At 46.1% G+C, this 71,481-nt stretch overlaps 4 protein-coding genes across 5 annotated transcripts; 1 reads left to right on the top strand and 3 right to left on the bottom strand.

The window, feature by feature from the left end:
- Window positions 1–42,311: 42,311 nt before the first annotated feature.
- Window positions 42,312–49,437, bottom strand: LOC136508741 (intermediate cleaving peptidase 55, mitochondrial-like). The gene is made up of 13 exons (XM_066503518.1): window positions 49,310–49,437; window positions 47,249–47,356; window positions 46,080–46,343; window positions 45,916–46,008; window positions 45,557–45,760; window positions 44,421–44,524; window positions 44,196–44,262; window positions 44,000–44,107; window positions 43,782–43,874; window positions 43,582–43,672; window positions 43,383–43,453; window positions 42,785–42,913; window positions 42,312–42,646 (listed from the first exon to the last, which is right to left on the bottom strand). Exons 1-13 carry the CDS (start codon window positions 49,343–49,345, stop codon window positions 42,518–42,520), a joined length of 1,497 nt encoding a protein of 498 aa, XP_066359615.1. The 5' UTR covers window positions 49,346–49,437; the 3' UTR covers window positions 42,312–42,517.
- A 585-nt stretch (window positions 49,438–50,022) lies between these two features.
- LOC136508640 (rhodanese-like domain-containing protein 6) lies at window positions 50,023–53,470 on the bottom strand. 2 transcript variants are annotated; one of them, XM_066503372.1, is made up of 9 exons: window positions 53,222–53,470; window positions 52,931–53,092; window positions 52,732–52,837; window positions 52,196–52,397; window positions 52,016–52,097; window positions 51,820–51,902; window positions 51,586–51,718; window positions 51,299–51,464; window positions 50,023–50,939 (listed from the first exon to the last, which is right to left on the bottom strand). In XM_066503372.1, the coding sequence occupies exons 1-9, from the start codon at window positions 53,408–53,410 to the stop codon at window positions 50,215–50,217; spliced, it is 1,848 nt and encodes a 615-aa protein (XP_066359469.1). In that variant the 5' UTR covers window positions 53,411–53,470; the 3' UTR covers window positions 50,023–50,214. The 2 variants fall into 2 exon arrangements, with proteins under 2 accessions (XP_066359469.1, XP_066359470.1); XM_066503373.1 differs by having other exon boundaries at window positions 50,785–50,939; window positions 51,294–51,464.
- Window positions 53,471–53,640: 170 nt separating this feature from the next.
- LOC136509026 (protein REGULATOR OF FATTY ACID COMPOSITION 3, chloroplastic-like) lies at window positions 53,641–56,093 on the top strand. The gene is made up of 5 exons (XM_066503823.1): window positions 53,641–53,984; window positions 54,531–54,585; window positions 54,695–54,751; window positions 54,872–54,949; window positions 55,384–56,093. The coding sequence occupies exons 1-5, from the start codon at window positions 53,718–53,720 to the stop codon at window positions 55,857–55,859; spliced, it is 933 nt and encodes a 310-aa protein (XP_066359920.1). The 5' UTR covers window positions 53,641–53,717; the 3' UTR covers window positions 55,860–56,093.
- An 11,698-nt stretch (window positions 56,094–67,791) lies between these two features.
- On the bottom strand, window positions 67,792–68,190 carry LOC136507599 (uncharacterized). Its single transcript, XM_066502269.1, has one exon. It carries the CDS (start codon window positions 68,188–68,190, stop codon window positions 67,792–67,794), a length of 399 nt encoding a protein of 132 aa, XP_066358366.1.
- Between the last annotated feature and the right edge of the window lie 3,291 nt (window positions 68,191–71,481).

Below are 71,481 nucleotides of genomic sequence, written 5' to 3'. Positions count from 1 at the left end.
TAACTAGCCTGGAGTTAGCCGATGGTTGAGCAGACTAGGGCTGGCTTGTTTTTGGGACACTCATGGGCATAGTGGCCATCCTTGCCACATTTGAAACAAGCACCTAGTTTGTTTCCTTGTCCCAAATGAGGTGGGGCCTGCTGCCCTAGGGGCTACTGATGTGGCACCAGCTGAGTAGGTGCATAGTACAACATGGAAGGAGCCTAGAAAGTCTGCTAGGGTTGTTGAAAGGAATGCCCGCCTGATGATTGATAGGGCACCCGCCTAACAACCTATACTTTCTAAGTATGGGGATGGCTAGAAGACCCAGTAGCCACCTGCTTCTGCTTCCATTTTGCATAGGAATCCCGCTGTAAGCCCTCCATGGCGATGGCAGCATTCATCATTGCCCCAAAGGTCTAATAGTTACTAGTATACAATTCCTTCTAAAGGCTGCAAGAGAGGCCACAATAGAAGTGGTCCCTCTTCTTCCCATCTGTGTCCACATGAGTTCCAACATACTGGGACAAGTGGTTGAACTTATTGACATAGTTCATCACAGATATACTCCCTTGCCGTAGGTCTAGGAACTCAGTCAGCTTCTGGTTGAGGACACCAGTAGGACTTTAAAATTCTCTGAATGCTGCAGTGAACTCCTGCCTAGGTCACCCGGTGATCTGGCTGCTGCATGGCATTGAAGGTATCCCACCATGCACTTGTGGACCCCAATAACTATTGCGCTACAAAGCATACCTTCTGCTCATCAGTCACGGTGAGCAACAGAAACTTCTGCTCTAGAATGCGAAGCTAATGCTCCGCATCTAGGGGCTTAGCTGATGGGGTGAATGTGGGTGGGTGCATCTTGAGGAAATCCCAGATACAAGTAGGGTCCCTTAGGACCATGGGCACCACCCCCGTTCCCACCATTGCCCCCGTGGCCTCCATAGGCGAAGCCACCGATAGGCTATGCCAGCAGCTCCATGGCATGGGCTGACTTGTAGTGAGCTACCATCATCTCCATGTGAGTCATCAGAGGTGGCGGTGGTAGAGGACAAGGAGCCAGAAGTGGAGCCTCATGGCTCTCCCCACCGTGCCCATTGGCCCAACCACTTTCACCTTGGCCTTTGCCAAGATCGTGGCCCGCTCCAGCACTAGTGCTCCCATGACTAGACCTCAGGTTCATCTGTAAGAGGTAGGAACCATCCATTTAGAACAACCTTCCGATCAGAAACAAGGGATTAGAGAAATGACAAGACACTTATTAAAGCATTCTTTTAATTTATCCTATCAAATTACTAATCTAATTATACGTGTGGGGGGACTTTAGTTTAAGCAAGATGCTATTATCATGATGCATGTATCGGCATGTACGTTCACTCAAGCCAAAATATAGTGGCATTCGCAAAATTTCGGCACATCACATACTCACTTTCTGTATGCTAAGCGATTTCTTACACAACGTAAGTCAGTGTACCTATAGAAAACTGATTAGATAAAACCAGTGCCGCTATCCTAGATAGACCATATTGCTAGGGCTTATACTTATTTACATAACTTTACCGCATCCTACTTTTTGCAAAACTTTTGTTGGTTAAATTTTAGGATTTGGAAAAGAGTGATGAAACTCGTATACTCATTATTGTCTCTGATACCAACTGTGGCAGAACCGCATGAAATAACATACTTACGGAGGTGCTCGTCTTCCACTAGACACTAAGCACTCCGAAAGCAGACGGTATCCGTCGGGCACACCCCAAGGGAGAACCCTGAAAGATCCACATTTTTTCTAAGGATCCAATAATGAGAATGAGTTACAATACTTATTCAATTTCATACGTCTAGAGTTCTTAAAAATCACATTATTATATTTCCAAAGTCAGAGTGCAGAATATTGAAGAGCGGAATTAAAAATAAAGATCTATCGATAATGAACAAGGATCCGTCTGTGCCCACCAGAAGAATCCTTCACACAATGATACTCCACAAGAATTACCTGCAATTGGGGTAAATAAACCCTGAGTACACAATGTACTCGCAAGACTTATCCGACTAGTGGGAATAGTTTCCCTAACTCCAAAGGATATGCAAAGCTTTTTGGTTTGCTGGTTTCCTTTTTGCAGAAAGCAATACTAATAGTGGGTCTTTATTTATGTTATTATTAGTAGCCATGATTAATTTATTATCTAGCCATTCTATGTAAGCACCTATTCTACTTTCAAGCAAGAGTTGATCAATCAGTTCCATTTCATCACCTTCCATCTTTCAGTTCTTACTACTGGTGCTAGATCGTAGACAAGCCTACGCACAATGCCAGTGATTCATGAATCAATGCCCCCAGCTAGGGTACCACGAAAACACATGCCCCGCTTGTACCCTAGGCACAAGCCCATCACCCTCCTGTCATGGAGTCTAGGCCCCATCCAAACTTGGACTCCAAGCCCTCGCTCCTAAGTCCCGGACTCAATGCGGTGCAAGGACATCCACCATCCCTGCCTCTAATTAGTCGGCCCAGAAAGAGCCAGAACCCACGACAAGAGAACAACAAGTCTTCTCTGCACCCATACCCAAGTATGTGCTCAGGATAATAAATCTATGACTTGCCTAGAGCCCAATGCAATGGCTGGTCCTTAACCAACACAGATAGGGAAAAAGTGTAACCAAGCTTATGCCCAGTTGGCCATAAGACACAACCTCTTACACCCACCAATACCCAAACCATATCCTTGCCCGGTCCCCATTTTTTCTTTCCACCACTTTATCATGAGTGATCATAATTTTCACCTATTGTGAGTAACGGCAGGTTACTCACTCTACCGAAATCCTGAGCATAGCAGCTACTCGGCCTATACTAGTAGGACTCATAGGTAGATATATCTATGCATGTAGTTTCCAGTAAAATGCCAATAACATAAATGCACATCATATATATTCACTGATTATTCAAAAATAGGGGTTATGCACCGGGGCTTGCCTTGGGTAGGCGGTGGGTCAACAAAGTTAGCACCAAAAGGCTCTAGGGTTCCCTCCTACATGAGGATCTCCACCTCATACTCCTCAATGACCTCCTCGTAGTCCTGTTCGTCCGTAGGCATGAACTCTACCAACTCGTGATCTACATGCATGAAATGATGATGCAACACTTAGTAATACGGCAACAACAACTCTTAAAATAAAAATACATTTATCAAGCTACTAAGTGAGTCTATTAACTAAGGTGCTAAGTTACCAACTATTACCATTAACAAGTATGAAGCATGACATATACCATCTTAGCAACTAAAGGTATTCTTACTCTATATATGCTAAAACAAGGAGTACTAGCTACTCTATTTATCCACCTACTCTAGGGCTACAAAAATTACAATGCGTACATAATAATCTAATGAACCTACTGTAAAAATTTCATGGCTAAAGCTATCACCGATTTGCCACAAAAATTCGTACAAATATTGACCTACATAATACTAAGCTTTCTAAATTGAATTTATGACTCTATCATTATCATAGCTAACTGTAAACTAACTACACCAACTAGATAGATAGCATTTTTGTGAACCTAACAAATTTTGTTTCACTATTTTTGGACATTTATAGAATTTACTATTATTTTTCAAAGTTCAGTTCAAAACTAAATTGAACAAACATTCATAATTTCACTGGAAAATAGAAAACCTAATCTACCACGTGGCCTAGAGCGCGAGCGGCTTGGCCCAATCCGGCACAGCATGCGTGTGCACATGACGCACTAGCGTGGCCCAATGCGGCTTGGCCCACGAAGGGAAGACCCGCGCGCGCTGACTTTTATGAAAAAGAGCCCCCGGCTTTCCACTAAATGAACCTGTAGCCCTTACTACTATTTCCCTTTCTCACTGATGCTCTCACTAACCCCCCCCACTTGCTTCAAATTCACATTTTAAAATCCCTGGTCTGAACTTAACAGAGGTCGTGGCCCCTTAGGCCTAATGCCGGCGAGCACGCTCCTCCACTGCCTCAATTCTCACCACTGCGACACTCCTCATCACAAGCGCATTTGATAGAGGTAATAAACACCACGATTGGTGCCACACAGAGGCGTGGCCATGCACCATGGTGGGGTTTGGCCATGGTGACATCGGCGCCGGTGAATTAACCTAGCCCAACGAGTCTACCGCTACTCTAGGAGCTAAGGTGCCTCACCAGCTACGTGAAGGATAGCCTAGATGAAGTCATGGGGCTCGGCAAAGTGGTTGGCCACAAACACGAGGTGGCTCTAGTTCACGACAAGTGCGGCGATGGTGTCCCCGGTGACCTGCTGCTCCGCCGGCAAAACTATTACATGGGTGAGGCAACCAAGTCAACATGACACAAAGGCACCGCTCAATTGAAACAATGGAGCATGGAGCGACGCCCTAGCCGAGCACCTGCCTCGATGGCCATGGTAGACCGCTACGAGGAGAATGCTCCACATTCCCTCACTATAGGATGGAAGATCATCGGGATGACTCCAATTGCTGGCTAACTAGTAGGGCTAGCTAGGTGCATAGTTAATTGGAAAAAAGTGGACTACGCCAAGCTAATTCAATGGATGACTCAACTTGGTGTTATGGTGGCCGACGATGGGGGAAAACTCAAATCGACGCCCCAACATCGTACGGCCACAACAGTAGCAATCTCGGTGCGATGCTAGACTCCAAACCAAACTCCAGACGTGCACAATTATGAAGATGGGGCCAGCTCTATGGGTTTGCCTTAGCGCGGCTTGGCCGACCGACACGATGACATTCAAGGTGATGTGACGAGGAGCGTGGCGTGGTGTAGCCACTAATTGGGGAAGGACGGCAGCGCGACGGTGAAGGCTCCACGTGCGCGTATGAGTCTGGCACGACGACATGCGACCACAGCGCCACGACCCACAAGAAAACGGTGGCTCGACACTGCACGCCGTAGTGGCTAGCGCTGGTTCGGGGAGGCAGTAGCATGGCGACGCACAAGCGCGGATGTGATGGCAAAGGCAGGCGGGGCAAGCCCACACGCGCGCAGCCATGAAGGTTCAGCGGCAACAGTGGCCAAGCGAGCGTTGGTTGGAGCGCACCGCGATCGGGGACACAGCTCAACGCGATGGCGATGGCGAGTAGAGTGACTCAAGAGGACGCGATGGCGGGCAGAGCGGCTAGGCTCGCTACGATCTAGCGTGCATGTGTGCGCGCGAGTCACGTGCCTGAGGTGCGGCAACGGCGGTGCGGCCTAGGTGGCAGTGCGCGTTGGCCCGTGTGTGTTGCTGGTGGCAATGCCAGCCAAGTCATGGTGACTATGGCCAAACGTTGGCACCGTTCAAAAATGTGACTTGCACGCTTTCTAAAGCTACTTAAAAATCCAACCCGATGATCCAGTAGCTACACCACCTATTTTACGCTCGAGATAGTATGTCAAACTACTAAAACCAACCATGAAATTACACTACTTCTTAATCCAATTCGCCTACAAAAATTCCCAAACCTAGCTTCGTCAAAGCGCTGTCCGACTTAGGAATTTCGACTAAGTCTTAAACAGTTTCGCGTCGAATGCGATTTCCAAGCTATTAAGTAAGCCATCTAGCGAATCCTATTATTGACCACAAGTATTTCACCACTACCTATGAAGCTTACACTAAAAACTTTATTAAAGTGCCGAATATGCGTTCCATAGCATTTTTGTTCAATAAAAATTCATTTGGAACTCTAAGCGGTATAACACGACATGACATATAACATTCGTTTCTCGTTTCTGATGAATGTTTCGAGTGACAGGACTTGATTTACACTCTATAATTCATACATTATCATATAATCATGGTGCACATGTAGTGTTTTAGCAAAAGACTTGTTGATGCAAAAGTGGATCTGCAAACACAAAGGGCTAATACCCGAATCGATATCCAAGGTGTGCCAGTCGATTTGACCTGTTAATCGACAAGGATGAAGATACGAGCACTTTGGTCCTGACAACAGCGATACGCCCGGAAGTCATGGCCAAGAGGTACTCACGTGGAACTCGAGGATCGCCAAAGGTCGCATTGAAGCGATGCAGCTCGCCGAATCAATGAGAACTCGTAAAGAGAAAATAATGCAAATTGATGAAGTCGCCGAAAAGTAAGTAGATGCAAATGGTAGTAAAAATTGGTTTTGATATTGATTGATATATCTAATTACATTGCCTCTCACTCCATATTTATACCTTGATCTAAAGAGACACAACCAAACACAACTAGGACACCAAGCCCATATCTAAGGAAACACGTGACTCTTACATGAATCATACTGTAACAAATATAGAAAAGGAAATCAACTCCTATCTATTTCCCTGTCCGCCTCAATTACGATGGAAATCTCACCGTCCTCCTTCCCATCGGCATACCCCCTATTTCATCGGTAGTAGTCCTCAAGTCTTCCTTCATCAGCATACTCCTTGTTTCATCGGCAGTAGTCCTCAAGTCTTCCTTCATCGGCATCGACAATGACACCTTCAACCTCATCGGCAACGCCCGAGTCTAAATCAACCTCTCCATCGACCATCACCAGCTATCGGCAACCATCTTTACAAGCTGGCTTTCATCGGCTATCAAGTATACAGTAACTTTCCCCTTGCCGATTAGTCCACTCCGATCATTTTGACACGTGCAAAAAACGGTGTCAACACATGCCCCCCAATTTCGGAGTATAAAACCATTAATGCTCCGAAATTTACTCCAGATTACCGTAACTCATTCTCCAAGCCAAAACCTAATCTGTTATCAAATCCAATCAAATCTAATCCTGATTCACGCACTTCAGTAAATATCGCACAATCGCCAACCACTCTTGCCTTGATTATGGTTAAGATACCAAAACAATAACCCATCGGCAAGATCTTTAACATGATAATGCTGTCATTTTCAGAATTAAAATATCCTGTACCAATATCTCTTCCAAGTCATGATTACTTGCCATCAACCCATCTATACAATCCCCTGATTATCGTGCGAACAGTTACCATATCCATCTGAACCACTTCAACCTACATGCGCGCGGCATAGAGATAAGTCCAAAATACCCCTACTCCAAGCAGCTTATAAATAGATTCCTCCGGAACACTCGTCTTCTACCCTCAGACTCCAATCTTTGATATTTTCTCTTTCCGGCAGCGACTCCGACGAACCACTGCACGACCTCAACCAACAAGAACCCTTCTCCAGCGTTACCTCAAGTCTCCGGCTTGTGCCCTCATCTTCCTCAAGATAATGGCAATCAACTTCGACGTCCCCGCGGTTCGCTCCACTTCCATTACCTTTACTTTGATTCCCCTTGTTTTTGCAAATCCATACAGTTGGTGATTTCTTTCTTTTGTTCTCCGGATCCTTCAAACTTAGGAACTGCGCAACAAATTAGTCATTCCAACCGATCAACCGCATGTCCAATGCCTAGGACCAATGGGCAACCCAGATCCAACCGATCTGATTAATGCAGAGGTTAACAGAATCCCCTTTAGAGCCCAAAATTTCTCTCTAAATTTATGGAAAGACACATTTCGATCTTGGCCCAAAACCACCAAAGGGTGGAAAGATTGGTACTTGAGGGTTAATAGATCGATGCAAGTATACTGGGCAGAACAGAAGTTAGACCAATGCATTAGGTTATCTATTGCCGATATGCAGAAGAATGAATCGATGATGATTGCAGCTGCTTACTTCTGGTCAGACACAACAAACACTTTTATGTTTGGACATGGCCCAGCTACTCCTACACTTGCCGATGTCCACATGCTCACTGGCTTGGATATTTCAACTGCCGATGAAGGCTCCATTTATGGTAGAAAATCTGAATATAGGGTGAATACCCGCAACATCGGTGGTTGGACGGGATACATTCAAGAATACCAGAAGACTGGGACACTTAACCAGAGGGAACATGCCACATTCTTGAATATGTGGTTAGAAAAATTTATCTTCTGTGGTCGATCAGTAGGACCAACCAACGCCTTCCTCCTCGCAGCTGAACTTTTGGCTAATGGTGTAAGGTTTCCTCTTGGCCGATACCTTCTGAGCTCCACTTATCATCTTCTTCATCAAGTGTCTCAGAAACTTTTGCTTGGCGAACCCATCGGCAACCTAGGAGGCCCGTGGTGGTTTATCAACATGTGGCTGAATGCCCATATGCACAAACGTCTGCAATGGGACTTTTTTGCCCAACAATTCCCACGAGAAATTGCTGAAGACCATGTGCTTGGGGATGATGAATCAGGCAACATGCTCACCCCTCAATTTTGGTGAAGCCATAATTGTCCTTCCTAGAACAGAGGCCAATGAAGACCAGATCGGCAGATTCTTCCAGAGCCTCTACAATGGTCTTTCTCGTGATCATAGGGCCTGGGTACCTTATATTGACGAAGAAAACAGATTCCCCCTTCTTTTCAACTTTGCCGATGACACTCTGAATCAGGATAAGGAACTCATGATGGCCATCATTACTCCCAGGGTAATCCCAGTAAATACATTTGGTAGCAGGAAAAACACCAGCATTACGTATGAATTTTACAACCCATCGGCAGTATCCCGTCAATTGGCTTTTGGGCAACTGCCAATCAAACTTTGCTTTGTCGATGTGATCAAACCCAGGGAAACAATTACCTGCGGAACAGATTGGAACAAGGTAATACAACTCTCCCCCAATGCCGATACTACAGATGTTGATATATCCACCTGGACACCAGTATCTTTCATCACCGAGTCATATAAGCAATGGTGGCGAGAGTGGAAGGAACAACTATTTGCAACATCTGTTCACACATATCGGCACATGATCGACCCTGAATACGCCATTCCCGATGATGCAGTAAGTTCCTTTTAGCTCCCTTCCGCTTTTTCCTTTCATATATCGGTAACTAACTCTCTCGTGACAGGTTAACAACCCAGCACCAACTATGAGCAAAAGTGGGAAACCCTTTGATCTTCGGCCTGTTTCCCCGATATCACCGATTGGCTACAACGCTCCCACCTTAGCCGCTTTGACTCACCAGAAGATCCGTACCAAGACCATTACCTCCAAGTCCAAATTGGCTACAGCCAGGGCCACTCCATCGGCTGCTGCTACAACCTTGGTCAAGGCATTCAAGGTAACAACCTTGTTTATTTCTACTCATGCCGATCACAAACTATATTAACATTAATCACCAGGGGGTAAGAGCTGCTGCTGGATCGTCATCGGCAATTCCTCCGATATCAAGCACCACTTCTTTTGACGAACCTTCAGAGGTATCTTCTTAACTTTACATTTTATCTGTTAAATATCATACCTTACACTTGTTTTGCAGCAACAATTGGGTACATCGGCAAGCGTACCAGATGTCCAAGCTTCACAATCAACAAGTGCCGATGCCCTCTAGCCAATCGTTGCCGATGCCCAAGCAAAGCGCAAAGCTTTAACAGATGCTGAAGCACAGCCAAAACGACAAAGGTCCATGCCGATCCCTACATCTGCCCCAATGTCATCGGTCATCATACCTCAAGAGCCAACCATCAGATGAAGTCACAGAGGATATCCCATCGGCAAGCTCAACCGATCCCCCACACAACATACTCCAGGTTGCTTCCTCTAGTCAAGCACAGGAAATCGCCTTGAAACAGGTAAACCGATTAACCTAGCTGATTTACAATACTCATACTTATCCTTAACTGACCTCCTTTCCTTTTCCTTAGGAACAAGACTCCCCAAACAGCCTATTCTCCTTCGCTATTGACGTCTCTGACGATGATGGAGAGGAAACAAGTTCTTCCCTTGCACTGGGAATAATATCGGCAGAAACTAAGTCCAGGTTGGAAGCTCTCCTGAACTTGCTACAGCAGGATACCGCCCAACTGGTAGATGACTCGGACCCCGCAAAGGCAATTTTCAAAACAATCCGTGGCCAGGTCCCTGCCGATGTTGAAGAAGTACTCTTCCCAGCAGCCCATTTAGAGAGTCGCCAACTACAATATCAACGGGCTGCTCAATGTATTGCCGATAGAGTAGCTCAGGCTCAACTCAAAGAAGAGATGCTACAACTGAAACAAATTGCCGATGAGAAGCACAAGAGGCATCGGCAACTTGCAAACTTCGGGTGCTGAACTTAAGCAGAAAATCTTGGATTTATCAGCAAGGAAGATGGCTCTATTGGCTGAATTGAAGGAAGTCGATGCAGCCTTAACTCATGCTCAACAAGAAGAAAGCCAGCTACCTAATGCCATCAAAGCCCTTCAGCAAGAAAGAGATATCCAGGCTCGCAAAGCTTTGGCCATGAAGAAAAAACTCAAGCCTATGGAGGGTACTGCCGATGACTGATATCAAAGAAATGGAGGAAGCCGAGCAGATTCGCCTGCGTGCGATATTAGCTATCCAATCCTTGTTGAACTTGTAATCTTGTTTATTGTATCGGCACTTTATGAGACATTGACATCCTTGCATAATTCTAGCCGATAGGACTGTTATCGGCACTTATACTTTTATGCATCCATCCAGATACTAGGGTAATATTTCTTTAAATATTTTCCATTTAATGCTCTAGGAAACACAACCCCTTCGAGGGTTTCTAGAATATATGCGTTACCAGGAACAGACTGATTTATCCGATATGGACCTTCCCAATTAGGAGACCACTTTCCAAACTTTGAACTTTTAGTCCCAATCGGTAAAATCAATTTCTAGACCAGATCTCCATCGGCAAACTCCTTTACCTTCACCTTCTTATTCATACCATCTGGCTACTCTTTTCTTATTTTCTTCGATGCTAACTAAAGCCCTTAACCGATGACCCGCCACATCTTCCAACTCATCCTTCATAAGAGTATTATAATCATCGGCTGTCAGCTGATTTTGAGAACGTATTCGCCTAGAGCCAACTTTTAATTTCCCAAGGCAATACTGCATCGTGTCCATATACTAACTGATAAGGCGTTACTTTGGTTGCACCATGACATGACATCCGATATGACCACAAGGCTTCATTTAATACTGTATGCCACCTCCTAGGATTTTCTTCAATTTTGCGCTTAATGAGTTTGATGATCCCTTTGTTAGAAGCCTCAGCTTGACCATTAGCTTGAGCATAATATGGAGAAAATTTAAAACTTTAATTCCCATACCTACAGCAAACTCATCAAATTCTCCTGATGTAAACATAGTGCCCTGATCGGTAGTGATAGTCTGAGGAATACCAAATCGGTAGACAATATGCTCTTTCACAAAATCAATCATATTAACCGATGTCACCTTTTTTAAAGGAATTGCCTCAACCCATTTTGTGAAATAATCGGTAGCAACCAGAATAAATTTATGTCCTTTACTCGATGGCGGATAAATCTGACCAATGAGATCAATAGCCCATCCCCGGAACGGCCACGGTTTGATTATAGGGTTCATAGCCGATGCAGGCGCTCTTTGAATATTACCAAACTTTTGACACCCCTGACATCCTTTAAAATATTTAAAACAATCTTCAAGAATAGTCGGCCAATAGTACCCATTCCTTCTGATCATCCACTTCATCTTGAAAGCCGATTGATGCGCCCCACACACTCCTTCATGAATTTCACCCATCAAGCTTTTCGATTCATCACTGCTAACACATCTAAGTAAAACTCCATCTATAGTTCGATAATATAATTCATCATCGAGGAGCACATACTTGGTAGCTTGGAACCTTATACGTCTCTCAACCTTTCTATATGGATCCTTTAAATAATCGACAATCTCCTTCCTCCAGTCATCGGTATTAACTGCCGATGTTAGCACTTCCTGAATAGGCTGATACCCTGAAGCATGCTGAGCTAGTCGATTAGCTTCCTCATTATGCAATCGAGAGATATGTTCAAGACGAAAATCTCTAAATCCTTTCAACAATTGCAAACATCTTTCATAATACGAAATCAAAGCTTCACTTCGGCATTCATAAATTCCAGTCCAATTGATTTATAACTAGCATAGAATCACCAAAGATTTCAACAGCATCGGCACGTATCTCCTTCAGTAATTCTAACCCTTTTATCAAGGCTTGGTATTCAGCCTGATTGTTTGTCGATGTAGCAACAATCGGCAATGAAAACTCATACTTCCTTCCTTGAGGTGAAATCAACACAATGCCGATACCTGCTCCTTCACCGCATGTGGAACCATCGAAGAAAAGTGTCCAAGGGGCAATCTCCAGAGAGTCCACTGTATTACAATACTGAGTAACGAAATCAGCCATAACTTGCCCCTTAATTGCCTTGGTCGATTCGTAACATAGTTCAAATTCTGATAATGCTAAAATCCACTTGCTGATTCTACCACTTAATATCGGCATTGACAGCATGTACTTGACTACGTCGTCTTTGCATATGACCGTACATTCGGCAGATAACAAATAATGTCTCAATTTGACACAAGAAAAGTATAAACATAGACATAATTTTTCGACGGTCGAATACCTTGTCTCAGCATCCACTAATCTTCTGCTCAGATAATAAATAACACGTTCTTTCCCTTCAAATTCTTGAATAAGAGCTGAACCAATAACAGTATCATCAGCTGATAAATACAACCTGAAAGGCTTCCCGTGTTGAGGTGGAACTAGCACTGGAGGATTTGTTAAATATTTCTTAATTTCATCGAGGGCTAACTGCTGCTCAGCTCCCCATACAAATTCCTGATCGGCCTTCAATTTAAGTAATGGACTGAAAGCCTTGATCTTACCCGACAGATTAGATATGAATCTTCTAATGAGATTAATCTTACCGATCAAAGATTGCAATTCAGTCTTATTGGCAGGAGCAACCACCTTGTTAATTGCATCAATAGACTTCCTACTGATTTCGATGCCCCGCTGATGCACCATAAAACCCAAGAATTGACCTGCCGATACACCAAATGCACATTTATTAGGATTCATCTTCAATCCATGCTTCCTTGTACACTCCAGTATCTTTCGTAGATCAGCTAGATGTTTTGTGATATCTCCAGACTTAATCACCACATCATCAATGTAGATCTCCTACTAATGTGCCGATGTATTCATGAAAAATAAAGTTCATAGCTCTCTGATAAGTAGCGCCGGCATTTTTCAAATCAAACGTCATAACTATCCACTCAAACAACCCCACATGACCTGGACATCTGAAAGCAGTCTTGGGAATATCTTCTTCAGCCATGAATATTTGATTGTAGCCTGCATTACCATCCATGAAGCTGATAATTTGATGTCCGGCTGCAGCATCAATCAACAAATCAGCAATCGGCATTGGATAGCCATCCATCGGTGTGGCTTTGTTGAGATTCCTGAAATCAATACAAGCACGAAGCTTTCCATTCTTCTTATAAACAGGAACCACATTAGAGATCCACTCTGCATATCGACACTGCCGAATAAACTCTTGCCTCAATTAATTTAGTTATTTCGGCCTTAATATCAGGAAGTATATTAGGGTTGCATCGGCGCGCTGGCTGCTGATGTGGCCGAAATCCAGATTTGATAGGTAACCGATGTTCAACTACCGATCGGTCTAATCCAGGCATCTCAGTATAATCCCAAGCAAAACAATCTTTATACTCTTTTAACACATCAATTATTTGCTGCTTACACTTGGAATCTAACTTAGCACTAATAAAAGTAGGTCTTGGCCTATCGCCATCACCGATATCTACTTCTACTAAATCATCTGCCGATGTGAACCCTTGACCTAATTTTCCATCATCAGCAAACCTATCCATTAAAACTCTTCTTCAGAACCGACTGCTTGGATCGGTGGAATTTCATAATCAGCAACTCTAAGGAACTCTTTTTCCCTAAGCTTCTCCTGATATGCATTTAGTTCGCTCATAAGTATCTGACTCTGCCGATGCGATGATATAAGAAGAATCACCAGGGACAACCTCAATCTTATCCCCAATCCACTGTACGAGGCATTGATGCATTGTAGAAGGAACACAACAATTAGCATGAATCCAATCCCTCCCTAGAAGCAGATTATATGCACCCTTGCCGTTAATAACAAAGAACGTCGTCGGCAAGGTTTTGCTGCCGATGGTCAATTCAACGCATACTGCCCCTTTAGCCGGTGACACATTGCCTTCAAAATCTTTCAGCATCATATCGGTTTTGGTCAAGTCTTGATCTCCCTTACCAAGTTTCCGATACATCACATAAGGCATAATATTAATCGCAGCCCCTCCATCAATAAGTACCTTAGACACAGGCTGCCCATCAACTCTGCCCTTCACAAACAAAGCCTTAAGATGCTGTCTCTCGTCATCGGTAGGTTTCTCAAAAACAGCCATCATTGGATCTAGTGTCAACTGAGCTACTTGATCAGAGAGAACAACTTCTTCCTCATTATCAGATAGTGCCAAAAATTCCATCGGCAACATGAATACCATATTAACATCTGCCGATGGACCCTTATTTTTGTGTTTTACCTGCCACTGCTGATGACCGGACCTCTCATTGGAGGAATTTTCCTCTTGGTATAAATCCTCCTGACGCTCACGTTGCATCCTCCTTCTCTGTGTCTTTGTTAGACCCTCCGGGCACCATCGAGGAAACTTGGTTTTCCAAACCGGCTGATAACAGGTCCTAGTCGATTCTACACGGCGTATATTAGGGTCCCTGTAGAATATTTCCTCATCGGGAACTCTTGCATTTGCCATTTCCTCAAGCTCCTCTTGATTCCTTGGAAAATATCCAGCGCGTTTACCAAGCCTTTCATGTACACTAAGTCTGCCCCCTAGCCGATCATGCACTGATGCTCTGCCTTCTGATCGGCTCATTGATAAATAAACCCTGATTGCCAGGTTGAAATCTTCTTTCTGACCGATTGACCCCATAATAACCATTGCACTCAGGGCAATTTTCAACAGTTGGCAATTTAATACCTTCTTCCCAGCAATGGATAAAAAACAGGGCACCTCCAATGATCTTTATGCCGATGCCATTCTTCCCGACGTCTTTCTTCTTGCTGTTGTCGATATCGATCATTACGCTGACGCCAACCCTCCTGCTGCCTTCGATGAGTAATCACAATGCCAGGTCGAGGAGGTTTTTTGGAACTACTGCTTTCTCCCAGCAAACCCTTACTTTTTGCATCATCGGTAGTTATCCGATGTTGGGGATCCACTGATGCGTTTTTCTCAGCAGCCTCGGACGTCAATACCTTGGTCTTCCCTTTGGCCTCCAACGTATTTGCTGGAAAAGGGTGTTGATCAATTTTCATCGGCCTCTGGGCATTGGAAGTACCAAACTTAATTCTCCCAGATTCAATAGCCGATTGTAACTGTTGCCTGAACACCTTGCACTCATTTGTACTGTGTGAAGTTGCATTGTGCCATTTGCAGTACAAGATCTTCTTCAACTCTTCTGCTGATGGGATCACATGATTAGGTGACAGCTTAATTTGGCCCTCTTGAAGCAGAAGATCAAATATTTTGTCGGCCTTGGTGATATCAAAGGTAAACTTTTCTGGCTCTTTTTGACCAAAGGGACAAGATATCGGCTTTTTATTCTTAACCCACTCAGCTAAGCCGATAACTGGTTCTTCATCAGAATCAGAATCTCCTACTTCTTCAACAAATGATACCTTTTTACTCCAATTCTTTTTAGGTTCAAAAACCCTAGTATCTTGATCAGAGATCCTTTGCACAAGATGACTGAGGCTTTCAAACTCCTGAGAAGCATATCTGTCTTTAAGATGTGGCAATAACCCTTGGAAAGCCAGATCGGCAAGCTGCCGATCATCCAGCACCAGACTGTAGCACTTATTTTTTACATCTCGTAGTCTTTGCACAAAGCTCTCTACCGATTCATCATTAGCGCTGTCTCAATTTTACTAAATCGGTAAGCTTCTTTTCATGGATTCCAGCAAAGAAATACTTATGAAATTGTTTTTCTAGATCAGCCCAGGTAATAATAGAATTTGGTGGTAATGAAATGAACCACGTAAATGCCGATCCAGACAAAGATGATGAAAATAATCGAACTCTTAATTCATCTCTGCTAGCTGCCTCTCCACATTGAATAATGAAGCGATTGACGTGTTCCATTGTTGATGTGTCATCTTGCCCGGAGAATTTAGTGAAATCTGGTACCTTGTACCGATTTGGGAGAGGAATTAAATCATATGCAGGAGGATATGGAGTCCGATAAGAATAAGTATTGACCTTGGGCTTTATCCCAAACTGATCCTTCATAATTTCTGCTATCCTATCGGTCCAAAAAGCATCAGCCTCCTGATGACGAACTGGCTGAATTTCTACAGGAAGTGCCTGCTGATATCCCTCCACATATCTTTGTGGCCCACGATCTCCAGCAATCGGCATATTCGCCGTTACTTGTGGTCCATTAACCTATTGGAAAGGATTCATCGGCTGTGCTACCGATGCTTGATTCTGGACACCAGCTTGCATATAACCCTGTTGAATCCCTGCAATCTGTTGATTTTGCTGAACTGTATGTTGAACAGGTAACTGTCCTGACCAACCATTATTAGAACCCATCGGTACAAAACTTACCGATGGCTGGTAATTTGCTGACATTGTTGGATAATTATAACCAGCTTGAGGCATAAACTGAACCCCAGTTTGACTCATAACAGGGGCTTTCTGCTGCATCGGCAGTAAGCTTGCCGATGGATTTGAACTGGGCGTTTGAACCAAAGGCATCTGGAAACCCCCTGGAGTTGGTTGCACAGTAGTTGCTGTGGCATATTGAGGCACTTGGGCCATCGGCGAAACAGCCGATGGTATAGGAGCTTTTCCTACTGCGTCAAACACTTGAGGTAATCCAGGATTGAAAGCAGATGACTCCGGAGGCATACCATATCCCCACCAATTAGTAGGAATCTGGCTATTCTGAGACACAGGGCCTGACATAGCTGATGCCGATAGATCTGTACTAAGCTGAATTCGTCCTCCTGGTAGTACCGGATCTGATCGTATCGGTGTAGATTGAATATTAGGTAAGCCTGCCGATACTGGAGAAGAAGTAACTTCTGTACCCACAACGGCCGAGGGAGCCGATGGAGTATTGACAGATGCCGGCTCTGGTTGGTGATAGGCAGGCCCAACATAATGCGGTGACGCTTGTCCTTCTTTGAGAGTTCGAACCACAGCATTATGAACTAGTATTGGACAACACATTGGAATGATTAATCAAAGCATGATTTACTGCAGAATTAACCATCTCTTGAAGTTTACCAGGATTGGAGTCAAAGGTAACCTACCGAGGCAACTGGCAAATCTTGCTTCTGGATGACTTGTCCACTCTTGTTCAGGCTAAACTGATTTCAGACAAAGCTGCCTGTATTCTTCTACGGCCTTTTCCATAGCCTGCCTCTGCTCTTCCTTAAGATCTTCTTCTGATACCGCGATAATGTTCCCCGCATCGATCTCGGAATTGAACATATTGATCGGATTGATTTGTCCCACCGGGCGTGCCAAAAGATGTGTTGATGCAAAAGTGGATCTGCAAACACAAAGGGCTAATACCCGAATCGATATCCAAGGCGTGCCAGTCGATTTGACCTGTTAATCGACAAGGATGAAGATACGAGCACTTTGGTCCTGACAACAGCGATACGCCCGGAAGTCACGGCCAAGAGGTACTCACGCGGAACTCGAGGATCGCCGAAGGTCGCACTGAAGCGATGCAGCTCGCCGAATCAATGAGAACTCGTAAAGAGAAAATAATGCAAATTGACGAAGTCGCCGAAAAGTAAGTAGATGCAAATGGTAGTAAAAATTGGTTTTGATATTGATTGATATATCTAATTACATTGCCTCTCACTCCATATTTATACCCTGATCTAAAGAGACACAACCAAACACAACTAGGACACCAAGCCCATATCTAAGGAAACACGTGACTCTTACATGAATCATACTCTAACAAATATAGAAAAGGAAATCAACTTCCTATCTATTTCCCTGTCCGCCTCAATTACGATGGAAATCTCACCGTCCTCCTTCCCATTGGCATACCCCCTGTTTCATCAGCAGTAGTCCTCAAGTCTTCCTTCATCAGCATACTCCTTGTTTCATCGGCAGTAGTCCTCAAGTCTTCCTTCATCGGCATTGACAATGACACCTTCAACCTCATCGGCAACGCCCAAGTCTAAATCAACCTCTCCATCGACCATCACCAGCTATCGGCAACCATCTTTACAAGCTGGCTTTCATCGGCTATCAAGTATACAGTAACTTTCCCCTTGCCGATTAGTCCACTCCGATCATTTTGACACGTGCAAAAAACGGTGTCAACAAGACTGTATAGTATAACACCGAGGGTGTTACACTAAAGTGAGGACCATGCCCTTCGGCAATCAATTTCTTGATGGGAGGAATTTCTAACACGTCTTGCCTTTACTCCAGAATAATCTGCTCCAGCAATTCTAAGGTCGAGGCAATGTGAGCCAGCACCTCTGCATGGTTGAGACACAAAGGTGTTTCTTCAACCGGATTTGACTTTCGCCTCAAGGCATCAGCTACCACGTTGGCCTTTCCTAGGTGGTAATGTACCTCCAAGTTATAATCCTTAATCAATTCCAACCACCTCCTTTGCCACATATTTAACTCAGACTGAGTAAAAATATATTTGAGACTTTTATGATCTATAAAAATATGTACTTTGTTGCCCAACAAATAATGCCTCCAAATTTTTAGAGCATGGACCACATCAGCCAGCTCTAAATCATGAGTGGGGTAATTCACTTCGTGCTTTTCAGTTGGCGCAAAGCATAAGCTATCACACACCCATCCTACATCAGCACACATCCCAACCCCATCTTTGAGGCATCACAATATACATCAAAAGGTCTGTCAATATCTGGTTGGGCCAACACAGGAGCAGTGGTCAGAAATGTCTTCAAAGTTTGGAAGGCTTCTTCACATGATGGGCTCTAATCAAACTTGGCTTCTTTTTGGAGCAGCTTGGTCATCGACTGTGCTATCTTGGAAAAATCCAGGATGAAACACCGATAGTACCCAGCTAGACCAAGGAACTGATGAATCTGGTGCACTGACTTGGGAGACTTCCAATTTAGCACATCTTGCACCTTGCTGGGGTCAATAGAGATACCATTAGGTGTCAAAACATACCCCAAAAACTACACTCTGTCATAGAACCGACCAATTTATAAGAGTACAAGTATAATGGCAGCCCGCAAGCGGACACACTGTCATACTTGAACCCATATAAACCCGGTAGTCCGTCGAGTACCACGACGGGTCTCGATAAATGATTTACAACAACCAAGATAGTACATGATTCAACATACATGCCACATATTACATAAAATTCACAGATACATTTCATCATTAGAGTATAAATAAAAGTTATTACAAACCGAGTTTGATAGATAAAGCGGAAGCAATTAAGTTCAAAATAAAGTTTCCAATATAGTTTGATACAGTGCCAAGTAGGATCACGGTCCACAAAAGCAAAGATAGGGATTAATAAAGAAGCCTGCCCAAGGCTTACTCCTCATCCACGGCGGGATAGAAGCAACTCTTGCAATAACCATGATACACAATGCCATCTACAACAATGGGAAAATAAAACCCTAAGTATGAGAAGGTACTCAGCTAGACTTATCCCGTCATAAACCAGAAATAAAATGACTCCAAGGATTATGCAAGGCTGTATAAGTGGAGATAGCTTGACAACATTTTGCATAAAGGCAATTGACTTAGTTGTACAATTAGGATTCCTTTATCAATTATTTATAACTATCCATCTCTAGATTAGCAACTATCCTGTGCCAAACATGTGGTATATCAATTTAAAAGCATACAATAGTAACCATAGCAGGTATTGTACTTCCATATTCATTCGAACCATCATGTTCCATAACACAGTTACTACTGATGTTGGGACTAGCCAAGTTTCTCACTATCTGGGAGAGACAGGCGATTCGAATTAATTTCAACTAGCTGGGAATTTATTCCTAACACAAACCCAGGCATACTGCGTGAAGGCAGCCTTAGGTCACCTTTGGTACAACTCAGGTCCATATTTCGTGGGTCCATACCGCATCGCACAATTTGGGACACCAAATGCCAGGACGTTTAGGCCTAGCCTGCCCTTGGGCTCAGTCTGATCATCCCTCGGAAGGAGCGCACAACAGAACAGGGTCCCGGCCTGAGTTGAGCTACTCGGCTTCAGCGGTCGGAACTGAGTTATCTGGCCAGCTAAGTGAGAGGCATGCGTTCAATCTTGTCAGAAGCGCTAACAATGGTATGGTCCTTAATCGACACAGACAGGGGATAGATCCACACCCAAGACCTCCATGTCTTGTTGCTTCTCTATCGACATCCCGCCCGGTCTCGATTTTCTTTTACCCCATGGTTCTGTTCCACGATAGCAAATATAGCCAACCATGCTCTGGTATCCACCTATATCTCAGCAGGTGACAGGACATCACCCGACTTCTACTGGTCTAAGCATGGCTAAGCATATATTCGATCCTGGACCTATACCGGTTAAAGGTGTAATATCTGGACAAGGAATGTATATGCATCAAGTGGTCCCATTCAACTCTTATAACCTAATGCATCAATCATAAATACTTAAGTAATCATTTGTAAAATACTAGGAGACTTGGAATGCTCTAGGGCTTGCCTCGTAGAAAGGAAGTGGGGCGGTGGTCAGGACACTCTAGAAGCTCTTCAGGATTCTGCTCCACGCCTTCGGGAGCTGCGACTTGAGGATTCTCCTGCTGGTCTCCTTCCTCTACATCGTCGAATTCCAGCAACGTTATTTCTTCCTCTGATCCTAGATGCATGAATGTGGCATAAGATATCAGTGAATGCATATATGTTAACAAGTGCATCATGTTCTACTGAGTAGGTGCATATCTCTTCTTGATTATGTAACTAATTACTTCGACAATGCATCTACTACTTCACAAACAGCAGCTACTTATTTTACTCATAACTGGAGTTCTAATTATCCAAATGCAGTGATCCTGGACTTTCTGGAAAGCTTATAAAATTACCTATAACTTTGTTATTAACCATTTTTATAGTAAACATCATTTTTATCATGCAACTTATCAAACTCCAGAATCTGTCCAGAATCCTTCCAATTTGCATTACAAAGTAACAATACTTCTACTTCATGTAATCATTCAAAGTTTGACAACACAAAGTCTACCAACAGTTTAAGCATACAAAATACATCCAAGAAAATATAATGGTGAAGCCCAAACTAATTTCTTTATATGCCTTTATTATTTTATTTGGATACACAGGTTAAATAATAAATATATATCAAATGTGCATTAAAAATTCTTAAAAATTTACAGTGCCTTACTAATGCTACCAAAAGACTACTGTAAAAGTTTCATGCTAGTTTTATTCAGTAAAACACCCTATACAAAAAAGACAAAGCACAAATGCTTAAAATAGCATAAATAGAAAACCCTAGTGAAAAGTGTCAAGCAACAGATTTCCTATTTTTCTTAGCATCCTTATGGTACTAGGATTACCCCCAACAAATTTCATGAATTTTGGATTCATAATTAATTTATAAAAATTCATACCTAGGATTAACTATTTATAAAATAAAAATCTATAACTATAAATCTACACATGCACTGATCCTCAAATTTTTACCAGAGCTCATACATGACAAGAATAGCTTACCACAAAAATTTCATAATTTTTGGAGCATAGGAACTCTAGATATAAAATAAATAAATTTGCATGTATTCAAAAACACATTTCAAACTTCCATTTAAATCTTCCAAAAATTCTACTGTAAGTGTCAAGACTATATTTTTCCTAAATACTACACTTCCTAAGGAACATAACCAAATTTATTTCACAATTTTTGAAGCTACCAAATTGGAGATCTAAAAATTACAAAACACACACAAATCTGGAATATTTGAACTATCCTATACTCTCACTGCCGCTGACTGGTGGGACCCGTCGGTTAGAGGACCAACGCGTCAGTGAGACAAGAACAGAGTCGCTACGCTGCGCTACAGTGGCACGGCCAAAGCTCGCCGACGGCGAACTTGTCGGCGGTGACATCATCACGAGGTGATCTATTCAACCTCGCGCACATGTTGCACTACTTGGTGGGACCTCTCGTCGGAGCTAGCGACTACGGCAAGCATCAATGGCGGGGCGGAGGTGTGGGTCGACGGCGTTACGTCGGTGGAAGCCACGGTGACTCTACCTAGATCTTAGGACGAGCATAATTGAGCTACGGTGAACCAATCTAGCGCTCTATCAGTGGCCTGCAGTGGTCGGGTTGGGTCTGACCACAGGAGATGGGGGTGGCGGCGGAGCTTCCGGTGAGGCTGTGTGCGGGGCTGGAGCTTACCGAGCACCGGCAGCAGGCATGGGTGGGTGTGGTGAGCTGCTGGGGTGGCGGTGGAGGGCTGCGGTGGTGATGGAGGAGCTAGGCGCGAGCTGGCGCCTTCAATGGTGATGGCGGGCTCTCGGCGCTAAGGCTGCAGCTGCTGCGGGCGAGTGAACGGCGAAGGAGGAGCCGAGAATGCAAAACTGAGGGTGCGGATAGGAGCGGGCAGGTAGCTGGGGATGGTAATGCCGTGCTCAGGCGCGTCGTGGCCTAGCGCGGTCAGGGCAATGGCGATGCGTGGCCATCGCAGGCCTCCATGCGGCGGCCACATCCTGGCAACGGTCGGCCACTGAAACCAGCCAGTTCAGTTCAGTCAGTGAACGTGAGTTCGAGCCTGACAGCAAGTTTTGTCGTGATGAAAACTTCGTGACCGTGGACTTTCAGCGAAAATTTCGTACATCAACGTTGAAGTCTAAAGTACCAGCTACAACTCTTGTTCAGTGAACTCGTGCTAATTCGCAATCGAAACGAAGTTATATCATCACAAAGATTGGTTTGTCACGGCTGTCAGTCGATAGGACTTAGAAAAATTTGTATAAGTCTTGAAATGTTGATTTTACTGATTTTTGTGATCCCAATTCAAACATGTTAGGAGCTGAATCATTCAATGACCCAAAAATAAAAGTTGTTCCCCATGCCAAACACTACAACTTTGCTTTAGTAATCTCCTCCATGCAAGGTCTCTAACACCTAGTTCAAACTTGGTCAAACATGTCATATTTAAAGAGTGGTATGCTTCAAACTATGGCTTAATGACCTATTTACCCTTAACCATGAATATCAAAGTTGTTCATAATGATATACTAAACATGTTTAAGCAACTTGCAAGGTCATACAATCATTTCATGTATTAGTTACTCAGAGAGCTATTTAATGTAATCACATGAAACATGACTTAAGGGCTTGATCATGGGAAGTGACATTCATGAACCATGTTCCATTTGCTAACCTAAGTATTGCCAATATATTTTTGTGACTCATATCAACCATCTACATGTATACACTCATGATCATATGCATATACACATGGAGACATGAAATAATGAGAAAAGTTGCATATGTTCAAGGAAACATGCGATAACAAGCAAATGTTGCAGATGTTTCAATCCAATGTTTCAATTGTAAATGCTTGTTTATGAATGCTTGATGCTCATGCTCATGTTATGCAAGTCAAGTTATGCAAGGCTAACACCCTGAGGTGTTACACACTCGATCTAACCAGAATTAACACTTGCTGAATTTAGCATACAACTTAGTGTTCCCTCAATCGAGCCAGTACTATCTGAAGGTGTTGGGCATGCTCTTCATCATTCTTGGAATATATTCAGGATATTATCAATGAATACCACAACAAATTTATCTAGCTTTGGCATAAAGACTGAATTCTATATTTTCTGACATACAATGCTTCAAATGGAGCCATTTTGATACTTGCTTGATAACTATTGTTATAGGAGAACTCAGCTAAAGGTAACCATTTCTCCCATGAACCTTTTGAAGATATAACACAAGCTCTAAGCAAATCTTCTAGGATTTGGTTCACTCGCTCCGTCTGTCCTGAAGTTTGCGGATGGTATGCCGAACTTCTGATTAGCTTGGTTCCGAAAGCCTAGTGTAAGTGCTCCCAGAAACAAGCTATGAACTATGGTCCTCGATCTGAGATTATAGTCCTGGGTACTCCATGCAGTCTCACGATCTGGGAAACATATATCTCAGCGTATTTCCCAACTATATACCGTGTGTTCACGGGTATAAAGTGTGCTGACTTTGTGAGACGATCAACAATAACCCATATTGAATCGTGACCATGTGGTATCATTGGAAGGCCTGTGATAAAGTCCATGCTAATTTCCTCCCATTTCCAACCTAGAATAGGTAATGGCTGAAGTAATTCGGCAGATTTCATATGGACAGCTTTTACTCTACTACAGTTATCACACCTAGCAACATAGGCTACGATCTCTTTCTTCATCTTAGCCCACTAAAAATGGGTTTTCAAATCTTGATATATCTTACTACTACCCGGATGGATAGACAATTTGGACGAGTGAGCTTCATTTAAAATTTGATTCCTTAGCTCATGGTCTTTTGGTACCACAAGTCGGTCCTCAAACCATAATACACCTCTTTCATCCAATCTGAAATGCTTGGTCTCTTGCTCTTGCATTTTTCTCTTGATGTGCCTTATTCCTACATCCGTCTGCTTGTAGCTCTATGATTTTGCTCTCAAGTGAACAACTGATCATGATATTGTGTAGTACAGCAGGGTGTAATAAGTTGAATCCATCTTCCAATAATGCTTCTGTAGTGTTGCAATGAGACTTTCGACTGAGTGCATCTGCTACTATATTAGCTTTACTCGGATGGTAATGCACTTCTAAATTGTAGTCCTTAATCAATTCTAACCATCTTTGTTGTCTCATGTTCAGCTCTGGTTGGGTAAAGATATACTTGAGACTTTTGTGGTCAGTATATATATGACATACATTGCCCAACAACCTGTTGCTCCATCGGTGACAAACCGCTGCACGGACGAGTCAACCAAGTCAAGGATACGCAATTGCATCGCTCAACTGAGACAAAGGATCAAGGAGCGATGCCCTGGCTAGGGAGACCCACGCGCTCGTCGGTGATTATGCAAAAAAGACCCCGACTTTCAACTAAATGAACCCACAGTCTCTTCTACTATTTCACTCTCTCTGATGCTCGCACTTAACCCCCCCCCCAATTCACTTCGAATTCACGTTACAAAGTCCCTGGCCAGAACTTAACAGAGGTCGCGGCATCTCCGGCCAACATCAGAGAAGCACGGACCTCCTCGGCCTAAACCAACACCTCCCTAGGACTCTACGAGTGAAGCGCAATCGATCGAGGTATCAAACACTAAAAACGGTGCAGTGCGTAGATGTGGCCATGCACCTCGGTGGGGTCTGGCCATGGCAACACCGACGCCAGCCAAATCACCTAGCCCAACACTACCATCACTACCTAGACTCCATGCCTAGTGTACTGATAACATTATAGAGATCCTAGATGTACCGGTTCTACTCCCAATCAAACCAGCCATAGACACAGCAGCAACACCATGTTCGCCTAGTGGTGGCCACATGCTTCTATGAGCCTTGGCGCTAACCGACTCAACCATTTACCCTAGGAGTAGGAGGGCCTCACCTAGAGACATCACGGACGGGCTAGATGAAGTCATGAGGCTCAGCAAGGTGGTTGGCCACGTGTGCATGGTTACTCCGATTCATGCCGACTGTGGCGAAGGCGTTCCCAGTGACCTACTGCTCCGTCAGCGAAACCACTGCACGGGTGAGTCAACCAAGTCAAGGATATGCAATTGCACATGCTCAATTGAGACAAAGGATCAAGGAGCGATGCTCTAGCTAGGGAGACCCACATGCACGTCGGTGATTATGCAAAGGAGACCCTAGCTTTCAACTAAATGAACCCATAGTCTCTTCTACTATTTCAATCTCTCTCTCTGACGCTCACACTTAACCCCCCGATTCACTTTGAATTCACTGTTACAAAGTCCTTGGCTAGAACTTAACAGAGGTCACGACATCTCTGGCCAACACCAGAGAAACACAGACCTCCTCGGCCTCAACCAACACCTCCCTAGGACTCTATGAGTGAAGTGCAATCGATCGAGGTATCAAACACTAAAAACTAGAGCAGTGCGTAGATGTGGCCATGCACCTCGGTGGGGTCTGGCCGCTGGCAACACCGGTGTCGGCCAAATCACCTAGCCCAACACTACCATCACTACCTAGACTCCATGCCTAGTGTACTGATAACATTCTAGAGATCCTAGATGTATCGGTTCTACTCCCAATCAAATCGGCCACGGACATAGCAGCAACACCGCGTCCACCGGTGGTGGCCACGTGCTTTTGCGAGCCTTGGCCCTAACCGACTCAACCATTTACCCTAGGAGCAAGGAGGGCCTCACCCGAGACGTCATGGATGGGCTAGGATGAAGTCACGAGGCTTAGCAAGGTGGTTAGCCACAGTGCGCATGGCTTGCTCCGATTCATGCCGACTGCGGCGAAGGCATTCCCGGCGACCCACTGCTCCGTCGGTGAAACCGCTGCACGGGCGAGTCAACCAAGTCAAGGATACGCAATTGCACCACTTAATTGAGACAAATGATCAAGGAGCGATGCCCTAGCCAAGGAGACCCACGTGCACGTTGGTGATTATGCAAAAGACACCCCGGCTTTCAACTAAATGAACCCGTAGTCTCTTCTACTATTTCACTCTCTCTCTCTAACACTCGCACTTAACCCCCCTGATTCACTTTGGATTCATGTTACAAAGTCCCTAGCCAGAACTTAACATAGGTCCCGCCATCTTTAAGCCAACACCGGAGAAGCATAGACCTCCTCGGCCTCAACCAACACCTCCCTAGGACTCTACGAGTGAAGCGCAATCGATCGAGGTATCAAACTCTAAAAACGGTGCAGTGCATAGATGTGGCCATGCACCTCGGTGGGGTCTAGCCACGGACAACACTGGTGCTGGGCAAATTACCTAGCCCAACACTACCATCACTACCTAGATCCATGCCTAGTGTACTGATAACATTCTAGAGATCCTAGATGTATCGGTTCTACTCCCAATCAAACTGGCCATGGACACAGCAGCAACTGATGAGGACATGGCACCTTCGGATACGAACAATGATTATAAGGTGCGCTCGTTCCTACATTTGCATAGTGGCTTTGGTTATAATTCACTTGGTTCCACATGTACATGTCACTATTTGATTGTAGGTTCAAATGTGTTTCATAATGGAAGTTCATCAAAGTTGAACTTTTGGTTCGTCGGCAGCCCGACAGTGCCTCATTGGGAAGGCCATAACTCATCCATCCTGGAGTGCGATTGAGGTCAATGAGCACTTGATAGAAAGCTTGTTTGATAAGCTTTCAAATAGATCTAGGTCCCATCTCAATATCACGTCGACATGGCCTCCAAATCACCAATATATTCTATCGCTATTTCTAGGCGGGAGCTACACTGTCGTCATGGGCTTGTTAGACATCCTTGGGACCCAGGACCAAGTTGGAGCATGCCCCAAGAAGATGGAGAACACCTAAGAGATGGCCTTGGACGTCCTCCTCCTTGGCCACCACCTTAGGAGGCCAGCAAGGACATCCAAGCCAAGCCAGAGGCCCAGTCCAATCCGAGTTCGAGTCTGCCTCGGCCGTCAGGACCAGTCTGCAATAAAACAGGACTGCCCAGGACGCATCCGAACTCTGTTTTCCATGATCCACATATGGATGGAAAGCTAATTTGATAAGGAAGCCAATCCAAGTGGTTTAACGTCAAAACCTCTTCAGAATCAATAGGAATCATCAAAACAAGTTAGCGTACCGAATCTATCAGGGTGCTGCGACACCTACTTTTGGTCCGTTGGACCGTGTATCGTGTTTGGGCCCATTAGGGGGGCACGTCCTAGGGTAGGCGACGACCCTAAGACCTTTATAATCATATGCCTGCCGCCATCATTAGGTTTTGGGTTTTGCTTAGATTATTCTGTTAAGAATAGTTTCGCCTGTTCATCGGTTTGTGAGACCCCAACTCGTGAGATTAATCATACATCTGCAATTTGGTTGTGTTCTTCCTTGTTCTTGCTTGTGTTCTTCATTGCGCAGGCAGGGATTAGCCTTCTTGGTGAGGTCAACCTGGTCCGTGACTCGGTTGATAACTAGAGGAGTTGTGGTGCTAAGATTGCAGGGTTGATCTTTGGATCTAAAGCCGGATCGGTGTGTCATTCTCTGCCACAACGATAGTTATCTCTACCTGATGGAAGATCGGGATCCCACAAAACCCCAACTTCGAGTGCTTAATCATTCATCTGCAATTGTCACTTTAATTGAGTTGCTTTTTATCTTGTTCTTGCTTGTATTCTTCGATTCGCAGCAGGGATTAGCCTTCTTGGCGAGGTCAACCGGATTGTGACACGGTTGATAACCAGAGGAGACGTGGTGCTAAGGTTGCAGGGTTTGGGTCTTTGGGATTTGAAGCCGGATCGGTGTGTCGCTCTCCAAACAAATCGTTGTTTATCTTGAACCTGACGGAAGATCGGGACCCTTGTCTCCATTAAGTGGTATCAGAGCATTAGGTATACCATCAAGTTCGCATCTTATCCCTTAGTTCGAGTGTTTTTGCTTTTATCCCATAGTCCAATGCCATATTTGCTTCCTATCCTATAACCATCCGCGCCATAGCCTTTGCATGATTCAGTTTCAGAGACCGCTTTGTTGAGTTTGTGTCCTAGGTCAAAGTCTTGTTGCTGGTTTAGATTGTGTTATTTTCTAGTTTGTGTTGATCCCTTCACCCGCCGCTATTCCGTATCACCATCAGTTTGCATCTTGTGTCCACTAAATCCCTTGATTCGAGCAGCTTCCTTAAAACAGTCATAACTTTTGCATCCGAACTCGAAACGGGAAAAATTTTATATCCACTGGAGAATGCCTAGAAAATTTTAGATCTATTTCATCCTAGCTTTGCTGGGTTCACAAAAATTAGATTTGTGAAATTCGATTAGCAAAATTGAGTTTCTGGGCTCACAAGTTTTGGTATGCTTTTTAGAGCATAGTCCTAATTTTCTATAGGCCATATCTTTTATTCAATTGATCTCAAATTTTTTGTGGTTTATTCTTGTGTGCTCCTTGCTGAGAAAAAATATCAAAAGAGTAAAAGCAAGAAAAAAAAGATTAGACAAAAAAATAAAAGAAAAAAATAGTAAAAGAGAATAGAAGATATCGAAAAGGAGCACATAAGGAACACTCAATAGCTCTATTGTTTGTGATACCTTTTGCCTTGTTCACATCCATTGCTACCTTTGATACTTGTTTCCTTTCATCCTTGTTTCCTCTCTTGTTTATCACAACCGGTGATAGGAACACGTATAGGCCTAGCAACTAGGACAAGTGCTCTGGACATTTATTCAATATTGCTGTCTGTTACTGACTTGTGTGCCAGATATACATATTACTCTTTGTTTGCCTTCCAAGCTCCACAAATTCTTCAGATCAGTATAGAAAAAGGGCTTTGCAATCTCGGTACCACTGCCTCACAAGTATCATGAACCAGCCGCCGGTTGTACCGCCACTGCTTGCGTTGGTAAGAACTTTGTAAGAGCTTGGTAAGACGTTTCCACTTGCTGTGAAAAGTGACACCACTGCAACCACATAGTTATTTGGTAGGGATAACTTTCACCGTTTGTTCCTTGTTTTTGTGTTTACAATGACAGGTTGTTCGTATCCACCGACTTATGATGGTATATGTGCTGATGAGTACATGGAGTGGGAAATTGCCATCGACAATATATTTGCTACTTGCTTTATGTGTCCAAGGAGGAAGGTAAAAAATATAGCTAGTGTTTTGCGACATTCTGCTTTATCTTGGTGGGAGTCTTTAGATTCCTTCTGATAAACCTCAATCTTGGAATGATATGAAACTTCTTATGTGAGAAACCTTTGTTAATCCACCTCCTTGTTTTGATTTCATATGATGAGGTGCACCATTTGGAGGAAGAATCTATTATTATTCCTCTTGCTATGACTAACCTTCTGTAGGATAATATCCATAAGCGAGAGGATGACATGGAAGAAAATGAGGAGCTCACAACCTCATATGCAAATTCAGAACCATCACTTCACAATGCACCTATTACTCCTGCTGAGAACATAGGTAATGCCCATGGTGCTACACTCATGGAAGGTGAAAATTGTCTTAATGTACTAATTTTTCCACAAACCATGCTATCATAGAGCAATTGTTAGTGGAACCCTCTCTTGATTTATCTTTGTCCCGTGATAATTTGCTTGATGTTCATTGTGATAAAGATGAATTAGTTGATGATGCTTCAGTTTTCCATGTTTTGGAACCAATTACTTATGCTGAACATAAACGTTTGCTTCCCATTGCTACCAAAAAAAAGAAAAGAAATTATTATATTCTTCAAATACTTTGGGTTATATTGAGTTTGATACTTTATATGCTCTTAGTAGTTTAGAAGAGAAACTTAAATGTGTTGAATTGCCATGGTTGTCTACTTGTACATATCATTTTATTGGAAAATATAATTGTAAAGGAGAGTATATGGTGCATCGTGTCTATATTTGTTCAACTCTGAAATCTCCTAATATTACGCAAAAGTATGATCAACCAAAGGATTCCAATTGCTATAATCTTGTCATATCGAGTTTCTCTAGTTTTGTTATAAAGAAACATGTTAAATTTCAAGAAGGAGAGCAATGTTGGCTACTACCAACAACGTTTCCTTCAGCTAATCCCAAACCGAGGACGGTTTGTTGTCAAGAAGGGGAGGATGATGAGGACTATGGCACCTTCGGATACTGAACAATGATTATAAGGTGCGCTCATTCCTACATTTGCATAGTGGCTTTGGTTATAATTCACTTGGTTCCACATGTACATGTCACTATTTGATTGTAGGTTCAAATGTGTTTTATAATGGAAGTTCATCAAAGTTGAACTTTTGGTTCGTCGGCAGCCCGATAGTGCCTCATTGAGAAGGCCATAACTCATCCATCCAGAGTGCGATCGAGGTCAATGAGTACTTGATGGAAAGCTTGTTTGATAAGCTTTCAAATAGATCTGGTCCCATCTCAATATCACATCGGCATGGCCTCCAAATCACCAATATATTCTGTCGCTATTTCTGGCAGGGAGCTACACTGTCGTCATGGGCTTGTTAGACATCCTTGGGACCCAGGCTCAAGTTGGAGCATGCCCCAAGAAGATGGAGAACACCTAAGAGATGACCTTAGGACGTCCTCCTCCATGGCCACCATCTTAGGAGGCCAGCAAGGACGTCCAAGCCAAGCCAGAGGCCCAGTCCAATCCGAGTTCGAGTCTACCTCGGCCGTCAGGACCAGTCTACAATAAAACGGACGCCCAGGACACATCCAAACTCTGTTTTCGATGATCCATAAATGGATGGAAAGCTAATTTGATAAGGAAGCCAATCCAAGTGGTTTCACGTCAAAACCTCTTCGGAATCAACAGGGAATCGTTGAAAGCAAGTTAGCATCCAGAATCTGCCAGGGTGCTGCGACACCTACTTTTGGTCCGTTGGACCGTGTATCGTGTTTGGGCCCATTAGGGGGCACGTCTAGGGTAGGCGATGACCCTAAGACCTTTATAATCATATGCCACCACCATCATTAGGTTTTGGGATTTTGCTTAGATTATTCTGTTAAGAACAGTTTCGCCGTTCATCGGTTTGTGAGACCCCAACTCGTGAGATTAATCATACATCTACAATTTGATTGTGTTCTTCCTTGTTCTTGCTTATGTTCTTCGTTGCGTAGGCAGGGATTAGCCTTCTTGGTGAGGTCAACCTGGTCATGTGACTCGGTTGATAACCAGAGGAGTTGTGGTGCTAAGATTGCAGGGTTCAATCTTTGGATCTGAAGTCGGATTGGTGTGTCATTCTCCGCCACAATGATAGTTATCTCTACCTGACGGAAGATCGGGATCCCACAAAACCCCAACTTTGAGTGCTTAATCATTCATCTGCAATTGTCACTTTAATTGAGTTGATTTTTATCTTGTTCTTGCTTGTATTCTTTGATTCGCAGCATGGATTAGCCTTCTTGGCGAGGTCAACCGGATTGTGACACGGTTGATAACCAGAGGAGACGTGGTGCTAAGGTTGCAGGGTTTGGGTCTTTGGGATCTGAAGCCGGATCGGTGTGTCGCTCTCCGAACAAATCGTTGTTTATCTTGAACCTAACAGAAGATCGGGACTCTTGTCTCCATTAGCAACACCGCGTCCGCCGATGGTGGCCACATGCTTCTGCGAGCCTTGGCCCTAACTGACTCAACCATTTACCCTAAGAGCAGGAGGGCCTCACCAGAGACATCACGGATGGGCTAGATGAAGTCACGAGGCTTGGCAAGGTGGTTGGCCACGTGCGCGTGGTTGCTCCGGTTCACGCCGACTGCAGCGAAGGCATTCCCAGCGACCTGCTACTCTGTCGGTGAAACCACTGCACGGGCAAGTTAACCAAGTCAAGGATACGCAATTGCACTGCTCAATGGAGACAAAGGATCAAGGAGCAATGCCCTGGCCGGGGAGACCCACACGCGCGTCGGTGATTATGCAAAAGAGACCCTGGCTTTCAACTAAATGAACCCGTAGTCTCTTCTACTATTTCACACTCTCTCTCTCTCTCTCTCTGACGCTCACACTTAACCCCCCGATTCACTTTGAATTCACGTTACAAAGTCCCTAGCCAGAACTTAACACAGGTCGCGGCATCTCTAGCCAACACCGAAGAAGCACACACCTCCTCGGCCTCAACCAACACCTCCCTAGGACTCTACGAGTGAAGCGCAATCGATCAAGGTATCAAACACTAAAAATGGTGCAGTGCGTAGATGTGGCCATGCACGTCGGTGGGGTCTAGCCGCGGCAACACCGGCGCTGGCCAAATCACCTAGCCCAACACTACCATCACTACCTAGACTCCATGCCTAGTGTACTGATAACATTCTAGAGATCCTAGATGTACCAGTTCTACTCCCAATCAAACCAGCCATGGACACAGTAGCAACACCACGTCCACCGGTGGTGGCCACACGGTTCTACGAGCCTTGACCCTAACCAACTCAACCATTTACCCTAGGAGCAGGAGGGCCTCACTAGAGACATCACGGATGGGCTAGACAAAGTCACAAGGCTCAGCAAGGTGGTTGGCCACATGCACATGGTTGCTCCGGTTCACACCAACTGCGGCGAAGGTGTTCTTGGTGACCTGCTGCTCCGTTGGTAAAACCACTACATGGGCGAGTCAACCAAGTCAAGGATACACAATTGCACCGCTCAAATGAGACAAAGGATCAAGGAGCGATGCCCTGGCTAGGGAGACCCATGTGCGCGTCGATGATTATGCAAAAAGACCTCGACTTTCAACTAAATGAACCCGCAGTCTCTTCTACTATTTCAATCTCTCTCTCTCTCTCTCTGACGCTCGCACTTAACCCCCCGATTCACTTCAAATTCACGTTACAAAGTCCCTGGCCAGAACTTAACAGAGGTCGCGGCATCTTTGGCCAACACTAGAGAAGCACGGACCTCCTCGACCTCAACCAACACCTCCCTAGCACTCTACGAGTGAAGCGCAATCGATCGAGGTATCAAACACTAAAAACGGTATAGTGTGTAGATGTGGCCATGCATGTCAGTGGGGTCTGGCCACGGCAACACCGGCGCCGGCCAAATCACCTAGCCCAACACTACCATCACTACCTAGACTCTATGCCTAGTGTACTGATAACATTCTAGAGATCCTAGATGTACCGGTTCTACTCCCAATCAAACTAGCCACGGACACAGCGGCAACACCGCGTCCGCTGGTGGTGGCCATGTGCTTCTGCGAGCCTTGGCCCTAACCAACTCAACCATTTACCCTAGGAGCTGGAGGGCCTCACCAGAGACATCATGGACGGGCTAGATGAAGTCGTGAGGCTCGGCAAGGTGGTTGGCCACGTGCGCGTGGTTGCTCTGGTTCACGCCGACTGTGGCGAAGGCATTCCCAGCGACCTGCTACTCTGTTGGTGAAACTGCTACACGGGCGAGTCAACCAAGTCAAGGATACGCAATTGCACCGCTCAATTGAGACAAAGGATCAAGGAGCAATGCCCTGGCCGGGGAGACCCACGTGCACATCGGTGATTATGCAAAAGAGACCCCAGCTTTCAACTAAATGAACCTGTAGTCTCTTCTACTATTTCACTCTCTCTCTCTGACGCTCGTACTTAACCACCTGATTCACTTTGAATTCACTTTACAAAGTCCCTAGCCAGAACTTAACACAGGTCGAGGCATCTCTGGCCAACACCGGAGAAGCACACACCTCCTCGGCCTCAACCAACACCTCCCTAGGACTCTACGTGTGAAGCGCAATCGATCAAGGTATCAAACACTAAAAACGGTGCAATGCGTAGATGTGGCCATGCACGTCGGTGGGGTCTGGCCGCGGCAACACCGGCGCCAGCCAAATCACCTAGCCCAACACTACCATCACTACCTAGACTCCATGCCTAGTGTACTGATAACATTCTAGAGATCCTAGATGTACCGGTTCTACTCCCAATCAAACCGGCCATGGAAACAGCAGCAACACCGTGTTCGTCGGTGGTGGCCACATGCTTCTGCGAGCCTTGACCCTAACCAACTCAACCATTTACCCTAGGAGCAAGAGGGCCTCACCAGAGACTTCACGGATGGGCTAGACAAAGTCACGAGGCTCAGCAAGGTGGTTGGCCACGTGTGCGTGGTTGCTCCAGTTCACGCCGACTACGGCAAAGGCGTTCCCAATGACCTGTTGCTCCATCGGCGAAACCACTGCATGGGTGAGTCAACCAAGTTAAGGATACATAATTGCACTGCTCAATTGAGACAAAGGATCAATGAGTGATGCCCTAGCCAGAGAGACCCACGCGCGCGTTGGTGATTATGCAAAAGAGACCTTGGTTTTCAACTAAATGAACCCGTAGTCTCTTCTACTATTTCACTCTCTCTCTCTCTCTAACGCTCGCACTTAACCCCCCGATTCACTTTGAATTCATGTTACAAAGTCCCTGGCCAGAACTTAATAGAGGTCGCGGCATCTCTGGCCAACACTGGAGAAGCATGGACCTCCTCGGCCTCAACCAACACCTCCCTAGGACTCTACGAGTGAAGTGCAATCGATCGAGGTATCAAACACTAAAAACGGTGCAGTGCATAGATGTGGCCATGCACCTCGGCGGGGTCTGGCCGCGGCAACATTGGCGCCGGCCAAATCACCTAGCCCAACACTACCATCACTACCTAGACTCCATGCCTAGTGTACTGATAACATTCTAGAGATCCTAGATGTACCGGTTCTACTCCCAATCAAACCGGCCATGGACACAGCAGCAACATCGCATCTGCCGGTGGTGGCCACGAGCTTCTGCGAGCCTTGGCCCTAACCGACTCAGCCATTTACCCTAGGAGTAGGAGGGCCTCACCAGAGATGTCACGGACGGGCTGGACGAAGTCATGAGGCTCGACAAGGTGGTTGGCCATGTGCACGTGGTTGCTCTGGTTCATGCCAACTGCGGCGAAGATGTTCCCAGCGACCTGTTGCCCCATCGGCGAAACCGCTGCACAGGCGAGTCAACCAAGTCAAGGATACACAATTGCACTGCTCAATTGAGACAAAGGATCAAGGAGCGATGCCCTGGCCGAGCACCTGCCTCAACAGCCATGGTGGACCGCCGCGAGGAGAATGCCCCGTATTACCTCACTGGAGGATGAAAGCTCGTCGGGTCGACTCCAATCGTGAGCTAACTACCAGGGCTAGTTGGGTGCATGGTTAATTGGATGGAGGTGGACTATGCAAGGCCAATTAGATGGACGACGACGTTCGGACTTAAAGGGGTCGACGGCGGGGGAAAACTCCAATTGAAGCCCTGACACCGTATGGCTACAACAGTGGCAAGCTTGGTGCAAAGCTAGACTCCAACTCGACTTCCAGACGTGCGCAATTACAAGGATGGGGCCAGCTCTACGAGTTGGCCTTGGCACGGCTCGGCCGGCTAGCACGACGCCATTCAAGGCGACGTGACGGAGAGCGTGGCATGGCACGGTCACTAAAATGGAGAGGACGACAGCGCGACGGGTGAAGGCTCCACGTGCGTGTACGAGTCCGACACGACAACGTGCGACCGTAGTGCCATGACTCATAAGACAATAGCAGCCATGCCATGCAACGGCGCAGCGGGCGCGCAGCAGCGACAGCGACATCGCGACGCAAGTGACGTGACAACTGTGGTGTAGAGGCATGCGCGAGTGCTAGCGACGTCGGCAGGGAAGACAGAGCAGCCAGGCGGATGCGACGACGATGGCAGGTCGGTCAAGTGGATGCGATAGCGGTGGTAGGGTGGCCAGGCCCGTCGGCGCGGCACTGCATGCTTACGTGAGCGTGAGCGCGTACTAGGGCGTGGCAACGGGGGGGGGCAGTGGCCACAGTGCGGAGCCAGCGGCATGCCCGGCCAGCGCAGTGGCACGCGTGCGGCGTGCGTGCGCGTCGGCGAACCAGCGCAGCACGCCGAGCGGAAGCAGAGGGTGACCGCGTCCAAATGCAGCAACCGACGGTAATGTGCTATGCACGGTTTTTAAAGCGCCTAAAAAATTCAACCCGATGATCCAATTGCTGAACCACCTATTTTACGCTCGAGATGGTATGTCCAACTACTAAAACCAACCATGAAATTACACTACTTCTTAATCCAATTCGCCTGCAAAAATTCCCAAACCTAGCCTCGTCAAAGCGTTGTCCGACTTAGGAATTTCGGCTAAGTCTTAAACGGTTTCGCGTCGAATGCTATTTCTAAGCTATTAAGTAAGCTATCTAACGAATTCCTGTTCTCAGACCGCTAGTATTTCATCGCCACCTACAAAGCTTACACTATAAACTTTATTAAAGTTTCGTATATGAGTTCTATAGCATTCTCGTTCAATAAAAATTCATTTAGAACCCTAAGTGACATAACGCGACATAAACTATAACATTCGTTTCGTGTTTCCGATGAACGTTTTGAGTCACAGAAATTTATTTACACATTATATTTCATACATTTACACATAAGTATGATGCTCATGCAGTGTTTTAAGCAAAAGACTGTACAGTATAACACCGAGGGTGTTACAGTTTAATTTCCCATCTCAATCCCTTCCGGCTATGAAATAGGGTGTGGATTGAAGTGCAACCAAATAAACCTTTTAGGGTCATGTTCGCTTCTCTTATAATCCGTCTTTTTCAGCTTGTTTTTTCAGCTGGAAACAGTGTTTTTCTCTCCAACAAATCAGCTGGAACAATATTTCGGTTTGTTTTTTCAGCGAAGTGAATAGGGCCTAGGTATGCTATGACCCTATTTAGTGGAGTTTCGTCTGACCCTGGCTCTGGATTCTTTTTTCCCTATGCAGTGCTGTAGTAAGAAACCATTTCTATCTCTCAAAATAAATTAGGAGCAAGTGAAGCCATTTTTTCTAACCACCGGGCTCTGACTTCTCTGTACACCTGTAGCAATGAGCCGGGGCCATTTGAAGCCATACCAAATGGGTATATGAGCGCTACTGCCTCGCTTATAAAAAAACACGATTCTAGATTCAGAGCAGTCAAATTTACTGAGTGGCCAAATCGATAAAAAAAATATCAACTTCTATATATCTAAATAAGTTTGTATGGCAGAGGCTTTGGCTGGGACCTCCGTCACACAAACACTATTCAAACAGCAGCAGCCGGCTGCAAATAAGTTCTACCGAAAATGTTAGTATTTTTTTTTGTCAAATTTAAAATTGTTTGACTATTTGAAATACGATAAAACTGCATTTGTTTTTTGACGGAGCTAGTAAGGCTATTGAATCTCCATTCTGGGCGCGCGCGAGATGGTGCGCGTCAAGCCGTCCACAGGGTCAATGCAATGCAATGCAATGGTGACAGTGTCAGATAGTATATGGTTGCAACTGGAACGATCGAACGGCGACCTCACAAAAGTCTGGACGAAAAACTCGAAGCTTGTTAGCTCGCTTGGCTCGTTAACCTCACAAAAGTCTGAACGAAAAACTCAAAGCTTGTTAGCTCGCTCGGCTCGTGGATAACGAGCCGAGCCGAGCCAAGATTTTAGTTCGTTAGCTATAACGAGCCAATTTGAGCCGGCTCGTGAGCTAAACAAGTCAAGCTTTCGAAAAAAAGTATCAAAACTTATATTAGTTTTTGTATTACTTCATATCTTGCACTTTATAATTGAATGGTAACTGATCTAGATCCTATAAATTGACTGGTAACTAGTCTAGATGTATTTCTTTTATATTATTATTATTCTCAAACTTTAGATAAATGCAAATATTATATTTTGTGTATTTTTATACCTGGCTCGCGAACTTAACGAGCCAGCTCGAGCTTTTAATGAGCCAAGCCGAGCTGGCTTTCTAGCTCGTTAGGATAACGAGCCAAGCCGAGCTAGCTCGTTATCTTAACGAGCCAGAACGAGTCGAGCCGAGCCGAGCCAGCTCGTTATCCAGCCTTACTCACAACAACCCTGGATTGAATTCTTGTCCGAGCCAAGGATGGATGAGAGCTCTGACTGGGCTTAGGTATAGTTGGCCATGCAGCCCGCAGCCCGTTGCCCAGGCCTGAAGCCTGTTTTTTTTGGCCTGGCCCGAACCCAGCTCGGCCTAGTGGCCCGTGCCAGCCCGGCCCGATGGACCAAGCCATGCCTGGGCTGCTCCCCAGGCACGTCGGCGGCCCGGCCGGCTATTCAACAGGAGGTCTGTTAGCGGCCCGCCTCCCCACTCGGCCTCCCTATCCTAACCGGCTAACCCTAGAAGCATTCTCCTGGTGCCACACTCGCACTCGCCTCTCTATCTCTCCTCTCACAAGTCGCTATCCGCCGCTTCCACTCCTCCACCTCCACACCGCATTCAGCTCCTCCCACGGGCTGTGGCTCCAGCCCCGCTACCTCCTCACTGTCCTCCTCCTCCACGCCCCAACACCGCTGGCCCTACTCTGTCCCCCCGTGCGGTTGCACTTAGCTCATCCCTCTCAGATCTCGTGGTCACGCTCGCGAAGTCGCGAACCTCCGCAGCTCCTCCATGGCGCGCATCAAGCAGCGGCTGCCGGCTTCGAGTGCAGCAGCGTCGAGCACCTCCTCCACGCCTCCAACCCCTGCGCTGCCTCGTCTTGTTGCGGCCTGTCGGGTGCGAGCGTGCCATCGGCTGCCGTCGCGCCGCTCGTGCAGGCGCAGCTTCCCCTTGCCTGCCCTTCCACACCTCTATCTCTCAGTGGGCCTTGGGCTGACATGGCCCGTTAGCGTGGCGTGCTTTTTGGGACCAGCCTGGCATGAGAAACAGCCCCGCAGGCCGTGCCTGGGCTGAAGGCCAAACCCGTGGCCCTAAGAGGCACGGCCCGGGAGGCCTGGCGTGCCGTGCCGGCCCGACCCCTATCGGCCCGTGCTTTCACGGGCTCGTGCCATGCCGTGCCGGGTCAGGCCGGTCCGTTGGCCATCTATAGGCCTAGGACCCATGGCCGCCCGCCCCGCCATGATGCACGTACGCCGCTACCACACATGCCACACAGCCAGGCTGACGTGTTTTTCAGGTGAAAAGAACAATATTTTTTTCTTATAACGAATCAGCATAAGCAGTAATATAAAATAAATTTTATCGAAACAAACTAGGCCATTAATATATGTACGGATGACGGACGGACACAGGACATCGGGACACGCCCAGGCCGGACGGGGCGATAGATTCAATGCGAGGTCATGCATGGTTGAGGCCTTGTTTAGTTTCTCTTTGAAAGTTTACACCTTATTCCATCGAATATTTGGACCAATGCATAGAATATTAAATATAGACTAAAAAATAACTAATTGCATAAATTACGATTACTTTGCAAGACGAATCTTTTAAGCCTAATTAGGCCATGATTTGACAATAAAGTGCTATATTAACACATGTGCTAATGATGACTTAATTAGGCTTAATAAATTCGTCTCGCGGTTTAATGACGGATTCTGTAACTTATTTTTTTTTATTAGTATCAAACACCCTATATAACATCTTATATGACACTTTACTCCCTGGAGTAAACCAGACCTGAGCTAGCTAGGGCCTTGTTTAGATTGCAAGTTTTTTCACTCTCTCTCCATCACATCAAATCTTTGAACACATGCATGGAGTTTTAAATGTAGATAAAAAAAATAACTAATTACACAGTTTGATTGTAAATTACGAGACGAATCTTTTAAGCCTAGTTAAGCTATGATTAGACAATAATTATCAAATATAAACAAAAGTGCTACAGTATCAAATACTTAATTTCTAACCCCACTCTAAGCAAGTCCTAAAGCAGGCAGGCAGAGAAGCAGAGCATGACAGTCGGCGAAGGCGCCACCGCCGTGCCATGCGTCCGTCTCCGTCGTCCCGGTCCTCAGCTTGACTCTGACGCGTCGCGCAGGCAATTCAATTCAGTATAGGAGTACTCCGTACTCCGTGCGTGTTTAGTTCGCCCATTTTAATAATTTTGTTACCGGAGTATTTTCGTTTTTATTTGGGAACTAGTGTTCAATCATGAATTAATTAAGTTTAAAATATTTATTTCGTAATTTTCAACTAAATTATATAATTAATTTTTTTCATCTATATTTAGTGCTTCACAAGATTCGATGTAATAGCTACCGTAGTATTTTTTAGAAAATTTTTATCCACTCCTAGTGACTGGGAGGGATCGGGGCCCGTCCGGACTCCAGAGACGCAGCTGCACCTGCAGGGTCAAAAGCGTGTGGCAGTTGAGTGTTAAGGCATAAAAAAAGAAGAAGCGTGTGGCAGTTGGGCGCGCGGTTCGTGCCTGCCTCGCCTGCACCTGCACTGCATCTCCATCTCTGCCGCTGCCGCATGGACCGTGCAGCAGGTAGCAGTCCATGCATGCATGTGCCTGCACTAATGCTGTGCCGGGTGCGAACTGGAAAGCCAGGAAGAGGGGAGAGCCGGCCGCAGCCAAACGGGAGTCGGCCGCACTGCGCCTGCGCCGGCTTGCCGGCCGCGCCTGCCGCGCGACGTACGTGACCAGACCACCGGATCCCACCGGATGGATACCCACGCAACCGTGGCATCATCGGCTGTTGCTTGCGTTCCGTCGGGAGAGGGATTGCACGTGGTGTCAGTTTCTCTCTCTCTCTCTGTCAGTTTCTCTCTCTCTCTCTCTCTCTCTCTCTCTCTCTCTGCATTTTGGTCTTTCTGAAATAAACATGTAGTATTTCATAAAAAAATGACGCTCTTTTCTCCAACACCATTAAAAGTGCTTCTACATGGCAGTAGGTCATCACTTTGGGGGTTTTGTAAATGGCACCTTTTTTTCGATGCACTTTTAATCTGTACGAGGAATTTGGATGTTTTTGGATCATTATTGCATAGCTCATGTTAGAGGAAGGTGCCATCACGAGTTCAACAGACATCTCGTCACAATCACAATTGGAAATGGGTGTGTCTTGTCTGTCGCGAAGAATAAATCGGAAGGCGAAAGAAGGGGTTATTGGGCGGAATTTTCCAGCAGTCAATAATGCTGCGTTTAGAAAAAAAAGAGCAATGTGCTTTTGTATGAGGACTTTGGATGTCTATGGGTCATTTTTGGAGACGCTCTTTGTAGCTTTGTTGGACAGTCACAATCAGAAAATACAAAAATCTTATTAGATGGAGTATGAGGAGGAGCCATTACTTTAAGCTCTACTCCGTATGCACTTGCCAAAACCCCACTTTTATAAAATGTGATCTATTAGGGAAAACAAAAGGAGAGAATTTTCACGATGGACGACGGTGGGACCCCGGCTGCCGTTAGTTCGGACCACACGCGCACACGACGATGCGTACGCAGAGAGGGAGAGAGAAGGGTTGATGAGGCGAGGTGACGCGTCAGAGTGCACAACTGTAGGAGATAGAGCTGCTGGCTCGGATCCTACTTTCAAGGCGGACCGGTCCGCTGTCCCACATTCAAGACGGCCAGCGGCCGGCAGCACGTCGACATGCACACGGCCGTCCTCCGCTGGCCGCCACCTCCCACGGCATCGGCAGCTCGCGATACGTACGGGTATGGTCCAGTCCATCGTGCCACCACGGCGCGTCCACGGTGGCACCTGCGCTGGACGCCTGGACCTCACGTTCAAGCATTCATTCCCGCTGTTGCATTCCATCTGCTAGCCTAGCCCCCTCTCATGGTCATGGTCACCCGTGTCTGGCTGTAGAGTCCGTGTGGTCACCATGACACGGCTCACGGTCAGATTCAGGCTCCTTTCGGCTAACCGTCCGGGACGGCGACCGTTAACCGTGTAACCCCTCGGCATGAAGAAGCTGAATGAGGGCACACAATGACGCGCCTTGGTCAGAGTCCAGGATCTAACACCTCCTCTTCCAACTTCCTTTCTGTGCCCGTAATTATAATTATACAGTCCAACCAATGGATGCAAGGGATGATATTCGCAGACCACGTAGAGTACATACTGCGCCGCGGCGTCGTGCCAGGTCTACACTAGTTCCGGCCGCCACCACGGGCATGAGAATGGCACCGCCGTCGGCCGTCGACCTCTCCTCACGCACGCAGCCTCAGCTGCAGGCGGCTCGCAGCTCACGAGCGTCCGGCGCAGAGCTGGGGTCGCCGCCGACTCTGCCGCTGCCCATGCTCATCAGAGTGGTCAGGTGGGAGACCTCCTTGGGCACCGACGCCGTCAGCACCTGCATGCCGACAAGGCATCACCACCACCATCATTCATTCATTCGTCGCTCATCAGCATTCAGCAGCATGGATCGAAGTCGAAGTCGAACCCCCAACGCCCAGCGTTGTTATATATGTTACGTAGGAGTAATACGTACCTCGTGGCCGTCATCGGTGACGAGGACCTCGTCCTCGATCCGGATGCCCATGCCGCGGTACCTGCCCGGCGCGCGCTCGTTCAGGACCGGGGCCGCCGGGATGTACACCCCGGGCTCGATCGTTATTACCTGCACAACGCACACGCACATGGACCAGAACATGCTTTGTCAGTCAGTCAGTCACTTACTCACTGCTGGAGCTCCAAACAACTCCAAAATGGCGATCGACCTGGTCCCAACAACGGATTTAATTGGTGCGTGCAGCATGCCTGGCCGATCCGGCAACGGCAGCACGCACACGCACTACATGTCTACATTACATTGCAATTAGTGAGTGATGGTAGTATGGAATCGCTATATGGTGCTATTACTGAAAACGGGAAACTCGGCGCTACAGCTTCGAATTCTGTGAGGATGAGCTACTGTTGGGCTGTGATGGTGCCAGACAGTGTTGGGCTGTGATGGTGCCAGACAGAGGCCAGTTGGGTGGTTGTACTTGTGTCCCGGATACGATCAACGCGTGGACACAGCAAGGCAAAAGGGAGGGTAAATGAGATAACGTGGGTAGGAAGGGGAGGGAGAAAATAGATCGACTTACAACGCCGGGCTCCAAGGGCTTGTCCTTGGGGAGTGTCATGGAGTCATGAATATCCATGCCTAACGAGTGACCTGGAAACAGGGACAACACACAAAGGGGTCATGTTAAGTTTTGGTCCCCCGCGGACCGCGGTACCACCACCAAATGCGTTCAAGACCAAATCTAGAGAACAGATGGGCAGCGAGATGGCGGGACCTACCTATTGCGGTTGGGTTCAAGTAGTTGTATTGGATCAATTTCCCCTTCTCCAGGATCCCCAGTTCTTGGAATCCTTTTATCAGCAGCTTTACCTGCATTTCACAGATCTTTTTGAGATATATGGGTCTTCTCTGAATTTTTCATGGTATTTAGTATATGTTATTTACAGAAACAGCAAGAATGATACCACCAAAGACATACCGAATGATTGTGTATCTCGTTGATGCTTGTGCCCGGTTTACAGAGCTTTATGCACTCCTTATTTGTCTCCAGTATTAGGCTGTACAGCTCTTCCTGGGTTCAGTCAAGATGAGGATACAAACTCTGAGCTCAAATCTTCAAAACACTAGACTATACCAACTGTTTCTCTAGTCTAGTATATAAATAGGGCAGTACAATTTGATTATTTGAGCACTTACCTGAGCAGGTGAAAATCTACCGCACGGTGGCCATGTTCGAGTCAGATCGCTAAGGTAGCCATGATACTCGCAGCCAACATCCATGAGCAGAAGATCCCCTGTTTTGATCTGTCAAACAGCTGCATTATTGACTTTACAAGAAAATAGCTCTGAGATGTGCAATTAGCCAACAGGAGACAAGAAAAGAAGCACTTACGTTTCTATCGTTTCTTGAGTAGTGTATAATGCTGCCATTTGCTCCTCCACCAACTACAGGATGGAACCTAATATATGGCAACCAAACACAAGGTAAATAAATAGTCTGATACAAGCTCCTTGAACAATAAGAAAAGTTCCTCGATCCACACCTATTCATAAGAACATTGCCAAATTATCAATTAACAAATGAATGGATAGCGGGGATACACGGCAGAAAGCTTACGCCATTCTTTGGGCACCTCTCATTTTGCACTCGTATTCAATCTTAGCTGCCAACTGGCTTTCCTCTCTGTGGGTCATCGACAGCAACATTGTTTGTAAAAGAGACTGGTCAAGTAGAGAGAATCTATCAGTGCTCCAAAAAATTCAAGTTGTCACACATATTTAAGTCAATTGTTAAATATACTCCCTCCATCCCTGAATAAATCCATTCCTAGACTTGTCTTAAGTCAAACTTTTAAAAAAATGACCAAATTTATAGAAAAGAGCGCCAAGATTTATGATACCAAATTAGTATCATTAGATATACCATAAACTATATTTTCATAATATGCTCATTTGGTGTCACAAATATTTGTATTTTTTTTTCTATAAAGTTGGTCAAACATAACAAAGTTTGACTTAAGACATTGTGTTTCAGGCTTGATGCATTGCGTCCTGCATGCATACTGCAAGTTGCTAACTGAACTAGAAATTCCAGACATACTAAATTTTCAGTGGGCTTTGTTGGAGGCCCAACCAATAGTAGGAAGACACAATAAGTGGGGTGTCTGGGTGCACAAACCTGAGTTCCGGAGCCAGCCAAGAGGCAGGGAATATGCGCAGGCAGAATGGAATGGATAATCATTAGGGCATCGTGTGTAGCCTTGGGTTTTCCAAACCAAAAAGGACTAGACATTTCCGATGGGCTCTTGTTGGATGCCCAACCAATAGTAGGGAGAGTGCACACTGCGGGGGTGCTTGAGTGCACTAACCTGAGTTATGGAGCCAACCAGGAGGCAGGGAAAATATGTGCAGGACAGTGTGGTATGGATAATCATTAGACAAACAGTGTACCTTTGGTTTTACCAAACCAAAAAGGACTACATGTTCATCCACCTATCTAATTAGCTCAGGTACCTTGTGTCCCTGTCTAGTCCTCTACCAATGATTTTTCCCACATCAACTCCAAAAGTTCACCTAAGAAATAAAAACCATCTTGTCCCTTCCCCAAACAGAATAACTCCAGCTCCTAAGAATTGTATCACAAGCAAGCTAGACTAATATTAGGAGCTGGAACATCAAACAAACTATGTCCTGAACTGATTAATACTCTATGTCCTAAGACTGGATGCCAAAGGTAAACGTTTAACCAAATACCTGAGAAACAATAGACGCTGATTCCCTCATCAACTTAATTTCTGATTTTGACTTGACCCACCGTAATTCATCGGTGTAATTTGTAAGATCTTTTACTTTATTGTTGAGTGATGCCCTACGGAAGGCATCCAAGTTCTTATAAGAAGATGCTGTCTTCACATTGTGATACACCCCTTTTGATCGCTCAATCAGTTCAGGAAGGATCTGCATTTTAGTAGCAATAGCATTAATGTGGTCAGGTGGAGAATTCAGTAAAATCTACACCAACAAAGTATTATCACTATTCACTAGCAGGAAGTAACAACTAGTGATTGAAAGTGATGCAGTAGATAATGCTGGAAGAAAATCTGAGTGCTGACCTTCTGCATCTGACTAAGTGGAAATGCTTTATCTGCTTTAAAGAAATCCACAGCAGCCTCAACTCCAGCAGTTTGACCTTGCCAAACTACATCCTAGCTCAATAACACATTAATAAGAATTGTGTGGCTTACATAAAAAAGCTATCAAAATAAGGGCCCATTACCTCCTTGTTTGTATCTGGCATGAACATGCACAACCCTGTTTCTTCACTCAAAACTGCTACACCACCGGGTTGCGTACAACCTGTAATATACAGGTAATCACCATTCTGTCTGAATGGATATGGCACTACATCAGTCATCATCTGCTGGTCAGCGGAAGCAATAATGGCCAAGCTCCTCTCTGGTAGCACCTCCAAAAGCTTTTTTCTTCTAGAGATGTACTCCTCGTTTGTGATGCCTGGTGTGATCTCTCCATCAGCTAATAACTGGCTCATATAGTAGCAATGTTTAAGAAAACACATACAACTAGTTGGTTTAACAAAAACAATAATAAGAGCAGAACTTAACTAGATTTGCAGAGACTGTATTTTAGTGGATGAGAAGTCCACATATCAGCATATTCGGCCAAACAGCACCCACTGTGGACCAGATTATACTCTAGTAACTTAAAAGCCATATTAATTAGTTTATTAGATAAATAAAGTACTGTGTCGACTCAGATCATAAACCTATATAAGATTATAAGCAATGATAATCTTCTACCTCAACTTCAACTTCTCTGTATGAAAGGATTTTGGAACTCATGGCTAACTTAAGCTTGAAAATGAACCAGGTGCCAGGCCTTAGATATACTAATAGATACTAGTGCATTCCTTTTTGGGCTTCCTTTTTAGATGCATGTGTTTTTTGGTGGTCCTGCACTCCTGCTCTCTCACAAAAAAACTCAAATTTTCATAATAAGATGAGAAAGTATACATGCAAACTGAATTGCATTCCTTGTAAAATGGTACTGAAATCGGTACAAGCCAACATAGGGCAGCATTGGAAAACAGGTGACTTAAAACATACTTTAAGAACTAGCAAGTAGCAACTAGTTAAGTCTCCAAAAACACAATGCGACTAGCAGTGGCGGAGCTTCTCACAGGCCAATAGGGGCCATGGCCACCCATGAACTTGTGTAAACTCCATTAGTTGCAGCCATTTTGGCTTGATAAAAACTAAAGATTAGCCTTGTTCTTTAATGATTGGCCCCTGCTGGATCTAGGTCCAAGCTCCGCCACTGGCGACTAGTATCAGTGTCTAAACACTAAATACCGAATATGCAAAGCCAGGGTCAACATGCCTACAAAATCTGGTACTAGCAGCAAGTAAGAAATGAGATTGGCAATACCTCAGGATGAGACTGGGGTGTTGGTTGGCCAACATCGACTATGCCACCAGCAGTGTATGCAGCTCGCTGAACCAAACCATGGGAAGCAGATAGAAATCGAGATGCCACCTGGGTGCAATGCAAAAAGAAAGATGAATCACTATCATGGTGCTAAACAATACAGAGACATTTGTTTTTCATCAATGCCATCTAACTGCAGGTAAAGTTCACATTTCCCAACAATTTAGGAGGAAAAAGAAAAAGGATAATGTGTAGATCAGCCTGTGAAGAATTTGCCACTTCTCTCATCAGGAAAGGACACTTCTGTCTAACAATAAGCTCAGGCACTTAGACTAACCAACCAGATACAATTTGATTGTTCAATGCTTGTAGCACTGTAGCAGTAGTCCAGTTGACAATCAGGAAATATAAGTGTAGCTGTCAAAAAAGACAAGATAAACCTTGCCTTTTATAAGGGAGGCAGGAGATATGCAATCCACACAATTTCAGCCCATGCTACCAAGAGCATCATCTAAATCAAAACTTGACAAAGCTTTACTGGCACAAACACTGAAACACATAGGAAATTTCCCTCAACAACCAATCTAATTATCCCACTGAAGCCAAATCATCCCAAACTATCTTGCCTACTGGCTATACTATATGTGGCCTCCATTTCTGGCATCAGCAAGACTTCTACTAGGCATAAAAAAAGATATAGACAGGGGGAGAGATGCCCTGATTTTGCCCCTAACAGGATGGTTAGCAAAACTGCAGTAAAATTCCTTCCTTCAAGATGCTTCCTTCGAGCTACTCACTCCCTATTCCGATCCCCAGAATATCTGAGTTTCTGTTCTTTGGACCCCCAACAAGCCCAACGCATCCTAAGAATTAGAGCTATCATAAGCAAGGAGCATAACCCTATTGTCTTGGCTGAAACCTCGAGCATATAAGTCATGTACTCCCTCCGTTCCAAATTATAAAACGTCTTATAATTTGGAACGGACGGAGTACCTCATCACCTATAGATATTGTCATCTCCAGCACATCATCTCCCTGCTGTTCTTGTAGTTGCCCAATTGGTGCCATGCAAGCTGGAGCTGTGTGCTAATAACTCTTCCAACACTTTACTTTCTGATAATCTGACCTATGTATGCACCATCAACCACTTGGTTTGAGTTAGACTCCGAGCTCCAGGGGCAGTGGTAAGTCAACAAAATGGGCAATCAACTCGGAAGCCGACTTTGCCTTATCATCATCCAAGTACTCTTTCCCCAAGGCTAGCTGTTGCAGCAAGCCATCTTCCGCCAAGGCTAGTTGTTGCAACAAGCCATCTTCCCCCAAGGCTAGTTGTTGCAACAAGCCAGCATGCACGGTCATGTCAGATGGCATCTCTTCGTCCCACACAACCTCACTAGGCCTTTCATCAAACACCTCTTGCGCAGCACTCTCCGATACAGCAGAGGGCCTGGAGACTATCTGCTTAGCCTGTGCTATTGCACCATCCTTAAGGGGCATTTCATCAAACATCTCAGCTAATCCACGCTAAAGTCCAAGGGAGAGTGAGCACTGCTGAGCTCTGAGTCTGAGTGAACTTAGTGCCATTATCTGGCTGAGGAAGTAGCTTGCTCCCGACAGCACCACGGTACTCACCAAACCCTGCCACTTGCTGAAACAGACTGGTCTGCAAGTCAAGGCCATACCACATCCTCGCAAAGCATGTCATCAGACACATCTCGTGCAGCAACTCTCGATGCAAACGCAGCCCGGAACGTGATCTGCTCAGCAGGTGTTGCTGGTCATCCCATAGAGGCATTTGCTCGAACAACTAGTGGGCATCCTCCTCAAACACCACCGTTGTTAATTGCCATGGAAACTAAACTACTTGCTCAGGCCATACCGCCACCTGCGCCCCCGGAGGCCCGGAGTACCGACTCGGCCGCCGCACACATGCACGCCGTCACCCAAGGCCACAGAATCCCACCCTCCCCTCCTCCCAGAAAATGAAAAATCAGAAAAAGAACGAGAAGGGAGGAAGGGCGAAGAAGCGATGGGAGTGGGGAGCATCAACCATCTGCTTACCTCGGTTGTTCGCAGCAGCCGCGCCGCCATGGCCATCGGCAACAGCCTCGCTAAAACCTTTGCTCGAGTTCGCTTCGTCTCTCTTCGTCCCCCTCCCCCTGCGTTCCCTCTCTCTAGCACAAGTTCACTTCGCCTTCTCTCTCTAGTTGTCACCAATCTTAAAGCACATCTATTCAGAGCTAGACTATCTCCAACAACATCATCCAAAATACAAAGTGTTCGATACCTATTTTTGATCTTCTCTAATAACAGGACATAAAAGAGAACCTTTTCTGTAAACAAGTCCTTAGGAGAGAGAATACTCGTATTTGGGTTATGCCTCTGCTGTAACCCAAAATATGTCTCACATATAGGTACTCTGTTGTAGGCTGATACAGTACCATTCAAGACCCATTTTGGATTTGGATGTCCATATGGGTCATCCATCGCAGTGGATTTCATGTCCAATTTCCAAAACTCTTTATATTGGAAATGTTATAGGTTTCATCTCATGAAACTTTCATCCTCTTTATTTATCTATAATATGCCAGGTCTTGAGACTTGGGAAGACGGAGAATTTTCAGAATTCAAAGATCAATTGCAGTTGATCTGAATTTGAAGAAAGTGGTATTGACAAGTATTTGTTCAAAGAATCACAAATTGGAACAAAAAAAAAGGGTGGGTGGCTTGGACGGTTCGTTGACTCACTAGTTTCGAAATTAAAATTTCTATACCAAATACCAAAATATATTAATTCAAAATATTCTGATGCCGTGACACCAGTAATCCTCTCAAAGAGTCAGTGTGAGAGGAGAATCCCAATTTGTTTAGCACAATCAGATGCAAAACACTAATCACCGGCAAACACGGTGAATGCCTGTGCACCAACTTACAACAGCAACAGAATACAATCACTTGAAAACATTTCATAGGAAACTGGAAAGAAAATCCTTTATCCGATCGATGTAGGGCGACCGGGTGGGGATTATGTGGCCCATGTGATGCTCAACAACGGAGCAGCAATCCTGCTCGAAGAAACCAGCAAGTTCAGCGCTCGCCCTGTTTGCTATCTGCCTGTCATGACCATCCCCATTGCCGAAACAATGGAGCGAGGGGAGCTTGATTGGTTCGTTGCTGAAATCACCCGCAGGTGCTGGATATCCGGAGCAGAACATCCCAAACCTGAACTTTGGAGAGCCACAGATCTTCTGCTGCTGCCTGCAGAATAAGGTAGCCATGGCAGCGCCCTGAGAGAAGCCCAGGATTCCATCGAAGCTCCCCATGCGAGAGATTGCATTTTCAAGGTAGGTGTATGATTCCTCAAAGCCTTCGGTTTGTTGCTGGTACTGAAGAGGGTCAAACGGCACATCTGCAGCCCTCCAGTCTTGCTCAGGGTTGCAGTGGGAGTTTGGAGCAATGAGCCATGCGAATTTCCGTTTTGGTGTCACAGACAGAGGTGAGGGTTTGTCTGAGCAGTGGCCCTGGATTGGTTGATATACAAAGGAAAGCTCATGAGGTGCGTCTACAAAGACAAGCTCAGCGATGTGCTTCAGCTTCTTGGCAAGTGCTGATGTTCTTCCCTTAAAACTGGATGCGTTTTGGCGGAAACCATGCAAGCAGAGGATCCTCAACCTTTTCAGCTGCTCACTACCTGTGTAATATTTCATTTACATAGAGCAAGGTCAACCCTAAAAAGTACAAGTACACATAGCTAATTTAGAGAACTGAATGCTTAATAGTTCAGACTGAATGCATTAGAGAATATCAGAATAAACAGATTATCCTGATTCAGCGGACCAAAAATGCAAATGACTCAAACCACATGCAGTTAAACTACTATTACTTCATGGTGAGCATTTCTAATGAATTTTTAATATCTTTTTTTCAAACCCAGCGCCCCAGCCCATGCATTTATTCTGTACTTCTGTAGCATAAGATGCACATATTTGAGTAAGAACATAAATAAATTATCATTCAGAGAGTGCAATGGAAAACTGATACAGACCTTACCATCACTCCAGGGAACTTTGTTAGCCACATTGTGATTGCTTATGGATGGCTTTTCAAAGCTTTCAGATAGTCCTATCTGTAGTTTGCAGTCTTGTCTTGCTGATATTTGGCAGGGTTCTTTTCCATTTTTTTGACATAGCTCACATGCATATTCCTTGGTGGAATCCTGGGGATTAAAAAGACAAGTTTAAATTTTTTTAAGCAATTATACAAATTAGCGTAAAGTCAATATGGCAATCAGCAAAACTTTCTGAAAAGTGCACTAAAAACATTGCTTTTGACTCAACCTGACATGTAGGGCACACTAGGACCAACATTCTGCAATGGCTGCACCGACAGCGCAATGAATAGTCATCAAAAGAAGAACCACATATCAAACACGCTCCGAGTATGTTTTCTTTAAGGCTTCCCACTGAGATTCTATGAAATGACATTGGGACAGATTAGTGGGAAGAAAAACAAATGAAACACTGAAAAGGAAGAGTTTGAGATTTGCAGGCTGTATCATCATGTACTCCAACCTGTGGTCAAATACGAAATTCTTTCCTTCAAAATAGCCACCATCTGGAAATTGTTCCAGATACCGCTGAATGCCACCATATAGCTAACATAAACATAATAATAAACAGTCATGACTCATGAACAATACAAATTACTTATCAGGCATGGATAAGTACTCAACATTAAAGACAAGCCAAACAGAGTATAGCACATTACCTGAAAAACGTTCTCAAATCCTTCACCTTTCGAGCGAATATAAGCTGATGCCATCTCGCAGCGTATACCTCCTGTGCAGTACCTGTAATAAATACCAAACGTTAGTTAGGCTTCTTGCTTGGTGCTAGCAAAATACATTAGTCTAATTCAAGGTTAATTCAAAGATCCAGCCTGACGTACATAAGAATAGATTTCCCACGCAGCTGCTCAGCATGCTCATCTATCCAAGAAGGCAGATCACTGTATTGCCTAATTTCCGGATCTAAGGTCTTCGCATTTGGCACATTGAACTTGCCGATCCGAGTCTCATACACATTCCTTGCATCCAAGACAACCACTTCCTTCTTCTCCGCAGATGCCACAGCCTCCAAATTAGTCCCAGCTAAAAGCACAGTCCAAGTTAGCGCGTGTTTAGTTCCCATCCAAATTTCTAAAAAAGTGCTACAGTAGCCATCACATCGAATCTTACAATACGTGCATGGAGCATTAAATGTAGATGAAAAAAAAAACTAATTGCACAGTTTGGTTGGAAATTGCGAGACGAACGTTTTGAGCCTACTTAGTCTATGATTGAACACTAATTGCCAAATAAAAACGAAAGTGCTACAGTAGCCCAAATTCCCAAATTCCGGGAACTAAACACGCGCTTAGAAATTATACCAGAAATTGGCAGCCCAAACAACCATGGACAAGCGTCAGTCCAAGAATCCACTCACCAACATTCTGGAGCACCGAATGGAACTCAGCCGCCGACAAGTGTCTCCCAGCACTCGAAATCTCCGGTGGTGCCGACGTGGGGTTGGAGCACAGGGTAACTAGCTCCTGCCAATGCAGCAACAATTCAAAACCCAGTGATGGATGGCACTACCAGCTGGTCAAAGGTGAAATCATTCTGCTGGAAGCAGTGGCAAGAACCTTGACGACCCGGACGGACAGCGAGGTGAAGCCGCACTCCCTGGCGACCCTCTCGTCGACAGGGTCGTCGCAGTACGCCAGCTTGAAATCGGTGCCCTCGAACAAGGCGTTGGAGCTCATCTCCGTGATGTGCTTCTCCAGCGCGGCCATCCGCCCTCCAAGCTACCAACACCAAAATGCAGGGTCGGTGAGGTCGTGATGAATTCATTTATGCAGAACTGGATTTTCCCTGCCCCAAAGGCGCCGTCTACGATGCCGAAAAGATAGAGCAAGCGGGGGACATGTTCTCACCGTGGCGTTGACGCCGTCGGGGCCGACCCGAACGCGGCCGACGAGCGCGAGGCCGCGGCAGTGCGCCTCGTAGAACGCGGCGAGCGCGGCGGCGTCGGGCACCTCGGCGTACTTGTAGTAGAGAAGCACGCCGTAGCGATCTCCGCCTCCAGTTCCTGCATGCTGCTCCTGCTGCCCCGTCGCGTCCATAGCCAAACAGGCAAAAACCCTAGCTGCGGCGACGGCGACAGCGGCTCCGGCGGCGGCAGAAGGACGAAACGAAGATGACGAGAAGAGGAGGACAAGGTCGGGCCTTCAGCTAGTCTTAAAACGCCATGGGCCGGCCCAGCATGCATATGAGAAAGCCCAAGTTTCATCTCATTTAGTTGAAGGCCCAAACCTTAGCTCGGCCCACCTATCACCTTATCTTCATTCCATTTCGCTCCGCGTCCCCACACGGCCACACCGAAAAAACCCCGCAAGAACCTCGCTCCCCGGCGTCTCCGGTCACATACCCATGGAGGCCACCGCGGTGCCGCGGGCTCTGTCCCTCCTCGGGCCATCTCAGTCGCCGCCGCCGCCACCGCCTCGGATGCGTATGAACTGCTTGCGCGTAGCCATTGGAGGAGGTGTGAGGCGGCGGGGGGCCGTGGCAGTCTGGGCGAAGAAGAAGAGGGGGAGGGGCGGGGACGGCGAGGCGCAGGAGCGGGTGGACACGCACAGCTTCGCGCCCAAGGCGGGCGAGTCTGCCGGGCTGTTCCCCGAGGCCGTCCTGCTTAGAAAGGTTTGGTCTTTTTTCTGTTCATTCATTCCCTGCTAGGCTGCCTCTAGATGCTTGGGAGACGAGGAACAGGACATGGTTGCTTTCGTGTTTCTGCTTCTAGACTAGATTCTTCCATGAATGCAATGGTTTTGGTAAATGACTTGGCAGCAGCCAATAATCTGTGTAAGTAGGCCTTAATGTTGCGAATGGTGGATATGAGATTTTTTTAGGGATAATTTAGTGTTATATGCTTGCGTCCGTGTGTAAACCTCTGTGATGCTTTAGCTTTCTTGTACAGTAACCATTGCCAATCAATACAATCTTCTGTTCATGACAACAGAGCCATTTTCCTATTAGAAATGAAATTTATGAACGAACAGTTAGTAGTACTCCACTAGAGGAAATAGAAAATAAATTATGAAGTTTGCCCAAGGCATACGAAACATTATGGATTTGGTCATTTGCTGTAGAAACAGGAGATGCTCTTAAACTTTGTATGGGGAAGATTGAAAGCTATTGCAATAGGCTAAACAACTACATGCTTTTCTTATTTCTGTTGTTTTGTAGAAAATGGTGAGAGAGGATGGTCAAGTGTCACCAGAATTTGCTGATGCAGACGAAGGTTCGCTTTTCTGCTATAAAGTTTTTTTAGATGTCCATTTTGGTACTGTAAAGATCTTTTTATTGGTTCATGTGAATATTTTTATCATTCTAATCCTTTTTTTTTGCAGAAAAGCTGTATGATTTTCTTAATATTCAGCTAGAAAGTGATTTAAATCTGAAAAGAAGTAAGAGCTCTCTCCTTTCCTCTTCAGTCAAGCTATTTTGTCTATTTCTTCATGCTGGCATTACTTTCTGTTCATTTGTGCTGGCTTTCTGAGTTCAGCTTCAACTTCGTCCTTTTACAGTGCGTCACTATGAAGTAGTTTATCTAATTCATGAGGACCGTATTGAAGAGGTTGAAAATGTTGTATCAAAAGTACAAGGTGGGTCTCTCAACACTCGTCACTCGGACATCACTTGTGTATTGGTGAAATTGTTTTAGCACACTGGAGTCCTTTCTCTCTCTAAACATACTAACTAAATGAGTTAGTCTTAATCACCTAAAGCTAAAGGAAAACTAAGGTACTTATATGTCATGTTCTGCCTGTAGGTTTGACACTCTTATAGGGACGTTCCCTGCTAAACTTGCTACTATCTGTCTGATTTGCTTTTTCTGATTTGCTAAACTTGCAATCTCTAAGGCAGGAAGGAAAATGTTGTTTCTTTATTCATTGTGGTGCACATGTTTCTATTATATTTGTTTCAATCAGCTAATATACCTGAGCCTATATTTTTTACATTTTATGGAATAGTCTAACAGTTTATCAATATACTACTGAAGAGTTAACATACAATTATTCTCTTTGTTCTCTTTTAGATTTTATCAGGGACAAGAAAGGAAGGATATGGAGGCTTAACAATTGGGGGCTGCGCAGGCTTGCTTACAAAATAAAGAAAGCAACACATGCCAATTACATTTTAATGAACTTTGAGATAGAGTCAAGATACATCAATGACTTCAAGACCCTGCTAGACAAGGATGAAAGGATCATCAGACATCTTGTTATGAAACGGGATGAGGCAATTACTGAAGACTGCCCTCCCCCACCAGAATTCCACGGTCTGCGAGCTCAACAATATTTTGATGATGAATATGAAGATGTGGAAGAAGAGGATGGGGATGCTAGGAGTGAGATAGAGTCTGCCAATTATGATGAGGATGATGTTGAAGCCGGTGACGAGCCTGAAATTATTTATGTTGATGAAGCTGATCAGGTTAATTACGAAGACACTAGAAGAAGGAACAGAGAGCTAAAGGTGAAGAAGTATACATCAGAGAAGGTATTGAGGTAGCATTAGTGTTTTCCCAGTTAGTTTAAGTCTTTTTAGTTCTTATACAAAGGACCACCTGTGTCTGTATGATGAGGAAGTTTCACTTAGGTGCTTTTTCTGGTGCCAAGGACCACTACCATGATAATGAGATAGGAATATGTGCTATGGCTGGTACAGCCTTTGTAAATGTCTTCTTTAGTGCACCTTTGTTTTTTTTGGGAATTCTTTGTGTGCCATTATAAAAGATCGCAATGCTCTGTGTGCCCCTGAAAAAGTTCAGGGGTCTTCAGCGCCACTGCTTCAACTTTTTTGTGCCCTCTATGCCACTGCCGTCAGTTTGGGCTTTAACGCCGTCAAACTGTAGGTGTGAAAAATCGAAAATACCCTTATGTCTAAATATGTCATTAATTTTTTTGAGCATCTTAACAACTTCAAATGAAAAAACTTAAAACTAGAAAGTTGTAGATCTCGTCGAGATCTATAATTTTCATATAAAAATTATCTTCATTTAATTTCGTAAAAAAATATGATTTGGTATGATTAATATATCTTAGAATTTTTTTTTTTGCGGAATTAAATGAAAATAATTTTTATATGAAAATTATAGATCTCGACGAGATCTACAACTTTCTAGTTTTGAGTTTTTTCATTTGAAGTCGTTAAGATGCTAAAAAAATTAATGACATATTTAGACATAAGGGTATTTTCGACTTTTCACACCTGTAGTTTGACGGCGTCAAACTGATGGAGCAGTGGCACTGTCTGCAAATAAGGTATGAGTACACGCCGAGACCTCAAAAGATGCTTGCCTCAACCATTCAGTGGGAGGTGCGTGAATCTTTTAGCATTCCAAGAGGTAGCTAGTTGGAAGCAACCCTTTGGTTTATGCTTTAAATTTGTGCATCTCTTAAGTATTTGGAGCATAAAAGCTCCTCCAATCTGTTGATCTGCAAGTTGCTGGCAGGCTTTGCTTTTTAGATGGCTAAATCCATGTGTGCTATAAACCTGCAGTTTTGTATTGGTTGGAGAGTCCGTATTTCTTTTGTTCACAACTGAACATGCTAGATTCATTTTATTACACCAAATAAACCAGCACCTCCTCATCACTAGTTCACCGGGTTTTTTTGACGTGTACTTGACTAATTTTTCAAGCCAGGGAGCAGGGGCTAACATTCCGAACATTATTTACTGGAGGAACTTGTACTATTATGTATTGACAAAACATGATCACATTGCCGACTTGATTCAGGTCATGTGATGACAAGTTAGGGATGCAAATGATGATTGTGAGGGGACCTTATGCAAACTTCATTAATGATCAAACCTAAGGAATGTTCAGACTGTTTTGTATTAATTGTCTCACAAGCTATAGACAGGATGAGATCTATCAAATGATCAACAACTAGCATTAAGTTTGGGAATCTTTCTCACTTCTCAGCTTACTTGTAGCATTTCACCTGCAAATCTTGAGATAATCATGCATCTGATCTGCTATTATTGAAGGAAACTCCTTGATTTTTTTTTGCGCCTCTCATCTAGGTTCAACAGTAGCATCTGATCGTACACACGCACGCCCACTCAACACACGCACACTACACATACCACCCGTGTACAAACAAACATATAGCTACACTCAGATCTTGAAGACCGCGTCCTTCTTGAGATCACCGAAATCCACTGATTTCGTAGACGACAGGCACGTCACGATCCCATTGTGGCATCACGCGTGAGAGGCTTGGAAATTATTTGCTTGCACGAAACAAGCGGTGCAGAACCAGGGTTCGAACCCCGGCCGGCCAGCTCCTTGATTGATCAACCTACCATTTTGTTTCATATCTTTCATATTATCACACTGATGAGCATTTATTTTGTCATCTCCGAGTTTTTATGTGATGGCCTGTGTTTGCTTGTTTTACATCTAGCTGCTCCATATTTCTGCAACCTCTTCTCTTTTTTTTAAAGTAAGAATTATGGGCACCTCATTTTCTTCTGCCGCAACTTGCTTTATGTTGCATCTAGCACTGCTATCTTGGGTTTCAGATAATATCGTGATCATGACTTGCATTAGCTGTGTATAGCCAGGGACTTGTTATCTGTACCTCACTGCTTGAGATCAGAATTAGAGGAATCTTCTTGATTGATCCGCCTGTTGTCGCTGTAATCTACTTCATGTTGCTGTAAGGACCACCGGCTGTTTCGCGTTGAATAATTCACCGAGTAGTTTGTACCATGGTCCATTTTCATGACTGATCATAACTCATCAGCCTAAGGGTCTCTCAACCAGTATACTGCTATAGATGGCACATGCTCCTGTGCGTTCAATCAAACAGTGTGCCTATGATCTTGTAGCATTTATAGGTGCCAACCATTGCTGGCGGTTGGCTCTATCACACTGCTGGTTTCAATAACGTTTACCGGATTGTGTTTTGGCTTGCCCTCTACTTATTGAATCATAGTATAGCTACGGCCAAAGTGTCAGCTGTCTCTTTTTGATGTGCATAAATTTATGTACTGATGTGTGGCCGGCCATCCTAGCATGCTACCTAACGGATTCTCGCTGTTGGTGACCCCATCCCGTGAGGCTGATGTGCCATGGATCCTATCCAACCTTGTGATGGGGAGGAATCTGGTGCAGAACTTTTAGTCATCAGTTCATCTGGAGTTCAATGGTTTCCATCCTGTGTGTATCATTTTATTCTTGAATTCGATTGAAGCCGTTCGTATGCGTAGTCGGTAATCTGATCTTCCAGTTTGTCGCCTGACAAACTGAGACACCAAACAAGGACAACGTCTGACTTTTGTTGTGTGAAAACAAGAAGAAAGGTAAAGGTTGCGCTCACCTGTTCCAAACTTCTGAAAAACTTTTCACTGCCTTTTCATCAAGAACTGGCTGAGCCAATGTGATGGATCGATCTGAACCTATGGTACCTCCTCATCCTCAACCATCGTAGTTTCATTCTGACTTGGTACAGAGGATTCAGTTGGATTGCTTTTCCAGCTTGTCCTACGAATTAAAGCCGTTTCCCCTCTATGTGATGTGCTTAAATTCTTGTATCACACTACCTACGTAACTGTTTCTCACGAACTAGAAACTGACTGATGTCTATTTTTTACCCCGCGTTTCATTTAGAGAATTGATTGATGGTCGTGTGACCGAACTTTCAATTTTGGTGGTCCCTCGATTAGAGGCATAGATCATGTGTTTGCTGGTTTCAGGGGTTGATCATTTGATCCCTCGACTAAAGTTCGTCCTTGGCTCATCATTCGAACTGACCCAAACCAAGAATTCCATTGTTGCTTGCCATCGATGTGGTACGGGGCTCCATATATATAGAGATGTAATAGTCAATTATGATTTTTGTACGCTTTAGAGCATAATAGCGTTTGTAGTCCAACGGTTAGGATAATTGCCTTCCAGGCAATATACCTGGTTCGACTCCCGCCAAACTCAAATTTTTCCCATAGAGTTTTTTTCTTTTACTGTTTTATAAACGCATGTTTTTTTCCTAGAGTTTTTTCTTTTACTGTTTTTCCGTCAGGGACTTGATATGATTTTTCTTTCCTAGACTAGAAGAGGTATTTTTCTCTTACTGTTTTTTTTTGTCAGAGACTTGATATCGGAATTGACAGCATATATGGACCAGTCAGTATCCCATATGAAAACGCACCTTTGGGAAGTCCACATCTTGCCTTTTAGTTGATTGCTTGCAGTTTCAACCCCGTTTCCCCTTCTGTCATAGTCATTGTTTTTTTCGATAAATATTTTTTTCTATATCAAATACGTATGAGATCTGTACAGCTTTGCATTCATAAGAAGATAAAGGCTCCTTTTCGCTTCGCTGAAAAAACAAGCCGAAACACTGTTCCAACTGATTTGTCGTGAGAGAAAAACACTGTTCCGACTAAAAAAACAAGCTGAAAAATATGAATTATAAGACAAGCGAACATGGCCAAAGAGAGATACACGTGGTACAGAAAAAGTAAGATACACGACGCACATGCCCTGGCCGCACAAGAACAAGAGAAAAGATCAACCTAAATTCTAGACCTTCACCTAGCATGGGACGCAATTACTCATGGACTAATTAAGCAACAAGAATTTAGGATACTAATTACACCTCTATTTCACCATTATGGTAGCATTCAATTTTCTCAACAATTGTCTTTCTCTTTGTGTCGATACGTTTTTCAAGTCAATCTGCAGAGGCTGGAGCCACCGAGCCATTCAATCTTATGTGTTCTCTACTACGTGTCATTATATTGTGGGCCCAACGTACACAACACTTCCATCCAAAGTTTCAGTTCTTTATCATCTGTTGGATTGAACTTCATGCATATTGCATTGTGCTGATCTGATGGACTTCAAAGGTCAGATAACTTCCTTGCATTTGGATATGCCAATTATTTTGAATTATTTTGGAAGCAGTAATAAAGTTGCAACTGACCTGGCTAAATAATTAATCCCCAGGCGTTTGTACGAGTGCATACTGCATACATGTGGTGCTGATGTATACGCGTGTCTTCTTTTATATGTATGTTCGAAAAAATTAATTCGGATGGATTTGATTTTTCGATTTCGCTTGTATTATAATTCGTACTTTTCAGCTTATTTTTTCAGTCGTAACAGTGTTTCGGTTTGCTTTTTCAGCGAAGCGAACTGGACCAATGTGAATTGCCTTGCTGACCAGGATTCAGGATTGTGCTTTAAAGTTGGAACACCCTCTCCATCCAACAAAACACGTTACTTTTAGGGTTTAAAATTTATCCTATAAAACATGTTACTATGGCTTATAGAGACAACGTATCGGTGCAGAAAGTAACCAATAAGTAAATATTTGTAGTTTTGCCGTACATTGTGATCGGAGGTGGCCTAGCACTCAATGACACATGGTTTATACTAGCTCAGGCAACGTGCCCTATGTCTAGTTTGAATCGGTCGGTGACTTTATTCCTGAGCTCAGGTGTTCAAAGTTTACAGTGGAGTTACAAACGAGAAGGAGAAAGATGGGGGTATAAGAGATCCGGCCGGGCTCCGGTCGAAAGGGCCGAGAGCGACAGGAGCTCCGCTATGAGCTAAGTGTTCAAGCGTGTGCTTGTGGTTCGAACCTGGCGGTTTCTGTGGTTGTGTGCTAGTGAACTTGATCCATATAATGAATCTGGAATCGCTTGGATGTTGGGAGAGAGCGTATCCCCTTTTATAGATGAAGGGATGGCCTTACAAATGAGAGAGAGAGAGAGAGTACGTATGCTTCTGAGCCTTGTTGCCCACACCGGTGGATACAGAATGATGTTAGGCGTCCACAATACTATTGAATGTCAAATGCATGTGGCAGGTGGCGTTGTCTTCTTCGGGTAAGGCAGATGTCGGCGCCTGCCATACTGTTGATACCTGAAGGCAAGGGGTTTTTACCATGTTCGTCTAGTATAGAAAAAGCAGGCGCCCACAACACTATCGATGCCCAGAGGCATGTGGGGGCTTACCGTATGGGAGTTAATGGCGCCCACAATACTGTAGAGAAAAATATCGACACCTACAACACTGTTTGTGTTAGGGAGGTTGCAGAATGTTGTTTCTACAGGTGTACAGGGTACAGTCTCTGGTTTTATGGTTTTGACTTGTGCGACATGTCTTGCTTTCTCCGTTCGTTCCCTGATCCTTTCGGAGTGGGCGTCCCCGGTCGGTTGGTCCCAGTCGGCTCTGATTGTTCCAGTTGGAGAAAAGCGGTGAGCAGGGGTTTTGCATACCCCGGTCGGAGATGCGGGGTCGGAGTCGAAAACAGTGCTTTAGCCAGGCCGTCCGGTCGGAGTGGCCGTCCGGAGGCGGGCTAGAGACCGAAGTGAGCCCTCTGGTCAGAGAGGTGGGCTAGTGTCGGAAAACAGGAGTCGCTCCTCCTTAGACAGACCTTCCGGTCGGTGATTGGATCGTCCTTCTAGCATGTTGTTCAGATACTTGGGCCGGCCCATGAGTTGCACGTTGTCTGCTTGGGCCGAGTCTTTGTTGGGAAGCCGGTCCGCGAGGGACCCTGGGTTTATGAACCCGACAGGAGCCCCCGAGCCCTCGGGTGATTCGGGCAGAATCATCTAGGGGATTTTTTGTCTTGATGAAGGGTGCGCGCGAGCGCACCCGCGGGTGTAGCCCCCAAGCCCTCGGGTGATTCGGGCAGAATCGTTCAGGGTTTTTTTTGTGTTGTCAGCGGGGAAGGTTTTCGTTTTGTCAGCGGGTGCGCGCGAGCACACCCCCGGGTGTAGCCCCCGAGCCCTCGGGCGATTCGGGCAGAATCGTCTGGGGGTGTTTGTCAGCAGGCGTGTGTGCGTGTTTTTTAGTCAAGATGGAGTTGTCAACCAAGGTGTCGTTGTGCAGCCGAGGCGGTTAGTTTTCTAGGGATTGAGTGAGACAGAGCTCGTAGATCTTGGCGTCGATGCGCACCGTGGGATAGGGCAAGGCAGTTGGTCTTTTTGGTATCGGACGAGACAGAACTCGCGGGTCCTGGCATCGGTGCGCGCCGTAGGATCGGGTGAGTCGGAGTCGTGGATCCTAGCCTCGGTGTAGCCCGTGCAGCCGAGGCAGTTTAGTTTAGTTAGTTTTAGGGATCAGGCGAGCTAGAGCTCGTGGATCCTGACAAGATGAGTTCAGGGTCATAGACCTAGGCATTTGGTGTGCAGTCGAAGTGTAGCCGGATGGGGCAAGTTTAGGGTCGTAGACCTAGACGTTTGGTGTGCAGTCGAAGCGTAGCCGATGGATGGGGCGAGTTCGGGGTCATAGACCCAGGTAGTTTTGGAGTGCAGTCGAAGCGTAGCTGGATGGGGCAAGTTCGAGGTCGTAGACCCAGGTAGTTTTGGAGTACAGTCAAAGCGTAGTCGGATGGGGCGAGTTTGGGGTCACAGACCTAGGCGTTTTGTGTCTTGAGCCCCTGAGCCCCGTTGGGCTTTAGTAGGGGTCGGTTTGAGTTGTGTGCGTTACCTCATCCTCAGTTCCTCACAACCGGAGGGGCTAAGTTTTGTCGCTTGTCTCGATCGCTCGGCTCGAGTGATGCGCTTGGTGAGTTCGCTAACGGGTATGATCGAGTGGAATCTGGGTCCATCTTTTATGATGGGGTCGGCATAGCCCTCTTATGACATTCCACTGCTCCTTTACCTGCAACCCGGTAGATGCCTGTGTCGTTCCAGAGATCGACCTGGGTGGCCTAATGGCCTCCCCTCGATGGAGATTCTATGGGCTTGGCAGAGGCTTAGGATCGAATAAGAAGTTTGAGATGACCCTATTTGCTAGACTGGGCGAGGGCCACATAGGGCCCATCTGCGTTTTTCTCCCCTAGCTCTGTTGCTCATGTTGAATGAGGCAACTGCTGCTTTGTGACACAACATAGAGCGTTGTGATGCATTTCGCTGCACGTGCGATGCTTAGTTCTCGAGCCCCTAGGCGGTTTAGGGCCTAAATCATCTGAGAGGCACGGGTGTATGGAATAAATGCGCGTATGGATGTATGAAATGATTATAAAGAAATAGAGGGGGTCGGTAGTGTTACCTTGGTGACTCGAGTGACAGGGTTTGAGGAGCTCCAATCAGAAATGTCCGACTAGGACCCATGCTCATTGTTCATGACAGAGTCGACATGGCCTACATGGGGCGTCCCTTCGCTCCCTACCTGTCTCTCGATGTATTTTTCTGAGCCGTTCGATCGACTTAGTTAGCCCGATGGTCTCTTCTGGCGGAGATCCCATTTTGGCCTTTTCCAAGTCCTACCTAGGGGTGCGGAGAGCTGCCTACGTGTGGTGATGCTTCAGTTTTCATGCCTAGTCATGCGATAGTGGTGGGCCATACCTAGGCCACATCTTGTCTCACTAGCGGCGTTCCGTCTGACCAGGCGTCATTCCATCGATCAGCGTGTGTCCCATCGGTCAGGGTGTGTCCCATCGTTTCCCATCCGCATTGAATGAGGGAAGGGAGAGAGTTTTTTGCTCTAATCTTTTGCCCCTCTTTGTCTGTGGTGTTTCTTCCTTAAATAGGGGGAGGGAGAGGGCTCTCCGTCGCAATCCTTTGCCTGTTCTTCAACTATTGTCTCTCCTTCTTTCTCTTCACCAAGAGTGCCTATATGCCATGGTGGTTCCTAAGTGAGAGAGGGGGTGAGCGAGGGGGAGGACTTACAGATCCTTTCATGAATCCAGAGTGCAATGTCGAGCTGGAGGTTGCCTGGGGTGGTGCTGGCTGTCTTTGCCTGAGAAGGGACGACTTTCGCCAAAGGGGGTGGCGTGCTGGATTTATCTGTGAGGCCTTCTTTAGGATGGAGCCATGTGTGGCCTTTCTCTGGTGGATCTTCACCGGGCGAGCCTTGTCGGAGGGGAAGTTGCTCAGGATCATGCTGGTGGAGGGTTCCGCGCCTATAGCTGGTCAGGTTGGCCAGTTCATAAAGTTTGATGAGATCTCTTCTGGCCATGGCGGCCATACCTTGGTAGCAGCGTCCCTTCCCAGGAGCTACCTTGACTGCATGAGAAGGTCAGGAGCTCCATGTTCCTCTGCCGAGCATCTATGGGTGTGATGCCCTTGAGGTACCCATTGCGCTCGTTGAAGTCGAGGGGACGGAACTGGGTGGGTCCCTTGAGGTACCCGTTGTGCTTGCCGAAGTCGAGGGATCAGAACCAGACGGGGTGCCTACAACGGTGGTTATGTCTAGCGGTGTGTGCCATAGTCTCTCCTTTGGCGTCAGGCAATGTTCGAGGGGCCACAATAGTATTTGGATTAGAAGTAGTTTATAAAAAATGTAATAGTTGTGGGTGAGCCCGTGTGAACAGTTTTTGTATTAATAAATGCATCAGTTCTATTTTTGTGAAAGAACCACACTATCTAACTTTTGTTTTTATCCTGGCATAACTTTTATTTTTATCCTTTTCTTTTTCACACCTGCTCGTTAGTTCTATAGGCTGCAGCTGTTAAGAGCCTAGGCATGGCCTGCGGGGCTCGGCTGCTTGTAACCGTAGGTCATGGCGTGGTGCGTTTGGTTGGGAGTAAGAACAGAGTTACATAGGGCAATCAAAGGAATGGAATGTGCTTCCGTTCAGGGACAAAGTTGTTTACCATGTGATAGTAAAAAAGAGAGGTAATATTTAGTATTGTACCCTCATGGAGCCCTCAAGCGACCCGGGCTAAAAATGTTCAGGCTGGGGTGCTTTTACAGGAGCAATTGTTGACTAAAAAGCGGTAAGACCAAATTTAGGGGAAAATGACGTAGTTGTTCAATGTTCCAAGTGTTGATGAGAATGTTGTCGTTGTTGTCCTCTAGTTGGTAGGTGCCCGATCGGATTACTTCGGTCACCGTATAGGTCCCTTCCCATGGTGGAGAGAGTTTGTGTTCTTCCTTCGTTGATTGGGTCCTCCAGAGTACAAGATCGCCAACTTCGAGTATCCTCCCCCTGATCTTCCTTTCATGGTACCTACGCAGGGTTTGTTGGTAGCGAGCGGAATGGATGACAGTTGTCTCGCGGGCCTCTTCGAGCAGGTTGACTACGTCTTGCTGAGTCTTCGTGGCTCGGTCATGATTGAAAGCCTTTACTCTTGGGGTGCCGTGGTTGAGGTCGGAGGGTAGCACTGCCTCAGCTTCGTAGGCTAGGAAGAAGGGTGTGAACCCTATGGATCGGTTTGGGGTCATTCTCAGGCTCCAGAGGATCACTGGGACCTCTGCAACCCATCGTCCAGCGTACTTGTTGAGTCGGTCAAAGATGCGTGACTTAAGTCCTTGGAGGACCATATCATTAGCGGGCTTGACCTGGCCATTAGTTCGTGGATGCCCGACCGAGGCCCAGTCAATCCTGATGCCGTATCCATCATTGAAGTCTAGGAACTTCTTTCCGATGAAGTTAGTCCTATGGTCAGTGATGATATAGTTAGGAACGCCGAACTGGTAGATGATGTTGAGGAAGAATTTGACTGCCTCTTCTGAGCGGATGTTAGTGATGGGCTTGGCCTCTATCCACTTAGTGAACTTGTCGACTGCTACGAGTAGGTGAGTGAAGCTGCCTGGGCCCTTTTTGAGGGGTCCCACCATATCGAGGCCCTAGACCGCGAATGGCTAGGTGATAGGGATGGTTTGGAGCTCCTGTGCCGACAAATGGGTTTGCCGAGCATAGAACTGGCATCCTTCACACCTGCAGATGACCTCCTCTACATCTCGTAGCACGGTGGGCTAGTAAAAACCTTGGTGAAAGGCCTTCCCAACCAGCGACCTTAGGGCCACATGGTGTCCACAAATCCTGGCATGGACCTCGAGAAGCTGCTTCCCCTAGTTGGTGGGGATGCACTTCATGAGCAACCCTGATGGACTCTATTTGTAGAGCTCATCACCGAGCACGATGAAGGTCTTGGCACATCGAGCGATCCATCAGGCTTCAGTCTTTTTGGGTGGGAGAACCTCCTCAAGGAGGTACGTGAGTAGCGGCGCTCGCTAGTCGGTTTGATCGAGTGCTAATACGGCGACGTTGGCGGGTGACATCGTCATGGAGGTATTGGGATCAGAGCCCCCGAGTGATGGCTTGGCATCAGGGTCGGAGCCCCCAGGCGCCGGTTGGGCGTTAGGGTGTGTTTGGACCAGTCCTTCTAGGATCTGAGCGGACGGCTCATGGACATCATTGATGAAGACCCTGCTTGGGGATGGATCCCGCCTGGCGGCTAATTTTGCAAGAAAACCAGTGACATCATTGTCCTTTCGAGGGACGTGATGTAGCTCAATCCCCTAGAATTTATGCTCAAGCTTACGCACCTCTTGGCAGTATGCTATCATGAGGGGGCTTTTGCAGGAGGACTCCTTCATGACCTGATCAACGACTAGCTCTGAGTCATCGTGAACGTAGAGTCGCATAGCACCCAGCTCGATGGTGATGCGTAATCCGTTGATGAGGGCCTCATACTCCACGGCGTTGTTTGAGGCTGAAAAGTGGAGGCAGATGGCGTAGCGGAGCCTACTCCCATCTAGGGAGATCAAAACCACTCTAGCCCCCAAGCCAGGCACCATTATGGACCCGTCGAAGTACATTGTCTAGTACTCATGGGTGACGTTCGAGGTCGGTAGCTACACCTCTATCCATTCGGCGACAAAATCCGTGAGAGCCTAAGATTTAATGGCAGTATAGGGGATGTACCTCATGTTGTGGCCCATGAGTTTGAGCGCCCACTTAGAGATCCGTCCCGTGGCATCGCGGTTGTGGATGATGTCCCCAAGCGGGTATGTAGTGACGACCGCAACCTTGTGGTCGATGAAGTAGTGTAGGAGCTTCTAGGTTGCCATCAACAAGGCATATAGGAGTTTCTACACCTAGGGGTACTGGACCTTGGGGTCGGTGAGTACTTTGCTGATGAAGTATACGGGCCGTTGGACCTTAAGTTGGTGTCCTAACTCCTCCCTTTCGACGACCAGCGCGGCGCTTACCACATGGTTGCTGGCCATGATGTAGAGAAGGGGTTCTCCCCATTCGAGAGCGACGAGGATCGAGGCTGACATTAGAGACATTTTGAGGCTCTTTAGGTCCTACTGAGCTTCTTCAGTCTAGATGAAAGTGTCCATCTTTTTTAGGAGCTTGTAAAGTGGCATCCCCCATTCACCGAGCTAGGAGATGAATCAACTATCCTTTGGGCATGCTTTGTTGAGGCCAGTATAATCAACGCACATTCTCCATTTCTCGGTCTTCTTTTTAACAAGAACGGGATTGGCAAGCCAGTCAGAGTGGAATACCTCTCTGATAAATCTAGCCACCAGGAGTTTGGTGATCTCTTCGCCTATAGCCCTGCGCCTTTCATCGTCGAAATGGCGCATGCATTGCTTGGCGGGCTTCGAGCCTAGGATGAGGCACAGTGTGTGCTCGGCGACCTCCCGTGGTATGCCTAGCATGTCAGAGGGCTGCCATGCGAAGACATCATGATTGGCGTGTAGGAAGTCGACGAGCTCGCATTCCTATTTGGCCAGGAGCTAGGTCCTGATCTGCACCGTCTTGTCCCAGCTAGTGGGGTCGACCCCCACCACCTTGGTCTCCTCGTGCGGATGGAAGGCTGTCAAGGAGGTTGGTTTGTTGCAGTCTGGGACTACTAGGATCGATGATTCCCCGAGCCGCGGGAGCTCGATCATGTTGATGACCGTAGTGGCGAGCTCGTAGTGCTCGTGGTCGCACATGAAGGCATGCGAGAAGGTGCTGCTCATGGTGATGATGTCGTTCGATCCTAGCATCTTTTGCTTGAGGTAGGTGTAGTTGGGGATTGCCATGAATTTGGCATAGCATGGCCGCTCCAAGATGGTGTGGTAGGACCCTAGAAAGTCCACCACTTTGAAGGTGAGGACCTCCGAGCGAAAGTTGGTTCGGTTGCCGAACATGACGGGCAAGTCGATCTGCCCGAGCGGGTATGCCTACGCTCCTAGGATCACCCCATGGAAGGGAGAGCCTGCCAGGCAGAGCTCTGACCGGGGGATGCACGTGGCGTCGAGGGTGTCGACATAGAGGATGTTGAGGCCGCTACCTCCGTCCATCAGCACCTTGCTGAGGCACTTCTAATGGACGATGGGGTCAATGACGAGTGGGTAGCATCCTGGTCTCGCTATGTGGGAGGGATGGTCCTCTGATCAAAGGTGATCAGAGATTCCGACCAGCTGAGGAAGGAGGGCACGGCCGCCTCGACGGCGCATGCCTCCCTATAGCGGACCTTATGCTGGTGCCTGGACCAGATGGCATCAGACTTGCCAAAGATCATGATGCATTCGTCAGTGTCGAGGAAATAGTCCCCGTCCTTGCCCACCGCGCCTCCTTTTTTGACTATCACCTCCTTGCCGTCCCCTTCTTTTGGCCTGCTAGCCTGTCGTAGGAAATGGTTGAGGAGCTCACAATCCTTGTAGAGGTGTTTAACGGGGTAGGTGTGGTTGGTGCATAGACTATCCATAAGCTTGTTGAAATGGTTAGGCAGTCCCTATTGGGGCCGCTTGCCCATGCGATCAGCCATGGCGACCAACATGGTGCTGTCCGATCAGCGTCGATCCTTTTTGTTTTTCTTACCCCTCTGTGTGGAGGGGCCCTCGTCTTGGTCCATGTGCTTGGCCTTGCCTTTGTACTAGCCCTCATTGAAGACCGCTCTAACCGCTTCCTCGCTGGAGGCGTGGTTAGTGGCGACGTCGAGTAGGTCGCGGGTGGTACGGGACTTCAGGCATCCAAGCTTGTGGATCAAGGACTCATAGATTGTCCTAGAGAGGAATGCGCTGATGACGTCTGCGCTGACGACATTAGGGAGGGAGTTGCATCATTGGGAGAACCTGCGGATGTAATCCCGTAGGGACTCACTGGGCTCCTACTGGCAACACTTGAGGTCCTAGGAGTTTCTAGGGTGGACATACGTCCCCTAGAAGTTTCCGACGAAGACCCTCTTGAGGTTCGCCCAGTCGTGGATGCTGTTGTGCAGGAGGAATTCAAGCCATGCCCGAACATGTTCCCCCCACAGATGAGGAGATACTGAATGATGAAATAGTCATCATCCACCCCTCTGGCTCGGTAGGCAAGCTAGAAATCTTTGAGCCAAATACTGGGGTTTGTCTCCCTGATGTACTTGGTGATGTTGGTGGGTAGTCAGAAGCGCTATGGGAACGGCGCCCTCTGGATACGCCGATCAAAGGCCTGTGGTGCCGGGCCCTCAGGGCTAGGACTCCGGTCGTTTGGTCGGCGACTGTGTCTAGGGCATGTTTCACCACTCCCCTCGATGGTTTGGTCGAGATTCGTGTCGTCTACTCTCACCGCCGCCTGGTGGACGTCATCACCATGCTGGGCGTGATGCCGATTGCTAACGACACTGTGAGCGTCCTAGTGCGGACCGGGCTACTCATGTACCGACGGTCGGCGTGGAGTGGGTGCTAGGTTGGACCAAGGCACGGCTACTACCTCCTGAGCCGCACCTGGCGGCTGTTGCGGTGAGCAGACGGAGTGATCCATCTGACGCGTCCCTGCTCCCCCGATGGGGAGAGAGGGAGCGTGTCGGAGTCACGATATAGAGCTTTTTGCTTGTTGAATGGTAGCGGCTTCTACTAGAACCTAAAGGTTCTTGTAGACTGCCTGCTCCTGGGGGTCAATGGGCTCAGGAACACCGTGCAGAAGCATTGCTGCAGCAGCAATGTTCTGGCTAGCCCAAGCAAACTATGGGAGATCGTTCCCCTTGTTCATGGTGTCGTGTTGGACCTGACGGGCGTGGCCCCAGGCACCGCCTGCCAGGTCATGCTCATGGGGCGCAACGTGCTGCACTGAGCTCGCTGGCGTAGGTGGCAGTAGGTTCTGCTGCCGTTGTCGTAGTTCCTCAGCATGCCCTTGCGCGAACACGAGGGCCCCCGCACGTGGGTCCGGAGGGGTGTGAGTTTGTGCAGACTCCACAACAACCGGTGGCTGTCCCGGAACATCCACCATAGCGCACTCTCAGGACGGACAGTGGCTAGGTGTCACATCACTGATGCTGGAGCCATCGCTCTCACCCTCATCATCCGGGAGCTCATGGAAAGTGGTAGGAGCATAGCTCGCCATTCCCATGAATTTGGATGTGTGGGGGGAAGGCGGCAATGTCCCTTAGAGCCCCTGAGCGCATGTGTCCGCAGAGGACATGAGGCCATAGGGGATCCGATCGTATGGTGTTTGTGGTGTGGTAAATATGATCCCTCCAGATAATCGGCGGGAGATAGTAAATAGAGAGTAAACAACAGTATGCATATTACTCATAGCGGGGTTTGAGCAGAGAATTTGCTCAGAATGAAGTGTAGATGCCGCTTCATCAAAGTCGTGCGTCCTGGAGTCGATGGGGGTGCCCCTCCGATGGGTGCTAGAACGAGTGCCTCCTCATGGAGGTGTAGTATGGCGAGCTGGTCGGCGATGAAGTCCAGACTTCCAAAGAGGAAGGCCTGGGATGGCTCGAAAACTGGTGGAACCCACATCCCAACCGGTGGGAGTGCAGGAAAATCTAGTGAGCCAAAGCGAGTCATATCGCCTGAGTCCGCCATGGCGAAGGTAGCAGAAAACTGGGCCATCCGATGACCAAAAAGTGTTGAACGCACAACGTCTTCCCCATGGACGACGCCAACTATCGGTGCAGAAAGTGAACAACAAGTAAATATTTGTAGTTTTGTCGTACGTTGTGATCGGAGGTGGCCTAGCACTTAATGACACAGGGTTTATACTAGTTCAGACAACGTGCCCTATGCCCAGTTTGAGTCGGTCGGTGACTTTATTCCTGAGCCTAGGTGCTCGAAGTTTGCAGTGGGGTTACAAATGAGAAGGAGAAAGATGGGGGTATAGGAGGTCTGGCCGGGCTCTAGTCGGAAGGGCCGAGAGCGATAGGAGCTCCGCTATGAGCTAAGTGTTCAAGCGTGTGCTTGTGGTTCAAACCTGGCGGTTCTATGGTTGTGTGCTAGTGAACTTAGTTGATCTAATGAATCTAGAATCGCTTGGATGTTGGGAGAGAGCGCATCCCCTTTTATAGATGAAGGGGATGGCCTTACAAATGAGAGGGAGAGAGTACGTATACTTCTAAGCCTTGTTGCCCACACCGGTGGATATAGGATGATGGTAGGCGCCCACAATACTGTTGAATGTTAGATGCACGTGGGAGGTGGCGTTGTCTTCTTCGGGTAAGGCAGATGTCGGCG

The sequence above is a fragment of the Miscanthus floridulus genome, chromosome 15 (assembly GCF_019320115.1).
Source record: "Miscanthus floridulus cultivar M001 chromosome 15, ASM1932011v1, whole genome shotgun sequence".
In the NCBI taxonomy this organism is placed as follows: Eukaryota; Viridiplantae; Streptophyta; class Magnoliopsida; order Poales; family Poaceae; genus Miscanthus; species Miscanthus floridulus.
The sequence above is the reverse complement of the archived record's forward strand: the minus strand, read 5'-3'. Positions and strand labels throughout refer to the sequence as shown.

Bases quoted from the DNA above. Each gene is read 5' to 3' on its own strand.
- LOC136508741 (XM_066503518.1), bottom strand. From the start codon at position 49,345: ATGGCCATGGCGGCGCGGCTGCTGCGAACAACCGAG. The intron at 47,357-49,309 runs GTAAGCAGATGG...CATTGCACCCAG, and splicing joins GGCTGCTGCGAACAACCGAG to GTGGCATCTCGATTTCTATC. The intron at 42,647-42,784 runs GTACGTATTACT...GTCGGCATGCAG, and splicing joins TCACCGATGACGGCCACGAG to GTGCTGACGGCGTCGGTGCC.
- LOC136508640 (XM_066503372.1), bottom strand. From the start codon at position 53,410: ATGGACGCGACGGGGCAGCAGGAGCAGCATGCAGGAACTGGAGGCGGA. The intron at 52,838-52,930 runs GTTCTTGCCACT...CTGCATTGGCAG, and splicing joins TGTCCGTCCGGGTCGTCAAG to GAGCTAGTTACCCTGTGCTC. The intron at 52,098-52,195 runs GTACGTCAGGCT...TATTTATTACAG, and splicing joins CGTGGGAAATCTATTCTTAT to GTACTGCACAGGAGGTATAC.
- LOC136509026 (XM_066503823.1), top strand. From the start codon at position 53,718: ATGGAGGCCACCGCGGTGCCGCGGGCTCTGTCCCTCCTCGGGCCATCT. The intron at 54,586-54,694 runs GTTCGCTTTTCT...TTTTTTTTGCAG, and splicing joins ATTTGCTGATGCAGACGAAG to AAAAGCTGTATGATTTTCTT. The intron at 54,950-55,383 runs GTGGGTCTCTCA...GTTCTCTTTTAG, and splicing joins TGTTGTATCAAAAGTACAAG to ATTTTATCAGGGACAAGAAA.
- LOC136507599 (XM_066502269.1), bottom strand. From the start codon at position 68,190: ATGTTCGGCAACCGAACCAACTTTCGCTCGGAGGTCCTCACCTTCAAA.